The sequence below is a fragment of the Bos indicus genome, chromosome 24, assembly GCF_029378745.1.
Source record: "Bos indicus isolate NIAB-ARS_2022 breed Sahiwal x Tharparkar chromosome 24, NIAB-ARS_B.indTharparkar_mat_pri_1.0, whole genome shotgun sequence".
In the NCBI taxonomy this organism is placed as follows: domain Eukaryota; kingdom Metazoa; phylum Chordata; class Mammalia; order Artiodactyla; family Bovidae; genus Bos; species Bos indicus.
In genome coordinates, this window is record NC_091783.1 from 26,135,895 (window position 1) to 26,207,983 (window position 72,089).

Genomic DNA, 72,089 nt, shown 5'->3' on the forward strand with positions numbered 1-72,089 from the left:
AAATTATACTTAAGCAACGTTAAAAAATGAATTGTTACAAAGAGACAGTATTTGGATGTATCTGCCTAAGCTAACCTATGTATCTGGGTGTGTGTTAGTCGCTTGGTCATACCTGACTCTTTGCGACCCCATGAACTGCAGCCCTCCAGGCTCCTCTGTCCATGGGATTCTCCAGGCAAGAATACTGGAGTGGGCTGCCATGCCCTTATCCAGGGGATCTTCCTGACCCAGGGATCAAACTCAGGTCTGCTGCACTGCGGGCAGATTCTTTACTATCTGAGCCACCAGGGAAGCCCCTAAACAGGGGACATTGTGGCTGCATAGGCTGGAAAATGAACCCGGATCTCCTGTGTGACAGGTGAGAATTCTACCACTGAACAACCTATATCTGCCTAATTCAAGAATATATAAGATGACCTGATAAAGCAGGCGTGTGGATTGTGTTTTAAAATACATCTTTGAGTGGCTCTTCAGAATGTATAAGACTAATGCACATACCTTCATGGGGTGGATATTAACCAACTATTTAATTGTATGCTAGATTAGTCTTTAAACCAAGAATTATGGAAACCTGGGGGCAGGAGGAGAAGGGGATGACAGAGGATGAGATGGCTGGATGGCATCACCGACTCAATGGACATGAGTTTGAGTGAACTCCGAGAGTTGGTGATGGACAGGGAGGCCTGGCGTGCTGCGATTCATGGGGTCGCAAAGAGTCGGACACGACTGAGTGACTTAACTGAACTGAACTGATGCTTGAGTAAATAAGCATTCAAAGCATTCTCTTGTAACGTTTTTATATCCAACTGAGCTTTCATCCTTCTTCATTTGCATAAATTTTTGTCCAGAGGTTTGAAATGTGACAATTGTACCTACCATAGAAAAATTTTCTTTTATAGCTACGTCAGAACAGTATTAAATTACTTTTTACTCTTTGAGATATATCCTCTCTCAATGGTGCCAGTGAGCTTGGGGCTTTTGGAATGCACAGCATTTTCCCCTTTGTTTTTTTGAATATCAAAGGTACAGACGGTGCTGCTGCTTGAGATTATTTCTAAGAGAAAGGGTGGTGAGAGATGATTCTCTCCAATCCAGCTTCCCAGAGACCTTTTCATTGGCTATAATTACACTATGACCTTGTTTTTATTTTTGTACGAAGGATTTGACTTAGCTTGGAATAAAGAAGGACAATGAGAATTTGCACTGTATCAGTGAGTGGGGTTATTCCTCGGCTAACTGTGGCATTATTTCCATCCCTAGAAACATAGCACCAACAGGTCTGGTTTGTGTCTTGTGGAAATGTAATGTGCAATATTGCTTGAATTTGAATTGTAAAAACACAGAAGAAAAGAGTCTCAAATAAATGGAATTCCAGGCTTAAAAAATATATGACTGACACCTTCTTTCTGTGTGCCACCAGTTTATCATGGCCCATATACTAATTCTTTTTTGGTGTCCGCATCAAAAGGAGAATATGAGAGGATGGTAGAGAGTTATGGGAGCTTCACTGCTTCAGTACCGTGCTCTGGACCAAGAGGCAGGAATAAACGTGGGAGATCTTGGATTGTAGTGGGAGTCACTACAGAACAGTAGCGAATGGGAGAAGCCAGCAGGGATTTATGGTTCTGAATGTTGGGTCAGTCTGAGTCTAAGAAGGAACTAAAGCATCAGGGAGAAGTCAGTGGCTATCATGATGGTTCTATTTCTATAACAACTTCCAAGCAGGCTCTGAGGTAAGGTCTAATGGTGTATTATACTAAGATCATCATACGAAAACTGACCATTGTTTAGCCAGTTAAAGGAATTTATTTTGTTTTATTTTAGTTAATTGAATCATAATAATTTAATTTGCCTAAGCAAAGTAATGAAACAAGTTTAGATCCCTATGAGTTGTTGTTTTTCACAAGGAGAAAATTATACTTTTCCCTTGGAGAAAGGTATGGAGATATTTTACAAGGATTTCCTTCTTTTGTTTATACCACTGTTGATTGATTCCTTCTGAAATACAGAATTTCTATCTGAATTGCTATTCACAGGGTGAATTTCAAAGAAAAGAAACAATAAGCAATAGAAATAAGGACTGCATTGTGGCTCAGACAGTAACCAATCTGCCTGCAATGCAGGAGACATGGGTGCAATCCCTGGGTTGGGAAGATCCCTGGAGAAGAGAAAGCTACACGCTCCAGTGCTTTTCCTGGGAAACCCCATGGACAGAGGATCTGGTGGGCTACAGTCCATGGGATTGCAAAGAGCTGGACGACTGAGTGACTAACACTTTCAAGCCACTTTTCAGTTATGGTAGATCCGTGAAGGCAAAATAGAAAAGAGTTGATGGCTGAATGTTACCTTTCTTTTTAAATGAGAGGTTTATTGAGGTATAATTCACATACTGAAAAATTTAGTCATTTAATGTGTATAAGTGAATACATTTTTTGGTATATTTACCAATGTGTGCAACTTTGACCATAGTCAGTTTTTTTTTTAATGTAAATTTACTTTTAATTGGAGGTTAATTTCTTAAAATATTGTGTTGGTTTCTGCCATATATCAACATGAATCAGCCTTTCTATGTTGTAGAGTTAACCAAACTATTAAGTTTACCACCTAACTCTGTAAATGGAAATTTTCAAGTTAAGCGTGCCCTATTATTTATGTTTGAAATCAAACCAGTAGTATTTCATTTCCTCACATGAAAGTGTACATTGAATTTCAGGGGTGCTTTTGATATTTAATTACTGTTCTTGTGCTTCTATAATATTGTCTCTTCCTGCTTCCAAAGTCATAGTATATTTTCAATCCAAACGTCATACCCTCCTAACACATAGAGAGCACTTTAATATGATTTTTAAAAAGAATGCTACAGAGGACAGCTAATTCAGTACATTCCAGTACAAATTCTTTTTGGGGAAAAAAAGACATCTCTACTGGCAAAGATACTATGAAAATGATGTTAGGGCAAAGTTTTACATAAAATTATAGTTTAGGATTACTGGTGGATATGATTTAAGTGTCTAAGTGCAGCTTAATTTTTTGAAAACCGGTTTTAAAGGAAAGGAAAATTTAAAAGTATTTATGGTCCCAAACTATGTCAAATGCTGGAGGCAAGTAGGTTCTAGAGTTGACTTAATTAAGCAAAAGGGTTTTCATTAGCATGGGCCTGGGGGGATGGGCAAAAGGTAAACAAAGCTGTTTTGGTTTTGACCTAGAGCAGTTACTATGAGTACATGTCTGTTCAGTTAGAGATAATGGCATTGAAGACAAACAACCTGTCTCCTCATTAAAACCAGTTTATGTATGACAACCAGGGTGCTGCAAACCAGGTTATTTAGTGGGTGTTTGGAATCACAGAGTTAAACATCAGTTTCCTAAAGAGTTACGTTAGTACCATAAGGATGATGTTAGTTTACACCCTAAAATCATACTTACCCACAGACAGAAGTGCCTTGTTGGTTCTCTGTGACTTCATGTCCTTGGTGTGGGATGTATTCCAAACAAGGGCAGAAAGAATAGCGTGGCTTCTAGCTCTGTGTTAATTATTACTTACGTGCTTATTGCATGGGCTTCCCAGGTGGCGCTGGTGGTAAAGAACCCACCTGCCAATGCAGGAGACGTATACTTACTGCCTGCTTCTCCCCACAGATGTCTTTGTCGTTCACCCCTGACTCCTGGTCATTAGAGCAGTGGCAGCTGTTCCACCATGTGGTCGTTACTTATATGTCACTCTGGCTACTTCGATGGCACTGGCAGTGCCCCTCTTTGGCAAAGTTGTAATGTGTATGTAGTTTACCTCTGATGCTTAGTTAAGCACCAAGCAGACTCTGAATGCGATCTGGGCTCAGGTTGTTTTGGAAGAAATCCAGATACAGGAAAGTCAAAAGCTAGGCAGTGCTTTTATAAATATATTTCCTGGACTACTTGCACCAAAATCGTTTGGTCTAGCACAAAACAAATTCAGGTTTCTGGACCCCATATATACTGAATCAGAATCTCTGGAGGTGGAACCTAGAATCATTTATTCTTAACAAACTTTCTAGGTAATTCTGGAGTTGCAGGCTGAAATTTAAGTCACTGAACCAGGGTAATTAACCAGGACCTATGGATAACCCAAAATGGCAGCAGAAAAACATGGACATTTTTCTAATATGGTAAGATGAGCACCTCTTCATGGGAGGGAAGTGCTATTGGCTTTTAGTGTTTCTTTTTCTGTGAAAAGTTTGCTTCCTTTTTCCTATTGTGTCACTGAGGTCTTAATTATGGATTTATAAACACTCCTCACATGTAAGGGAAATTAACCTCTTATATGTTGCAATTATTTTCAGCTTTTTTTTTTTCTCTTTTGAGTTTCTCTTGGGTATGTTTTAATTTTGAAATTGAAAATGATTATATTTTTACACTGAATAGGCAGTTATAAAGAATCCTGATATCTCTTAGTTCCCTATTGCTGCTGTAAGAACTTTTCTCATGAAGTTTAGCTGGATAAGTCTCTGGGTTACTTTGAATGTGCTATAGTGTTCTCTTGCTGCCTTCCTCATTTCTATGGAGTCAGAAAGTAACGATGACATCTTTAAGGAGTCTGCCTTTCAGCTTTGACTCACCTACTGACCAGTGATATGGAATGGGTTTCCTGTAAAAATGTTCTCTGATGATTCTTCAGCCTGCCTACATCACTAAGTCTTGAAAGGCTGTGTCATTTATTTTTAGAGAAATCTTCACAAGAGATCTAGAGGAATATCTACTGCCTCAAAACTAGAACTTGCTAGTTTTGGTGCACGTTTCATGTACTTAGTGGACGTTGCATGTGTGTATGTAGGCTTTTGAAGGTAGATTGTTATTTTCAACTATTACTTTATTTCATAGAGTTGAGTAGCATAAAAATATCTCGACTCAACTATCATTAATTGGAAATCTTCATGATCTTCACTTTTATCACATTTGTTAGTTTTTACTGCATAGAAGTTAAAACATACTTTTATTTATTTCACGTACTTTAATTATAACATCTTATTTGTCATGCTCATAGAATTACCTATTTACAGTTAAGGTCAATGAACTATGCCAGTGTGGCATATTGAAATGGGTAAAAATTTACATATGGTTCAAATTCCAGAAATTTTATAAACTGGGTTTGTTTCCATGAGTGAGTTAATTTATCTCTGTGAATAGCAGATTTCTTACCTATTTCTTTCCCTTGTAGATTTTAGGACATTAAATTAGATATATTTTTATAGAAAAACTGGCAGTCAGTGCATTCTCTTTGAGTGGTATTCTTTCTTTCATAATTTATAGAGTGTATATATCTTTAATAGATTTGACATTTATTAACACTTTTGGCATTAGGTGTAGATATACACTGTTTTTAATATAAACTAGTATTCAGTTTTTACTGTTACATATTAAATATGATTTTCTTATTGTTTGCTACTCTAGATTATAACACATTAATTTCTAACGATTTTGTATGTGTTTAAAATTTTGTTCTATATAATTAGTTTTTAATATGTCTTAAAAATATGGCTTATTATTCTTACTTTGCGAATAATAATGTTTTAGACGGAGAGCTTTTAGGTTGTTAATAATGAGCATTGCAAAGAGAAGTCCAGCCAGATAGTTACCCAAATAGGACCTATAAATTACCTAACTTGGCCTGAGTTCTCTATTGCAGTTTACATCTGTGTTTTCTAGGGTCACATTTATTTCTGTCTTTATATTGAAAACAGATCAGTTTTCCTGGTGATAGATGTTCAATAATCATGTTTATGGAAGACAATCTATAAAGTAGAATACTAACTTATGAGTTTGTAGTGGGGGTATTTTTGCCTTGGTAGGAAAACTGTAAAGTTAATATTCTCTATCCAGGTGCCCTCAACTTGTCCTAGCATTTAAGGTACCAACTACAAAATTGTTTATTGATCACTAATAGAGAGCAAAGATGGATAGATATTTTGACATGCTCTTCACCTAAGCAGCAGGGGTATCTGGTAAAATATTCTTCCCATGTGAAAGAAATACCTTTATTTTTTGTCCCAGAGAACAGCATATGAAAAGGTATGAACGTCTACCTATATTTGATTTCACCTGTCAGATGATCATTGATATGATTTGTTAATCTCATAGTATTCTCAGAGCACTTCTCTATTACTATCATGATCTTTGTCATATGAAGAAAGCAACATTCTCATTGCAGTTTTTTGGACTCATTTTTCAGATATTTGAAAAATAGTTATATTTGGAAATAAACTATTTTTCTTTCATTAACCACTTAATTTTAACCACCTGCTAGTAAGGTCTAAATTTTTATATATCTAGTCTTTCCCCAAACGTATTTAAGACATTTTAAGGAAGGGTACATTTTACAGTCTAACAAATTGAATTATATTGTTCCTTACGAGACATCATCATGCCAAAGAATAATTTCAAAAGAGAATTTCTGTTGAGAACAGTGGAATTTGATATGCTCTGTAATGTAATCTAGGGGCTCAGTTCTCATACAGACTGCCAAGGCGAGAATGGATTTTAGAAAAACTGAAGTGTGAATGAATTGCATTTATTCGTGTATCCAGAAAATAATTATTGAGTTTCTGCTTGTCACTATGCTGACCTCTCTGCATCACACATTAATTCAAGGCTTATTATTTAATTGCTTCCATATTCAAATAATGACGATAGAAATTTCAATGTATGTTTTTCAATAAGCTAAGTGCAAGAATATATCTTCAAAACAGAGTAAATGGTCATGTTGTCATTAGAAATAAGTTGTTAGAGTGTTGGGACTACATACACAGAAAATGATGAATTTAAATGACTCATAGCCCTTGTTTTTGGCAGTGAGTAGACATCAAAACCGATTATCTATCAAGGTCACTCCTAAATGGGTAACAGTAAAGCTAAGTCATGTATTATAAGAGAATGATTATATGTCTATACACTTTACAGGGACAAGCATCTAATTAATATACACGATATAATATCATAAAGGTACAAGTTAATGACAAGGGGGACCTGAAGACTTTCCTATTTTACTCCATTGGATTTTATGATCCACTCTGTTGCTATATTAACTCATGATCATTCTTATTTACAGTGGAATGTTCAAGAAGGCCTGTCAAATCAGAAAATTCTGAGGTTTTGTGTCACATATTTGATCAGAGAGTGCTCTATAGAGGGTACCAGTGTTTGTGACAGATCCTTTCAGTACCCTCTGCATATATTGCCCTCATTCCCAGGATAGTTTATCTTTATGGTGCACGTACCACGCCAGCTCCCAGAGTTTTCCCCAGGAGGGATTTTCCCTCCCAGAAGTGCTGGGCTTCAGTTGTCCATGATGATCCCTGGCTTTTATTGCCTGTTTTCCCTCCCCTCTTTCATCTCACCATTTACTACCTGTGGTTCCTTCCTCTCCATCCTTTCCCTCCACATTACCCTCACATCCTATCTTAGGGTCTACTTCTGGGTGAAACCAATTGAAAATGTGATTAAAATAAACAAGAAGCCTGGGGGAGTCATTTATCAAGCAGAAAACAGGCATACATTTGGAAAGAGATATCTATTAATTTGAATGCAGCAAAGTATTTTCCTTTGAAAAATGTGACCAATTACATTCTGGGTCCAACTGGATAGAAACTTCTATTTATTTATATATTTATGGCTTCGTTGCTACGGGCTTTCTCTAGTTTGGGCTTTCTTTAGTTGCAGTGCTCGGCTTCTCATGGCAGTGGCTTCTCTTGCTGTGGAGTGTGGGCTCCAGGTGCATGGGCTTTAGTAGTTGTGGCTCTCTGGCTTAGTTGCACCATGGCATGTGGGATCTTCTTGGACCAGGGATTGAACCCATGTCCCCTGCATTAGTAGGCAGATTCTTAACCACTGGGCCACAGGAAAGTCCCAGATAAGAACTTTGATAAAAATTATAGCCTGAGATTTTGAGCAGTTGCAGGAAAGCTCTAGAGGCCGGGGATTTCGTCCCTAGGCTTTACATAAGGATGGCTAGGACACAGGCACAGAGCAGACCGGAATATCCCAAGTCTGGCATAATTGAGCTTTGTTTGTAAAACTAGAAAAAGTAAGCCTCCCAGAGTCAGCTGGAGTTTGAATTATTTGAGCTCAGTCACCAAGTCCATGCTGAGAAACTGGCATCTGTTCGAAATTTTTGGCCAATATTCTCCATTTATATTTATTATGCTTGAGTTCTTTCAAGATACTTTATAGTGGGATTTTAATTTATTGCTCAGTGCCCCTTTTCCAGTTTCTTTTTGCATGTTGCTGTTAAACTGTTTAGGGCTTTTGGTTTATTTTTGTCACTTGTTTTGCTACCAAATTGTATGGTCAAACCAGGTAATAGGACTCCATGGGGTCACAAAGAGTGGGCAAAACTGAAGCAACTTAGCACACGTGTGCGCACGGAAGAGGTAGCAACAGGTGATCTTTTGAAAATACAAGCCTGATCAGAGTATTCCTCTGTCCAGGCTTTCCAGTGGCTCTCCATGTCACTGAGTAAGTGAGAATTCTTACAATGACCTGAGAGGTCAAACTCCATCCCACCCCTGGTACCTCTCAGACTTCATTTCTCATTTCCTTCTTTCACTCCACATGTAGGTCTCTTCTTTCTTGAATCCCCCAAGCCACATGCCTACCTCAGAATGCTTGCAATTTTGTTGTCCCCTCGGCCTGAAATGCCCTGTGCCTAGATAGACAAGGAGGGAAGTGAAGCTGACAGATGCTGAGAAAGTGGTGGGAGTCCAAAGAGTAATGAAGTAGAGGAAGTGCAACAATTGGAATTTGTCAGCAAGTGAGCTGGAAGGATAAGGAGAAATTGAGAGACGCATTTGAGGTCCTGCCATGCTGGGTTATGATGAGGAAGCAAGTGGTTGAGGAAACTGGGGGAATGGAGGTGTAGGAGCTGAGAATGTGGGGTACCGAGTGCCTCATCCATGGAGTTGGAGAAGCCACAGAAGACAGTGGGCCAGAGTACAAGAGTCTGTAGTAAAAGTGGGAATGTTATAAAGAGGTTGGTAAAATAGCACAAGAAGAAGAGAGGGAGGGGGAGATAAGCAGATCCCATATGTCTGAAAAGGGGAATATGATAATGATGAAGATGATAATGTTCTGAAAGTGGCATTGGAGAGCAAAAAGATGATGATATGATAATAAAGGCATGATTTTAAAGGTAAATAAGAAAATCCACTTAAAAGATATAAAATGCTGGTGTAACAAAAAAAATCAGAGTATGAAAGAGAAAAAGGTGAAAACATAAAGATGCTAAAAGTATCAAATAAAAGCTTAAAATGCATTATTGATCATTGACTTATTTACATGAGGCTGCTTAAGGCTGTGTTCTGACATAACTGAGTAGCATTCTAGAGAGAGGGTTCCTCAGTAAACATGAGATGAAATGAATTAGGAAATCAAAAATAAAAAATTTTAACAGTGTGAAAATAAAATGATTTCTTCCCTTATATGGACTGAAAATTATAACTAGATTTGATAACTCCTAATTATTCTTTATATGTTGAAACCCATCCCCACCTTGCAATTCAGAAAAGATAATGAAGGCATATGAATCATTTTATTGCTGTAAACATAACTCTTTAGAAATTACAAACCAACTTAAAACAGCCAACAGATGACCATGCAAGGAATTAGGACCCAAATAATCCCAAAACATTTATACTGAAAATGGAAGAAAAGCACCTTGTTGTAAACATCACCCAAGATGAATATTAGAGTTTAAAACTAGTTGTAAAATAGCAAAAGAAAAATAAGTTAGACTACGTACAGTTTGATGATAAAGTGTTTAGTAATTCAAATATAACAAAATGGAGGAATGTAGACAACTAAACAATAGCTTATTCATTGTTTTAAAATTATTTGATGGAGAGTAGATTGATCCACTTATGCTTTCATCCTAACAGGATTTGAATAACTTAGAACTGGAAGACAGATTCTCTTTCATGGACCCGTGTATTCTAATACAATGTGAAGTAAGTCTTACAAACACCAGGAGTCCCTCAAAAGTTAGAATTGATTAAATAGGCATGAGGAAATGTGGCAATACCTTCAGAAGTTTGTTCTGGGTTTCATATGTTTTTCTGAAAAAGTGAGGGCCGTTTTAGCCAAGATTACGACACCTTTAAACTCCTGCTAAAGTCAAAGGCTGTCATATATGTTATACTCTGACTAACATTCAAATATTGGTATAAACTTAGAAATGAATTGTGTATGTAGTAACTGGAAACATACAGAGTGAATATGTAATTTTTGAAGCTATATAATTAAAATTGTGTCAGAATAGTACATTGAATAAAGATTATGAGGCTAAAAACTTTATACAAAAATGTAGAGCAGATGTGCAGATGAAGGCCTATAAATGACCCCAAATAGATACTTTTTCTATAAATTTTTCAGTGCAAGTATCATTATATCAGGCAAGCTAATACTACCTAGCAGATATATTTGAAATTCAGTGTCAAAATTAGCTCAAAATGGTATTTTGATTGATATTAAATAATAAAGTATTTGTAGTACACTAATTTTTGTCCCTGAGGACTACATCTTTGGAGAGTAGGATGTTTTGTAAATATTAAACACTTTATTTTCAAACTATATATACATAACATATAAATAACTCTTTCTTCCTTCTCTTTTGTTAGGAGCAAGCTGATCTGAGACTCAGCTTGCAATATGGATTTGAAATATAACTATTCATTTATAAAGATATTTTCATATCTTTACATCTATGGAATGATATAAGGTATATGGATTAGAGTAAAGCATTTAAAGAGAAGGATTAAATTCTTCCTAAAGACTGATCATTTAAAAAAAATTACATGACTTTAAATGACTTAGAATGGTTGCTGTCTTAAAAAGATAATTTTAAAATTTAGGGATAAAGAATTAGAACATCAATGTGTAATCCTGAAAAAAAATTTTTATTTTGAAATTATCTTCCTAGGAAGATTGATGACTAATACTGCCATTTTTCTCTTGTATCTCCCATGATTTTATGTAACTAATGGATCTTAATAACAATAGTTATTAAAGATAGTCACTCTGGCATTTGTTAGACTATCTAAAAAATGCCTCTGGAAGATATCAGAAGTCTTAAGAAAATACTTCTGTATGATATGTCATATCAAAGTGACAAATACTAGCAATTAATTAATAATTATTTTTATTTCTTCAAACTCCTGGATATAGACATACTCAAGTATGCTTTATTTCTGGAAAGATTACCCATTATTAATGGAACCTCTAAATGAGAGAAATAAAAGAAAGACTCTCTGTGAATGATTTTATTTACATCTCTGCATTTTGGCATGCTGCTGCGGCTGCTGCTGGTGCTAAGTCGCTTCAGTCGTGTCCGACTCTGTGTGACCCCATAGACGGAAGCCCACTAGGCTTCCCTGTCCCTGGGATTCTCCAGGCAAGAACACTGGAGTGGGTTGCCATTTCCTTCTCCAATGCATGGAAGTGAAAAGTGAAAGTGAAGTCACTCAGTCGTGTCCGACTCTTAGCGACCCCATGGACTGCAGCCTAAGACTATCAAAATTTTACATAGTCTACAGAGTCAATATAAGATGTATATTGTAGATTTGAAAATATTGATATCATTTGCTGTAACATAGAGCAAAATAGCTCTGGGTAAAATAATTCACTCACAATCCCCCTTTGACAAGTGTTGAAAGTCCAATAACTATTCTTTGATCTTATGACACTCTAGAAAATTGAGTAATTGGGGCAGGCTAATCCTTAAAAGATTTTTGTCATATCTAGTTTCACATTAGTGAGCACATATTAACATTGAATTTAGAAAAAAGAAAAAAATGCCTCTACCATACAATAGTAAATTTACCTCTAAGAATGCTTTGATTCTATTCAGAGATTTTTTTAACCAGGTAACACTATATAGCAAATTCACAGAAATGACTTACCATAAATAGCACATTACTAAAATTTTGAAGTTATAAAAATATAATATATAATTTGGAAACTATAAATTGGAGCATAGATAATCCAAGAGCTTATGACAAATCAGGAATGGAAAATTTAGGCTAGCGAGAAAATTCAGTTTGAGGGTGGAATAGAATAAGAAAATGGTTTGTCTAGTACAACTTCACTCATGTTAACACAATATCATCAACTCTGTTAAAAGTTCCTAGTTGACCTCTTCAAAATAGCAGCAGAGGGTTGTTTTAAAAAGTACGAAACTCAGTTAAAAACAACAGTATGGTATTAATTTACTGAAACATTCTAGCTCCCCCCATTAAACATTTTACATTTTCTAAAAACAATTTTTTTAGATCCCTTTCAAATAATCTCCCCAAAGCATAACTATACTGCAGGCTTTTTCTCACAGCTCATCCCAAATCCTTTTTTTTAACTTAGAAAATGTGTAATAAAGAGCTGCAAATATAAAGGAATAACACTAAAAACACAATCTGAAAATGCAATGCGGTTCCCATCTGCTTCTTTGGAAGATAATTTACCACTAGTGATGACAACCGTGTCAGGTGTTACTTGCTTCAGTCAGAGAAGTACACCTGGTAGGTTCTCCTTTATTAGGTCAGAGCCACAGTGGTAAAGGGAGAAACAAGTGTGATACCCTGCAACCTCACCAGTATACAATATTCATCACTATTGCATCTACCACTAAACACAAACTAGAATCAGAGAAGTCCTTGACTCCATAGGAACTGTAGCTGAAGCTCCAGCGCAGGATCGAGGCTCACACAGCGCCAGCTCACCCCTAGTAGGTCTCACTCTGTTGCCACTCTCTTAGGGAATTTCCCTCCCAGGAAACATTTCCTAATTTGAGGTTTGTTTCATCTAGCGCCGTTTTTAAGGTGGGAGTGGTTGGTCGCTTGTGGACTTGGATGTGTAGCCAGGTTTTTACTCTTTAATGGTTAAAGTGAAAGTGTTAGTAGCTCAGTTGTGTCAGACTCTTTGCGACCCCATGGGCTATAGCTCACCAGTCTCCTCTGTCCATGGGATTTTTCCAGGCAAGAATACTGGAGTGGGTTGCCATTCCCTTCTCTGGGGATCTTCCTGACCCAGGATCGAACCTGGGCCTCCTGCATTGTAAGCAGATGCTTCACCCACTGAGCTATGAGGGAAGCCCTCTTTAATGGTTAACCCTGGTCTAAATATGTGGTTGAGTTTTTATTTATATCATCTGTGACACTGACCAGACCAGGCATTTGGGGGCACATTTCAAATTCTTCCCACATACTTGAGTGTATATTGCATGTTTAGTTTTTTAAAAATATTGCCTGAGCTATATGAAATTTCAAAACCAAGCAAGAAGAATGATGACCATTGTCATCTTAAGATCAGTGTTTTGTTCCACGTGCTGGAGAAACACTAGAGGCCACACAAAAGCACAGAAGACCCTACAGGCACAAAGAAGCCCCTGTCTCCAGTTTTAGTTCATGGTCATGATTGCCTTAGTATTAATATACAAAAAAAAGTTATAAAGGCTCAGGAGAGCTCTTGCCCAACGGCACTGTTTCCATCGATTTTTCTCACTGTGGTGTCTCACTTTGTGCCACAATTTTCTTAGCACGTGGCTGTGCATCCTAAATCACATTGTTAGTTTTGTGGTGATGGGAATTAAACCTAAATCACAATGACGGTGAAAAAAGCATGCTGGGGTCCCTGGCTACTTGGTATATTGAACTGTACTGTACTTTGTGATTCGACTCCGGGTTGTGGTAGGGGAGGCGGAACCGAGGGTGTTGCTAAAGTGATGCTCAGCGGAACCCCTCAAGTGGCCGATGGTGGCTGCGCCCCCTAGGCTGCTACTCAGGCCCCCGCCACCTCCTAGGCTGCCCAGCCCGATGCCACCACCACTTCCTCCACCTGCACTGCCCAGCAGGCTGCTGCTGCCCGTGATGCCGGAGCCGGAAACTACCCTCTCCGTCACAATCACGTTGTGGGTGTTTGATAACTCAGGGTGCATGCTCAGATTGCCCACTATGCCGGAAGTTGGCTGGATCACTCTTTCCGTCACTACTACATTGGAAGACTGCCTAGGATCAGGGATGGTCAGAGTGGTGGGCAGACTTGAACTTGGTGCTATTACCCTTTCTGTCACTATCACGTTTGACCCGTCTCTCAAGTCAGGCATCTCTAGCATCCCCTGCAAGTCGGCACCGGAGATTGGACCGACTACCCGCTCTGTCACCACCACGTTTGATGCGTGTCGGTTATCGTGAATGTGGACAGAGGGCTTCAGAGTGCCCGAGGAGGTGTAAGACTCGGTCACGGTGACATTACCATAGCCCAGAGGATCAGGAATCGGCGTAGGGTGCTGTACCCCAGGTCCCGAGGGGTAGGTGTTCTCAGAGATGACGGTGGTGGTGCCGAAACGTGGGGAGATGGGTGGGTGTCCACCACCAGTGGGCTCTGTTCCCTGCGGAGGGCAGACCGGCTCAGTGCTCTCAGGTGGCCAAGAGGGATCAGAGTCTGGAAATGGTTCAACGTCTTTTCCCAGGCTGATGTCTGCCAACTTCTTAAACTTCGGCCCCAGTGTATCCAAGAAGGTGTCATCCAAGTCTTCTCCAATGAAGCTACAACAGCCCACAGAGCCCGCAGGGGAGCCTGCACCCTCAATATCGTAGATGAGCAGACAGTCATTGGATGGGCGTCCTTCGTCTTCATCCGCATAAGCATATGCTTTCTGAATTTGTAGGCGAAAGAGAAAATGGAATGATGAATACATTTTTTAACAGTAATAGAGGTCTTTATCATTATTTCTTCTTCCAGGGCTTTACCAGAAAACTACACATAAAGCAAAATTCTAACGTCTTCCAGACACTCTTGTTGTTTAGTTGCTGAGTCGTTTCTGACTCTTTGCAACCCCATGGACTGTAGCCCACCAGGTTCCTCTCTCCATGGGATTTTCCAGGCAAGGATACTGGAGTGGGCTGCCATTTCCTTCTCCACAGACTCTTTAGAAGTTATTATGTAATTACTTGAAAGAGTTTGGTTAGAAATTAACTGTAATTTTGATAATATATTTTGATATTTATTTAGATGGACTTTTTCATGTTGGTGCACTTTGGACACAAAATCATGAAAAGAATCACATAAATTGTTTTGCAACCAAGTTAGAAGGACATACTTACAAACACAGAACCTAAAGTATGCCAGAATTGTGTGTTTTTTTGATTTGTTTAAAAGACACAGTTTATAGTTGATTTGGGTTCATTCGGGATTGTACTTGTCTTCCTTCAGATGAAGTGAATATGGTGATTTATTTCAATGTGGTTTTTAAAGCAAGATAAGAGGAGAATTTGACACTGGGTCTATGCTACTTTGAGGTTCAAAATTGAAGGTGACCAAAGACAATTCTTAAAAATGAAACCTCTGTCAAGTCAAAGTGAAAGCCCACAGATGTGTGTGCTTTTATCTCATCTCTCTTGTCTGCAATATTGGATTGCAAACTTTCAGGTTAATCAGAAACACCTAGCAAACCAACTCATTGTGCCATGTCAATTCAAAATTGTGCTTTGAGTCCTTACTGTTTGCCAGACACTCAATTAGGAAGTTGGCAATAAAGTAATGAGCAAAACCAGGTAAAGTCCCTTTCTCATAGGGCTTACATTTCAGTAGGATGAACCAGAAAATAACACATAAAAGTATCTGTCAGAAGGTGCAGAGTAAAGGAATAGAGAGAGATAGGGTTTCTCTTTCAGACAGAGTGTCAGGGAAAGCATCTCATAAAGTGATGTTTGTTCAGAAACTGGAGTAAAGTCACTGGGAGAGTAAAGCAGAGAGAGAGGGTTCTGGACAGAAGGAGCTACAAGTGCAAAAGTTTTGAGGCAGAAATTGTACTTTTCATGAAAATAATATTCATGTGTAGGGACATGGATAAGAAGTCTGCCTATGGATTTCAGCAACAGTCCTCTTATTATTTGCTACTATTTGAAAGAGTTTACTGGTATTTCAGTTCAAAATATCAGCCACTGGGTTTGATCCCTGGGTCGGGAAGATTCCCTGGAGAAGGAGCCTGGCAGACTACAACCCATGGGGTCGCATAGAGTCAGACACGACTGAGTGACTTTTTCACTGTTTTTCTGATTAGGAGAGTTAATGAAGGTGTTTTAGGGCAGGATGTATAAGGACATAAATGTATGAGAGACAATCTCAGAGGTAAGAAATTTTTGAAGGTTTAAGTGTCCTATGAAGTATAACTAAGGGAAATTCTGTCTCTACCTGGAGATAGCAAAATTAATTCTTTCTGGTTCTTAGAATGTCCTAGAAGTGTACTATGGCTCTTGGGCCTACGCTTTCTTAAAAAATATTTTATTGGAGTATTGTTGCTTTACAGTGCTTTGTTAGTTTCAGCTGTATAGCAAAGGGAATCAGTTATATGTGTTTATATATATATATATATATATATCCCCTTTTTAAAATTTCCTTTACTCTTTCCTTTACTCCTTTATTCTGTGCTTGAAACTGAGCCAGGTACCAGCAACATAATGTAGAGCATGTATGGACATGGGCATGTGACTAACAGATTCTAGCAATGGAATGTTACATAAAACGTACAAAGTGCTACAGAAATACACATACAGAAACATCAATCCTATTTTGGATGAGAGGATAAACAGTTAACAATTTCAGAAAGGTGGAAATGTTTAAAGTGGATTGAAAGATGAGTGGGGGTTGGTAAGAGAGATGATCAGACAGAAGCATTCCAGGACGAGCACAGCATGAAAAAAGACATGAAGGGGAGTGGATCAGTGTGAATAAGGCAGAGGTGCTTGGCAAGTGGGGTTGTTGGTAAGGAGTAACTGGGGGTGTGAGGAAAGAGGTCAGTTGGTTAATGGCTATGTGAAGGAATTTTGGATTTTATTCCACAAACAAAACAGAGCTGGGAGCCACTGGCTGTTTGAAAGCAGGGGAGAAAAGTGCTCCCTGGTGGCTCAGAGGTTAAAGCGTCTGCCTGGAATGTGGGAAGCCGGGGTTTGATCCCTGGGTTGGGAAGATCCCCTGGAGAAGGAAATGGCAACCCACTCCAGTATTCTTGCCTGGAGAATCCCATGGAGAGAGGAGCCTGGTAGGCTACAGTCCATGGGGTCGCAAAGAGTCGGACATGGCTGAGCGACTTCACTTTCACCTTCACTTTCAAAGTGCTCAAGTCAGAGTTTTAGAAATGTTATTCAATTGGAATATAGATTGCCAGCATCTGTATCTAAAGACCAGAGGCTGGAAACCTTGTTAGGAGGTGCCCACCATAACCTTGTTGAAAACAGTGTGGGTCTAGGGTAGAGATGGGGCTTCCTTGATGGCTCAGCGATGGAGCATCCACCTGCAATGCAGGAGACACAGGAGATGGGTTGGAAATCCCTGTAGGAGGAAATAGCAACCCACTCCAGTATTCTTGCCTGAAAAATCCCTTGGACAGAGGAACCTGGTGGGTTATAGTCCAAAGGGTCGTAGAGTTGGGCATGACTGAGTTGCTGAGCGTGGGGTAAAGATATGGGTGCAGGATGGAGAGAAGGCATGGGGACAGAGAGCTTACCTGGCAGAAGTAACTTTCCATGAAGTTCATATTCAGCCCGCCTTCTCTACATTCCCTCATAGAATTTCTTCTTAGTGTTCCAGGATATTCTTGACATATCTCAGGTCCTCCTGACATTTTAACTCCATCTGTTAGTTCAAATCCTGTCGTTCTTTCTCCTCCTCCCAGATCTTGCATTTCTCTGGCACCATACTCATTTGTGTAAACTCCTAAAAGTGTTAATCAAATTAAATTTTACTTTCCAGTAAACTATATTTTAAATCCAGTAAACTATATTTTCTCTAGCGTATTGTAAACTAAAAATTAACAACTTACTCTAATGTATAATTTCTTCATTCAGGTATGCAGTGGTGAGCGAGCAAAGAAATAAAATGAAGGTAACACATAAAGAACGGAGATTATAAATATATTGAGTTCAAAATAATATTATTAACCAATTTGTTAATTCACTAATTATTTGTTGTCTGTTATGTGTGTTAGTTAGTCAGTCATGTCTGACTCTTTGCGACCCCATGAACTGTAGCCCACCAGTCTCCTCTGTCCATGGAATTCTCCAGGCAAGACTACTGGAGTGGGTAAGCTATACCTTCTCCAGTGGATTTTCCCAACTTAGGGAACGAACCTGGGTTTCCTGCACTGCAGGCGGAATTTTTTACTGTCTGAGCTACCAGGGAAGCCCATCATTTGTTGAGAAGTTACTATATGTTGTGCTGGGATAAGGGGGCTCCCTAGAGGTTACAAAACCCTATCTATACCTTAGAGAGTTTGATTTCAAATTGGAGGAAAATACCCAAATTCTAAAAGTTAAAGAAAAAGTATGAGAATACTCGGTGTATATACATATTAGACTCTAGCACAGGCACTCCAAAGCTTTCAGAGAAGAAAACATGGCTATGGCGAGGGAACAGGTTTACATGGAGACTCTGGGATTTGCATTTGAATGTGAGGGGTGAGTAGAAGTCTGTTATAGTATTCCATATAGATGAGATAAAAGGGTGGCCAGACTATGCAAGTGCCATGGACAGAGAATGTTGACAATGGAACAGTCCTATGGCTTTCATATTTTAAAGCTCTTCAGTTTAGGTACAGCATTTCATACTTCTTATTCTGCTGCTGTTCACTGTGCTTTGTTCAAGGTTTGTAGACTTAATAAGGGAATACATGCATAAATAAATCCTTGTGGATTTGAAGATTTGTCAAGTCTTGAGAACTGATTGGGTGTCAATGAATAGGAAGCTATGAGAGTCAACAATGAATTTCTGCTTTTGAGGTGGAAGGTGTTGGTGTCATTAACAAAAATAGATGCCTCAGGGGGAGAAAGAAGTTTAGACTAGCATCTCCCGCCTTTTGAATGTGGTCCAGTTCTGTAAGTTATAAACATTCTATGTCTTTTCCATTTTGAAGAGTTCAAAGTGGAAAGGTCATGATCACAAGTTTGAAAAAGACTGAAAAAAATAGAATCGGTAATATTTATTTACCTTGAAAAGAAGCAAGATGGTACAATTATTTTCAAAATACGAGTTTTTAAAATTAATTGCTCTTTTCATTAGACTGATTTTGTGAATTGTAGAGGCAGAGGCTAGCCTCAATAAATGAGCATACATCTATTTAATAGGGTTATTTTTAAGTTCAAATGAGTAGTTTTTAATGAATAACAATTGCTCTATTAAACAAAAAAATCTCAACCGAAATTGACTTTTGTACTTCTCTATTTAACAGAAATCCCAATCATCACCTGTGTACTTTCTGATGATTATGGAAGATTTTAAAAAATACCAGCTTAAAGGAATAGTAATTACTGTAGGTTTTTCTTTATCATTTAATTTGCAAATTAGTCATCTAAAAAAGAATGATAGGAACAATTGTAAAGATAAGACGGTTGGGAAATAGTAAGGTATACAAAGACGGAGAACAGAGTTCCTTCTTAGTAATTGAATTGTTAAAACTTTAAAAAATTTTTTCTTACCTGAGTTGTCAACATACTCAATTACATTTGCATTAGTGACTGGTATGCATGGTACAGCACTATTGGCCAGAACCTAAAGGACAGGAAACATTTTCCCATTTGTAATGATTCTTTTCTTTCAGTGATTATACAGTGGGCTTGTTCTCAAATTATCTGAGACATTAAAAAAAAAACAAAACTAAAAGCAATGTGAACCTTATTGAGAAAGGCTTTCTTGTTACTGTCATCCAATTTTGATGCACCTTGGATTTCTCTTGGTTCTCCCTTTTGGCTCTCTCAGAACAAAGAATAGTCTAGACTGTGAGTGATTCCCTGTGTCTTGGTTCAAGAGTTTTGAAGCCTGTGAAGGGGCCACCTGTTATTGATGAGCACTTACCCCAGGATCGGCCTGTGCACCTTCCACTGCCCACGAGTGAATTGCTCCGTCGGAACATTCAGGAACAGGCTCAAAGGCAGCCCCGCCGCCAGGGGCGCCTCCACAGTCACAGCACATCAGCAAGAAGGGGACCACTGGTGGGGAAAAGACAGGAATATTGGAATTAACAGTGGGACCACACTAAAACAAAACGACCTACCCTTATGATTAAATTTGAATCCCTAATTTAACTCCACTTGATTCTAACATAATTATGAAAGTTTCAGAAAACAAGCTGAATATTGGTGAGATACCAAAATCAGTGTCAGCTTCAGACTGCAGTCAATTTTTACTTGTTACAGAATATTCTGATTACAGATGCTATTATACTATTAAAACAGATGAGTTTTTTTTCCCCCTGTCATTACTTAGGGAAGTATTAAAGGAGAAATATTTCTCAGAGGTTGTAACATTTGGCTCATCTCCACTCTGTGATCATCTAAAGCAATGTTAAAAGACCTCTTGGAGAATCCATTGAACATTATACCCTCATATCTAGATCCTTGACTAGGTCCTCTCTGCTGCTGCTGTTAAGTCACTTCAGTTGTGTCTGACTCTGTGCAACCCCATAGACAGAAGCCCACCAGGCCCCCCCGTCCCTGGGATTCTCCAGGCAAGAACACTGGAGTGGGTTGCCATTTCCTTCTCCAATGCGTGAAAGTGGAAAGTGAAAGGGAAGTTGCTCAGTCATGTCTGACTCTTAGCGACCCCATGGACTGCAGCCTACCAGGCTCCTCCGTCCATGGAATTTTCCAGGCAAGAGTACAGGAGTGGGGTGCCATTGCCTTCTCCAGGTCCTCTCTAGTGACCGCAGGATGTAGTCTGTTTCTCTCTTTAAAAATTTTTTTAAAATTTATTTGCTTAATTATTTTATTATTTTTGGCTGTGCTGGGTTTTTTGTTGCTGCACACGTGGGCTTTTCTCCGGTTGTGACAGTTGGGGGCTACTCTTTAGTTGTGGCATGTGGGCTTTTCACTGCTGTGGCTTCTCTTGTGGCTGAACACACGCCTAGGCCCACAGGCTGCAGTAGTTGTGGCTTGTGGACTCAGTAGCTGAAGCTCCTAGGCACTGGAGAACAGAATCAATAGCTGTGGTGCGTAGGCTTAGTGTCTCGGGAGCATGTGAGATCTTCCCGGATCAGGGCTTGAACCCATGTCTCCTGCATTGGCAGGCAGATTCTTTACCACTAAGCCACCAGAGAAGCCTGTGGTCTACTTCTAAAAGCTCCCATGTGTGATACTTCTTTTTCATTATCAAAGTGTGTTGTGAAGTAAGTCTTATGATTTCATAGAAGGCAAAAGCAAGGCCCAGGGAGTTTGATATTGAAACTCCAAATAAAAATCTTAACTTATCTACTTAAAAATATTGTAATATATAGTGGAACTATGTGTAACTCTGTTCTGTGTTTTCCAAGTCTCCTATAAATGTGTTATCATACCTTCATAATTTAAAAAATAAAAATTAAAAAATATATACTAAAAAAAAAAGCAAGGCTCAGAAAAGTTGGGTAACCTTGGAAAGACTCAGACAATTGAATTTAGAAGCTGGAGTTTACCCCTTCTTTTCTTTGGTTCTTCTTTTCTTAGACTGTGCAGCTTTAGCATAGCTTTTGAACTGTGGTGTTGGAGAAGACTCTTGAGAGTCCCGTGGACTGCAAGGAGATCCAACCAGTCAATCCTAAAGGAACTCAGTCCTAAATATTCATTTGAAGGACTGATGCTGAAGCTGAAGCTCCAATACTCTGGCCACCTGATGCGAAGAACTGACTCACTGGAAAAGACCCTGATGCTGGGAAGGATTGAAGGCAGGAGGAAATGGGGACAATAGAGGATGAGATGGCGGAATGGCATCACCAACTCGATGGACATGAGTTTAGAGCAAGCTGCGGGAGTTGGTGATGGACAGGGAAGCGTGGCATGCTGAACTTCATGGGGCTGCAAAGAGTCTGACACAACTGAGCAACTGAACTGAAGTGAGATAAAGTGCCCTCAAGGTCAACCCCTGCCTGTGTTTGTAGTCTCAACTCTCATCACACTGTCAGACACATCCTTTATTTCTTCTCTGATGGAGTCCTTTATTGCAGTTACTTGCACTCTCATTCTTTTGGGACTGTGCACATGGATTTTTTTTTCTTCTTCTTGTATTGTGTTCTCCTTTTCTTGTCCAGTAGGATAGTTCCTATTCATCTGTTAAAACCCAACTCAGAGTTTACTTGTTCTATGTAGCCTTTTCTGATTGTTTCAATCAATTGTTTCTTACTGTCTTCTTCACTCAAACAGCAATTTGAATCTGTCTGTTATGGTGGTGGTTGGTGGTGGTTTAGTTGCTGTGTTCAACTGTTGTAACCCCATAGACTATAGCCCACCATGCTCCTCTGTCCATGGAATTTCCCAGGCCAGAATACTGGAGTGGGTTGCCGTTTCCTTCCCCAGAGAATCTTCCCCCCACAGGGATCAAACTCAAGTCTCTTGCATTTCAGGCAGTCTCCTGCATTGCAGGTGAATTCTTAACCAACTGAGCCACCAGGGAAGCCTGTTACGGTACTTCCCTATTACATTGAGACTTGATGCAAAATAGTTTTTATCCTCACTGAACTCTAAGAAATCAAACTGATTTTTTTTTCATGTCATAAACCCAACACCAAACATAGAAATTTCTTGATAATTGCACAAAATAAGAATGTATAGAATATATTTCATCAAAGGGACAGAAAACTAATTTCCTCCCTAGTTTTTTTGGAGGGACACATAAAAACAGAACTGTTCAAATACTTACATCCTAGGACCAAGAATCCCATGATGAGTAGTCCAATGCCAGCAGGACCAAAATGTACATTATCTCCTATTGTCTGATAAGTATCAGGTTCACGTACATAAACACTTGTGCCAACAGCAAGAGTATTTGCACCACCACCAACACCAGTTATGTAGCCATTAGTGGTAACACCTCCGGAAGTAAGGCTATATGCAGAGGTAGTACTTCCATTTACATTTGGACGTTCGGTTTTCCAGCCACCATTTTCAAGGTTAATAACAATTGTACCAGTACAAGTTCTTTGAAGAGCATCTGTAACAAAGTTTAGAATGAAAGAAATATTTTATACATTTGGTTTAATAATTGTTGGACGATACGAACCTATTTTCTCTTTGCATAAATACTTATTTCAGTGCCTTAATTCCTACCAGTTCAATAACCCCCCATATTGTCTTTTGTCTGCGACTCAGTTTTTAAATCAAAGCATTACGAGTAAATATTAGTGCTTGAGAAAAAACATACACAATAAAGAAACATGTGTTAAGAAACATGTGTTGAGAAACATACACAGAACACGTCACGTTATGTGTTGGTCAGCAGTGTGTTATAAGCCAGTGTGGAGACATTTCTAGACTGCGTGTTGCACACTTCTCCATATTTTGTTTGCTGTTTTACTGTCTTTCATCTTCAGTTCTTGTTTTTTTTCCTTTTATAGGCTGACAAAACCAACAGACTTTGAGCAGGTTGGTCTGTCATTTGTATAGACATCACCTACTGATAAAACTTCATATCCTCAAACTCACAACTGTCAGTTCAAACAACTCATAGGAGGGAGAATTTGGCACCATTGGAGGTGGGGGGCGGATTTTCATTATTAAATAAGTGAAGAACTTTTGTTTCACTATCAGATATTCTAAATTTGCTTTCTTCTTGTCCTTTGAAGTTCCGGTAAATTATTGTCTTTGTTGGCTAAACATGAGAGGAGAGATATTTGTGATTTGTTTCAGCTTAATGGCGCCACACTTGCTGTTGGTTTCAGCAAGTTACTATTATTATTGTTCAGTTGCTAAGTTGTGTCAGACTCTTGCAACCCCATGAGCTGTATTATCTCTATTTTTTAGATGTAAGTTTTGTTGTCAGACTTTGTTCATCATTGTCATTCTAGAATCTGGCACAATGGCTAACGTTTGGTTAGAATTCAATACATAGTTTCTGAGTAAATGAATAAAGGTATTCCTGAAAGCCGGTACTAGAGATAGGCTTACACCCTAGTCTGTGTGTATGTGTGCATGTGTTATGCCTAGTTGTGTCTGATTCTTCGCAACCCCATGGACTGTAGCCCACCAGGCTCTGTCCATGGAATTTTCTAGGCAAGAATTCTGGAGCAGGTTGCCACTGTCTACTCCAGAGGGTCTTCGTGACCCAGCGATTGAACCCACATCTCTTGAGTCTCCTGCGTTGGCAAGCAGATTCTTGACCACTGCACCGCCTGAGAAGCCCGCATCCTAATCTATCTGAAGTCAAAGTCCATGTCATTTCAGTCAAGCTAAGCTGGTTCTATTATTATTGTGTCAGAGTACAACAATTCTATTGCTACTGTTTTTGTTATTTTTATTATTATCAGATCCAATGTTTATCCCAGAAAACTGTATTTTTTAATGACAAAGGTAATGTTCCCTACTTGCCATAAACCTACAGTTTTAGTAAGCTTAAGTTTCAATTTCTCCTTCATGTGTCCAGTTAAGCTTGATGTTGGGTGTAAGAAAAGGAGTAAACTAGCAATTGCTTAAGACAATTTCAGCGCTGAAATAAGCTTTATCTGTGGATGGAATAAACATTTCTATTTGTAATACACGTTATAAAACCTACATTTATTTTGACTGATTGTGGAAAAGACCAGCATAATTTGGTACAAATTCTGAATTAATGAATGCTTTTAAAGAAATGCTCCTTTATTTCTTTTTAATCTGTGAAGCAAGTGGAAATTGTCAATCCCATTTTAAGACAATTGAAAGAAAAAGAGAAGAAAGAGACAGAAGAAGAAAGAGAAGCTGAAGCAGCAAATATTGCTTAGAATTAGCTTTGAGGAACTTTCCTCCTAGTGATCTAACCTACTTTAAAGCTGTTGGTCTTGAAAAGTAATAAACTTGCTAATTCCAAATTGTTTACATGAAGTTGTACATTAACTAAGGATCATATAAAGTTAAGCTAGCTTAGCTTTGTGTCTATTTGAAAATAATTTTACAGTATCATTAAACATTTTCAATTACCAACATTAATAGGAACTAACATTTACTGAAAGTCAGCACTTGTCTAGTGCTTTACTATAATAACTCCTTGAAAGTGAAAGTGTTAGTTGCCCAGTCATGTCTGACTCTTTGCAACCCCATGGACTGTATAGCTCACTGGGCTCCTCTGTCCATGGAATTCTCCTGGCAAGAGTACTGGAGTGGGTTGCCATGCCCTTCTCCAGGGGATCTTCCCCACCCTGGGATTGAACCCAGGTCTCCCACATTGCAGGCAGATTCTTTACTGTCTGAGCCACCAGGGAAGCACTTAATAACTCCATAAGTACTTCTAAATCCATAATGTTACTGTCCCACTTTATGGAAGAAAAATCTGAGGGATAAATGGGTTAAATAACTTCTCTAAAATCTGTAGCTAGTAAGTGATAGTACAGTATACCAATCCAGTTTCATTCCAAAGCTCACGGTCCTAACCATAAATTATAATGTATCTTGTATCATTCAGGATTTGATTCTATAATGCCCAGTATGATAATTTTTGTTGGAAAAAGGGTACTTCAAAATACAATAATTAAAATTTTAGTTTCTGAATGTATATACAAATTCCATGTATATATGATATAACTGTATACATAAATTCCATGAGAAGGGAAAAAAAGAAGTTGATTTCTTACCATCTATAGATAGAATTGTTCCTTGGTATTTCCCCCCAAGTATTTTGTATTGTTCCATAGTAACTTTATTTCTCAAAGTAATTATGGCTGTTTTTGAGTCAATAGCGAGCAAGTCAGTTGGATTTCTTCCCATTACGTATCTGTTTTTGAAAGACAGTGGTACAAATTAATGTTAGTTATGTAGAGAGAGAGAGATTGATTTTGATTTTTTTTTAAGGATAATTGCTTTACAATGTTGTGTTGGTTTCTGCTGTCATCCAACGTGAATCAGCCCTAAGTATACATGTGTTCCTTCCCTCTTAGACTTCCCTTCCACCCCCCATCCCATCCCACCCCTCTAGGCTTTCCCAGAGCTCCCTGTGTTATACAGCAACCTCCCACTAGCTGTCTGTTTTACATATGGTAATGCATATGTTTCAATGCTTCTCTCTCAATTCGTCCCACCCTCTCCTTCCCCTGCTGTGACCGCAAGTCTGTTCTCTATGTCTGTATCTCTACTCCTGCCTGCAGATAGGCTCATCAGTACCATTTTTCTAGATTCCATAGATTTGCATTACTATACAATATTTGTTTTTCCCTTTCTGACTTCACTCTGTATAATAAGCTCTAGGTTCATCCACCTCACTAGAACTGACTCAGTCATTCCTTTTTATAGCTGAGTAATATTCCATTGTATATGTGTACCACATTTTATCCATTCGTCTGTCAGTGGACATCTTCTATGCCCTAGTTATTGTAAATGGTGCTGCAGTGAATGTTAGGGTACATGTGTCTTTTTGAATTATGGTTTTTTCAGGGTATGTGCCCAGTAGTGGGATTGCTGGGTCAAATGGTAGCTTTATTCCTAGATTTTTAAAAAAAGAAATCTCCATACTGTTCTCCATCATGGCTGTATCAGTTTACATTCCCACCAACAGGAGGGAATGTAGGAGGGTTCCCTTCTCTCTATACCCTCTCTAGCATTTATTGTTTGTAGATTTTTTGATGATGGCCATTCTAACTGGTGTGAGGTGATGGTTTTGATTTTAAAACATGTTTCCTGCCAGTAGATGTAACCCCTGGATATAATTTTCAATCATTAGAAACTTTGTCTGAGGACATTCAGAAATGGAGGGAGATTTAAATTTAAGAAAAAGAATTAAGCAACCACTTGTGATGGAATGTCTATTACACCCACTTGGATGTCTGAATAATCCCTTGATACTTGCAGCCTCATTTTCATTTGATTTTGGTAGCATCAGAACTGTCCTGGACAACCCAGATACTGGGACTTCCTGGACTGCTGCTAACTCTAAACTTTTCTCTTACCAAAGAAGTTATTTCTTCAGACCTTGGCTTTCATCCCTTTCCTATTTCCAACCCCTCCCCATATACACAGTGCATTTACAGGATTTCTTGTGGATTCCAAACTCCATCCTTGTCTTGCACCTCTATCCTATTCTCTATTCTCTTCCTCTCCTCATCCTTGACTTTGAAGTTTTCCTTCCATTTATATGTTTGTTAGACATACATTGGTCAGAGAACTCTCTGTGTCGGGCATTGTGCTAATCGTGGGGAATAGAACTTGGAAAGGAGTCAGAGGTAGGGGTGTGGTCTTCCCTCAGTGAACTCACATCTGTGGAGTACAAGAGAGCTTATTAGCAATGGTGGTGCAAAGACCGTAGATAGTAATGCCTGTATGTGGAATCTGAAGACAATTCGTGTAGATGATCTTATTTATAAAGCAGAAATAGAGACAGATATGGAGAACAGATGTATGGATACCAAGGTGGAAGGAGGGGTGTGATGAATTAGGAGATTGGAACTGGCATATATACTCTATTGATACCATGTATAAAATAGGTAACTAATGAGAAGCTACTGTATAGCTCAGGGAACTCTAGGCAGTAGTCTGTGGTGACCTGTGAGGAAACCAGAAATGAAGGGATATATGTATATGTTTAGCTGAATCACTTTGCTGTATAGTAGAAGCTAACACAACACTCGAAAGCAACATGCTCCAGCTCCTGCTCAATCGCTCAGTCGTGTCCAGCTCTTTATGACCCCATGGACTGAAGCCTACCAGGCTCCTCTGTCCATGGAATTCTCCACTGGGGCAAGAATATGGGTTGCCATGCCCTCTTCCAGGGGATCTTCCTGACCCAAGGATTGAACCCACATCTCTTGCTTCTCCTGCATTGGCAACTGGATTCTTTACCACTGAGCCACCTGGGAAGCCTTAAGCAACTATATTCCGATAACATTAAAAAAAAAAAAAAAAGGAATGGCACAGTGTGGTAAGAGCTATAATACTCGTATGGAGTGAGTTGACTACAGAGCAAAAACTTTTAAAACTCATTTGTGAGGTCTTTCCACCCCACCATTGTTCTTGACTACAGGCACTTTTCAAAATACATGTGCACATATAATACAGTGATTTTTCATGATCAAGTAGAAACATTTGGATATGTAGAGTTTAAAAAAAACTACAAAGCATGACCTTTTCCTTAATGTAACCAACTTTTTCATATCAAGGTTATTGTTGACCAATATTAAGTGCTAATTAAAGTAGGAAAGTAACTGATATGAGTTAGCTAAATCTAATTGATTTCAATGGGTGGATTTGCAATGGGAAAATCAATCCATCAAATCTTCCAAGGGGAATACCATGATATGTGGAAATCAGCTAACTGATCAATAAAATATATAAACACAGGAGTGTCAAACTTTCAAGATACAATAATTTTCACATTTTAAACCTTCACACTTTCCATCTTACATTTTTCACAGATTTTTATACTTTCTTAAACACTCTAAATTAAGTAACAGTTCACCAGTTTGTATGTTATATGATTGAATTTCAGAAATAGTGAAAACTATTTTAATTCAGATACAGTTCAATATGTGGTGAAAATTAGTTGGAAAAAATCAATCTTACCTAACAGTTGTTGAAGGCCGATTTGTGTCGAGATCCCAAGCTACATACTCTCCTATTTTATAGTTTTGTCCCATATTACTATTTACTACAAATGTCTTTGAACCTGGACGGAACACTGAGCCTTCAACTACGTTTAACACAGTCACAGAGATTGCAGTTGCTGTGAGTTTATATTGAGACATAATTGATTGATGAAATTCAGCTTTATTTCTAACACCGAGACTAAGTTGCAGATTATTCATAGCTTCAAAATCTAGGGGCTAGAAAATACAGAGTGAAATGGTTTTACTAGAAGCAGAAAAAGCATTCTAGAGGAAAGAGAAATTCTTTGATTAGAGGCAAAAGAACTTCTTATATCTTTTTCTTTAATAAAATATAAATACATATAAATACACAATCTATTCTTACTTTATGTTCAATTCAATACAAACACATGAAAATACAGTAAGAAAAAGAATCCAGTAGTCTTAGATCCTTTGTTGAAAAAGTTAAAAATGTGTGAGTTCTAACTGTCCACCAAATTAAAAAATTTAAAATAATACAGATGGTCAAATCCATTGATTTTGTAGTGCAAAGACAGCTTATGTTAGTTGCTATCATTTCACATTTCTCAGAAAATAGCCCTATTTATTACAAAGAATGGGCCAAATATATCTAGTCTCAATCATTTGACTGATTTTATCCATAAAAAACTATTTACAATCACATATTTTGTATATGTGATTTCTTTCAATAAATCAAATAATAGAATATAATATGTAAATAATGAAATCCATAGTTTATTCAATATATCCAGGAAAAAATTCATTTTACATTATAAAATTATAGTCATTTTCATTATGAAAGATGATGTCAAAATCCACTACTCATATAATCCACAACTATGCAGTATGCATGTAAATACCAACTACATTTTTCTAAATTTTCACAAGAGTAGATTAGATGACCATCAATTCACACATTGAGCGCTCCAGTTAGCTAAAATTTTCAGTCTTTGCTCTAATATTATCTCTACTTGCAACTCCAAGAATGGTTATAAAATTATGTGTATATACACATCATATGAACTTATTGTGGCGGACGGGGGAGCTTGGTAGGCTGCCGTCTATGGGGTCGCACAGAGTTGGACACAACTGAAGCGACTTAGCAGTAGCAGCAGCAGCAGCAGTCACTAAGTCATGTTCAACTCTTGTGACCCCATGGAAGGTAGCCCACCAGGCTCCTCTCTCCATAGGATTTTCCAGGCAAAAACACTGGAGTAGATTGCCATTTCCTTCTCCAGGGGGATCTGCCTGACCTAGGGATCGAACGTGAGTCTCCTGCACTGCAGACAAATTCTTTACTGACTGAGCTACCAGGGAAGCGCTATGCACTTATTACATGCATATAATCCTAACAAAAAATTGATACATGATGTCACACACATCTGGGAGAAAAATCAACATTAATCCCATTTTACAGATAGAGATCTTGAGGCCAGATAGATAAATCAATTTTCTAAAGTAACATCATAGTTTGGGGTGTAATAGATTAGGACTCATTTTCCCAGTGTGGAATTCTAGATAGGATAGTGGAAAAAAGAATGTAAACTTAATAGCTAGAGAAGCCGAGGTTTGAATGTCAGTTGTCCCGCTTACTAGAGATGAGAACTGAGCAGGTTACAAACTCTCTCTGAACCTCAGTATATTTATTTGTAATGTGGGCTTCCCTTGTAGCTCAGCTGGTAAAGAATCTGCCTGCAATGCAGGAGACCCTGGTTTGATTCCTGGGTTGGAAAGATCTGTTAGAGAAGGGATAGGCTACCCACTCCAGTAATCTTGGGCTTTGCTGGTGGCTAGGCTGGTAAAGAATCCACCCACAATGTGGGAGATATGGGTTCCATCCATGGGTTGGGAAGATCCCCTGAAGGAAGGAGGGCATGGCTACCCACTCCAGTATTCTGGCCCGGAGAATTCCATGGACTGTAGTCTAATTTTAATTTTGTAAAAAAACTCTGATAAACTAACAACTTTTAATTCATATGATGAATATTGTTAGTGAATAATAATTGATGTATAGTATTGACAGGGATACCTTTTTTTAGGCCATGTTGAATCTGCTTAAAAATAAAATTCTTTAAACTGAAAGGATTAATCAATTATTGTTGCAAGCATAAAACAAGATTCATGTTTAAAAATGCTTTCCCTTTATATGATCCATGAGGGAATACTGTATTGATAGGAAAGAGTTCCAAGTAAAAACTTCAGTGCCTATTTTTATGAAATGATATAAGCAGAAAAACTCTCTATAAAAGGCTCTATATCATATATAACCCTAAAACACAGTAATTTTTATTTTACCCATTCAAGTTTGTGAAGTGTCAACATCATTTTAAGATTACCACTTTGAAAAAAAGCTAAGAAAACAAACTATTAGATAAGATATAATATAATAGGGTACCATACCTTAACAACCTTTAAAGTTCCCACATTTGTTCTTTCATTCATTTCTATTTCAAACCAATTCCCCTCATTTCCGGAGATGAAGAAAATGACTGCCATCCAGTTAGCTGAGAACTCCTCATCCAAATCTATTACTCTAATCTGGAGCAAATTTGAATTCAGAGAATTTTCTTCAATGGTTATGGATTGCTGAAACAAGAAGTAAAAATATTTTAGCACAAACTATGTGAGAAAGAGAATTATACTAGTTTTATATAGAATGTTTATAGTTATTCATGATACAGAAAAGGGATCCATGTTTGTGGTCTGACTTTTCATTGTTCAAATAAGGGTTTTTTTCATATGTATTATATAAACAAACACGAGATGAAATATGTGTGTACCTTTGTCTTATGACTTAAAAATAACTACATCTGTAAAGAGAATTGTTAGAGCAAATTTTAGAAGGTAAGGAAACTGAAGTTATTAAATTCAAGGACTGGACTTTGCTGGTGGTCCAGTGGCTGAGACTCCGTCTTCCAGGGCAGAGGGTAGGGGTTTGATCCCTGGCTGGGAAGCTAAGATCCCACATGCTGTATGGTGCCACACACACACACACACACACACACACACACCCCAAACTCTGGGACTTCCCTGTTGGTCCAGTAGCTAAGACTGAAAGCTTCTAATGCAGGCGGCCCAGGTTCAATCCATGGTCAGGGAATTAGATCCCACATGCTGCAACTAAGACCAGGTGCAGCCAAATAAATAAATACTTTAAAAAAATTCAAGGACTATTACTTACTGTTGGCAGTTCCATGTATGGAATGTTATCATTGACATCGAGGATTTTAATGTTGCATTCACACTCTGCTGACATACCATCTGCCCCACCATCTCGGTCTGAGCCTCTTACAGCTAGAGAGTACTGGCCATATTGCTAAAAAGACACAACAAACAATATCACAGTTGATGTAGACAGTTCTTATTTTGTCCTGTACAAAGATCTTTTAAAATGTTGGCTCAACATTTGCATAAATCTATGATGAAGATAGAGGTAACACAGAATGTTGAAAATTCACAAATCTCACATCAATTTATATGAAGTTGCCACTTCTATTCCCAACAATGTCTATACAGCATTATTTAAAAGAAGATAAAATATTTAAAAGCCCTCATTCCTTATTATATGCTGAAAAATAATATAAAGGACGAAGCAGACCAAAATTGTCAGGAGGGGAGAGATTGTTTACCAGGAATTTATAGAATGAAAATTCTGTACCTAAGTTATTAGCCCCTGAATGTGCAAGTAGAATAAAGAGATAGCAAATGTTTGCATTTCTGGGGAGTGCCAGGATGTGGCAGTACAGTTAGTGATGATCTGTTTTCTTGATTCTATTCGATGGTGCTTAAATTTTTAGAAGCTGGTAAAAGCCATGAAGCCTTTTCTAGATATATATATGTGTGCATCCTCACTCAAAGTTCATATACTTTTAGAGGATTCATAGTTAGAGATGTCTTGAGGGCTCTCCACAAATCCCAGGTTAAGAATATCTGCTCTGAAAAAAAGGGAGAGGCCTCAAATTAATAAGATTAGATATGAAAAAAAGTGAAGTAACAATGGATACCACAGAAATCATGAGAAAGTACTACAAGCAACTGTACACCAAAAAATGGACAACCTGGAATAAATGGACAAGTTCTTAGAAAGGTACAATCTCCCAAGACTGAACCAGAAAGGAACAGAAAATATAAACAGACTAGTCACAAGTACTAAAATTGAAACTGTGATTTTAAAACTCCCAACAAATAAAAGTCTAGGATCAGATGGCTTTGCCAGTGAATTCTATCAAACATTTAGAGAAGAGTTAACACCTATTCTTTTGAAACTATTCCAAAAAATTGCAGGGGAAGGAATATTCCCAAACTTATTCTATGAGGCCACCATCACCCTCTTACAAAAACCAGACAAATATACCACAAAAAAGAAAATTATAGGCCCATATCACTGATGAAAATGGACATGAAAATCCTCAACAAAATACTAGCAATCCAAATCCAACAATACATTAAGAGGATTATACCCCATGATCAAGAGGGATTTATCCCAGGGATGCAAAGATTTTTCAGTACCTGCAAATCAATTAGTGTGATACTTCACATCAACAAATTGAAGAATAAAAACATATGATCATCTTCATTGTCATCATCATCAAAAGAAAAGCTTTTGACAAAATTCAACACCCATTTATGATAAAACTCTTCATAAAGTGAGCATAGAAGGAACATACCTCAACATAATAAAGGCCAAATATGATAAAACTACAACTAAAATCCTACTCAGTGGTGAAAAGCTAGAAAATATTTCCTCTAAGATCAGGAACAAAGGAACAAGACAAGGATATCTACTCTTGCCACCTTTACTCAGCATAGTTTTGGAAGTCCTAGCCACAACAATCAGAGAAAATGAAATAAACTGAATCCAAATTGGGGAAGAAAAAGTAAAACTGTCACTATTTGCAGATGACATGATACTATATATAGAAAATCCCAAAGATGCCACCAGAAAGCTAGAGCTCATCAATGTATTTGGTAAAGTTGCAGCATACAAAATTAATACACAGAAATCTGTTGCTCTCACAATGAAATCTATGCTCTCACAATGAAGGCTCAGAGAGAGAAATTAAATAATTTTATTTCTCATCACATCAAAAAGAATAAAATACCTGGGGATAAACCTACCTAAGGAGACAAAAGACCTGTACTCTGAAAACTATAAGGTGCTGATGAAAGAAATCAAAGATGACACAAACAGATGGAAGAATATACCATGTTCCTGAATTGGAAGAATCAGTATTGTCAAAATGACTGCACTACCCAAGGGAATCTACAAATTCAATGCAATTCCTACGAAATCACCAATGGTGTTTTTCACAAAACAAGAACAAAAAATCTTAAAAGTTGTATGGAGACACAAAAGATCCTGAAAAGCCAATGCTCTCTTGACAAAATTGGGGCTAGGAAAATTAGACTCCCTGACTTCAGACCATACTACAAAGGTACAGTCATCAAAACAGTATGTAACTGATACAAAAATAGAAACATAGATCAATGGAACCAGATAGAAACCCAGAAGTAAATCCATGTGCCTATGATCAGTTAATCTACAACAAAAGAAGCAAGACTTTACAATGGAGGAAAGACAGTCTCTTCAATATTAAGAGGTGTTCAGTGCTGAGAAAACTGAACAGCTACATGTAAAAAATGAAACTAGAACATTCTTTAACATCATACACAAAAATAACATCATACACAAAATAGATTATTTAAATGTAAGACTGGATATTATAAAACTTTTAGAAGAAAACATAGGCAGAACAGTCTTTCATATAAATTTCAGCAATATTTTTTTCTGAGCCATCTCATATAGTAATGGAAATAAAAACAAAAATAACAGGACAGCAATGGAGAAACAGACATAGAGAACAGACTTATGGATGCGGGGAGAGGGGAGGAGAAGGTGAGATGTATGGAAAGAGTAATGTGGAAACTTACATTACCATATGTAAAACAGATAGCCAACAGGAATTTACTGTATGGCTCAGGAAACTCAAACAGGGGCTCTGTCATCAACCTAGAGGGGTGGGATGGGGAGGGAGATGGGAGGGAGGTTCAAAAGGGAGGGGATATATGTATACCTATGGCTGATTCATATTGAAGTTTGACAGAAAACAACAGAATTCTGTAAAGCAATTATCCTTCCATAAAAAAAAATAAAAAAATACACAAGTGAAACCTAAATAAATTCAAAAGCTTTTGCACAGCTAAGGAAACCATAAACAAAATGAAAAGACAACCCAGAGACTGGGAGAAAATGATTTGATCGACAAGGGATTAGTTTCCAAAATTTACAAACAGCCCATGTAGCTCTATATATGAAAAAACAAACAACCCAATCAAAAAATGGGCAGAAGATCTAAGTAGACATATATTCAAGGAAGACATCAGATGGCCAAAAGTACATGAAAAGATGCTTAGCATCACTAAAAATTAGAAAGATGCAAATCAAAATTACATTGAGATATTACCTCACACCAGCCAGAATGGCTATCATCAAAAAATCTACACACAGTAAATGCTGGAGAGGGTATAGAGAAAAGGGAACCCTCCTGCATTGTTGCTGGGAATGTAAATTGCTGCAGTCACTATGAAAAAAATATGGAAGTTCCTTAAGAAACTAAAAATAGAGCTGCTGTATAATCAGCATTCCCACTCCTGGGCATGTATCTGGAGAAAAACATGGTTTGAAAGGATGCATGCACCCCAGTGTTCATTGCAGTGCTGTTTACAATGACCAAGACATGGAAGCAACCTAAATGTCCATTGACAAATGAATGGGTAAAAAAGATGTGGTACATACGTACAATGGAATATTACTCAGCCATTAAAAAGAAAGAAATAATGCCTTTTCAGCAACATGGATGAAATTGGAGATGATCATACTAAGTGAAGTAAGTCAGACAGAGAAAGACAAATATATGATATTGCTTATATGTGGAATCTAAAAAAAAAAAAATGATGCAAATGAACATATTTACAAAGGCGAAACAGGCTCACAGACTTAGAGAACAAACTTGTGGTTACCAGGAAGGAAGGGTAGGTTGGGGAAGGATAGATTGTGAGTCTTGGATTGACTTGTACAAACTCCTATATTTAAAATAGATAACCAACAAGGACCCATTTTGTAGCACAGGGAACTCTGCTCAATATCATGTAGCAATTTAAATGGGAAAGAATTTGAAAAAGAATAGATACATGTATGTGTATAGCTGAATCACTTTGCTGTACAAATGTTGCTAAAACAAATGCAACATTGTTAATTAACTATACTCCAATGTAGACTAAAATTATAGTAAAATAATTTATTATATGTGCTCTAGTGGCTTGCCAGTGACTGCACAGTTCCTTTATTGTTTAGAGTTCTTCACCATTACAACTCTTTTCATGTTAAAGGTATCCCACTGGGCTCCTTAAGAAAGTTTGAGAGGGAAAAAACAGCTAAATAGTCAATTTCTTCTGATGGTAATTTTCAAACAAGTAATAAAGGACACAGTGATAACCTGGAAACTGATGGCATTTGGGTTATTATAGAGCACTAAAATAATCTGATTTATCCTAAATCCTGAATTATTAGCAGGGAGATGGTCATTTTAAAATAGCTATAGTACTTAATATTTAATTAAATATCAAGTACAAAATAAAATTTCCTTATTTATAACCCTGAAATTATGCACATCAGTTATATTCTATCAATATTAAAAAAATAATGAAAAGTTGCTATTTTAAAATTAAATCAAGGGACCACATGGTATTATAGAAACCATGTGATGCTGATTCTAATTTGGTAACAATCAGTAATTATTTTTTAATTTGTAAGTGAATAGACTGGTCTGGATGTTACTAAATTCCTCTCCATTATTCTGATTCTATGAGTCATTTCCCAAAGTAATCAGTGGGCTGTCAGTATGTGAGATATAGGAAGAGAAAAGGGAAAAAAGAGTTCTCTTGTCAAATGAGCCTATGATAGGCTGGATTAAAGAAAGATAAGCAAACAAAACAAAAAAGAAAGATAAGCAAGTTTCTTAATCTGTAAAAATTCTTGGGGCTTCTATTGTGTTCACCTGCATTGTGACTCACCAAGATGGGGGACATTACAGCAATTGTTTCTTAAATTTATTTCACTGTAGAACATACTTAGAAAAAATAGAGCTTTTACATCTGCCTTGTGTAGGTGTACTTTTAGAATGTAGTTTTCAAGTTGAGACGAATTCAGTAAATTAAATGAGAAATAAGTATAAAATCTATTTGAGGAATTATTTTCTTCATCTCACAGATATTTCTTATGTTGTTCCCATTATGTGAAAAGGTTATATAATCAAAATTTTAAACTATTGTTTTCTTTTTCATTTCTTTTTCTTAGAACTCTTGCTTTTAGAATCAGTTCCATTGAGACTACAACCCACTGAAAAGAAAAAAAAAATACCTCTCTGTCTAGAAAATTATTCATTGTTCGAATTTCTCCAGTGTATCTGTTGATAATAAACATCGGTGAATCTGAAGGTTCTTGTCTTATGATCTTGAAGGCTATTTTTGAGTTCAAATTATTTGGTTCATCTGCATCAGTAGCATTGAGTACCATCACCAGTGTATCTAGAAATCAAGAAAAATTGATTGCAAATGGACAATTTGCATTTTTGTTGTAATATAGTATACTGCTTTCCCGAAAAAGTGTTATGGTTAGTTAGTCCATGTAATGGGAACTCCACCATTTCCCCTTTCTATTTTTTCAACAAATCAATATCTTAGCTCCTTTTCTATACCTTTGTCTTGATGAAAAGATCACATTTTGCCAGGAACTTTAGACATTACTGGTATTTAAAAAACAAGGAAATATTTTCTTCTGCTTTTACATTTCTTATTCTAGTATAATTATTTTTTAAAGGCTTGTATGGTGAAACAATGTGATATAAGGACAGACCAACTCTCCCAACTACAGCACTTTCTAGCTATGTGATCTTGGCCTCAGTTTCCACATCTATAAATGGGGATGCAATTGGATTGTCCTCACTGAGTTCATGAAAGAAATAGTTATATGAAATAAAATTATGTGAAGTTCCTACTGAATAATACACATTCAATAAATATATTTTATTATTCTATTTTGCGTGGTCTCTAGGAAAGTGCAAGGTATCTAGCAGGTTTAAAGAGATGCATATGTAATTACATTCTGCACCTGTTCTTCACCTTGTCCAGTAATCTTATTGGTAGTTTTGATGAAGGATGCTGGAGAATGTGAAAAGCTGCAAGCGTTCATAAACTAGACTTTTCTATACTCAACTCTGTTTCAAGCACAATTGGCCTTGTCTTTAGACATAAACTATCAGCTCCTGCCTGTCTCTCTCTCTTTCTCAATCTCTGTGTGTATTTATTTCAGCATTTTGAAGTGTTTTCAGAGGCAATTATTTCATTAATTATGGTGCATTCATACAATAAAATCTCATGAAACTCTTAAATGATGAAACTTGTATTTCCTAATATGAAAATGTGTTCAAAATATATTTAAAAATTCACACTGTAGATTAGTATGTAAAATATGGTCACATTTGTTTCTTCTTTGGAAATATGTTTATATATATTTACATGATTATAGAAAGTATGTACCTAAGTAACTAGTGATTCTATTTGCCTCTGAAGAATAGTACAAAGGAGAGCAAAGAATGCATTTTATTTCATTTTTACTCACATTTCGTGAAATTTTTATAGCAAACCTTCTTATAGTAGTATTTTTAAAAGTTTAAAATATAGGTATAATATTTTAACAAATAAAAATTAAAATGTAAGAATTATTTGAGTTTACAAGAAATTATACTGCTTAAAGGAGAAGGCAGTGGCACCCCTCTCCAGTACTCCTGCCTGGAAAATCCTATGGACAGAGGAGCCTGGTGGGCTGCAGTCCATGGGGTCGCTGAGGGTCGGACTCGAATGAATGACTTCACTTTCGCTTTTTGCTTTCATGCATTGGAGAAGGAAATGGCAACCCACTCCAGTGTTCTTGCCTGGAGAATCCCAGGGACGGGGGAGCCTGGTGGGCTGCCGTGTCTGGGGTCGCACAGTGTTGGACACAACTAAAGCGACTTAGCAGCAGCAGCAGCATACTGCTTAAAAATTAAAAGTACTATGGTAAGTTTAAGTTTTGAATTTAAATGAGACAGTATCTCTGCTGTTTTTAGATATATTTAGGAAATCTTCAGTGGTAAGCTAAGCAGTTAATACACTATCTGCACAAGTGATTGAATATTTGGCAGTTAAAATATTGCTTTAACAGTAATCCACAAGGAAGTAATTCCACGTTTAGATTGTGAAAGCTCTTGAGAGTAAATACTGGATCTAGTTTCTAGATTTTCTGGTGCCCTTCCACTGGCATCCCTTGAGATGGTCACCTTTAAATCCACATGGAGGACCAAACAGGATTAGATTTAAAATACATTTCAAATACATAAAACCAGTGATTTGAATAAAAAGCAAATGAAACGTATATTTATTAAATCATATATATGAAGGGGGAAATGCTTGTTTTGTATTTAGTGAAAGTTAGTCATGTCTGACTCTTTGCGACCCCATGGACTATAGGCTCCTCTGTCCATGAAATTCTCCAGGCAAGAATACTGGAGTGGGGAGCCCTTCCCTTCCCCAGGGGATCTTCCCAACCCAGGGATCAAACCCCGGTCTCCCGCATTGTAGGCGTTTTGTATTTCTTTGCTGTCAAAAAAAGCTCTTGAAGATTATGAACACCAAATAGATTGTCTAGAGGTGATTTCTGTGAGTTAAAGTAGTTAAAATTTTTTTAAAAACCAACATGAATAGAAGTGGATGAGATTCCCCTTTAAGTAGTCAGTGTGTGTGTGTGTGTTAGTCACTCAGTCATATCTGACTCTTTGCAACCCCATGAACTGTAGCCTGCTAGGCTCCTCTGTCTATGGAATTTTCCAGCCAAGAATACTGGAATGGGTAGCCATTCCCTTCTCCAGGGGATCTTCCCTACCCTGGGGTTGAACCCAGGTCTCCTGCATTGCAGGCAGATTCTTTTCCGTTTGAGCCACCACAGAAGCCCTCAAGGTAGTCAGGCTGGGAGGCTAAATTCTCTTCCCAGTGCCTCTGTCATCACTGTGCAAAATACTTTTGGGATTTTTCCTTAGGAATCTACTACAGAGGTGGTGTGTGAGCAAGTTCCTCCCATTTCTTTAGCGTTGCTTCTTGTGTATGACAGTTGGAGCTGCTTCCATGGTTGAAGGGAAAGCCATTATGGAACCTTCCTCATGCCTTCCTGTTCTACATGCTTCTCCAAACTTATCTTTCACATTTGTGATGTAGTATCTTGACAGAGTTTAACCTCTAGATGCCTGACTGTTAAGAATGATCTGGAAACCCAATAGTCTTGTTTACTTAATAAAGTAGACTACTTACTTGCGTTAGAATTTTCTTCTATTTCTCCTACAAAAGTAGACATAGAAAATACTGGAGGGTTGTCATTTATATCCAAAACCCTGACTCTAAGCTCAAGAGGTTTCTCTAAATCTTGGCCCAGTGAATTCAGAGCCCGGCAATAGATCTAGGAGAGAAAAGAGGAATAATTACATGATGCAACCCATAATTATTGAGTTCTCGCTTTCTCTGAGCATTATGCTTAGGTATTGTGGGAAACTAAAAGAACAGTGAGACATATGATTTCCAACTCAAAGGTAGGCATAAGCAGTACTTACAAGGGGAGGCAAACACAAAGTCAAAATCCCATTCGAGAAAAGGTCACATGATAAGTTATATAAAGGAAGAACAAAATAGCTATGACTTCATGGGAGGATGTAATGATTGAGAGATCTTCAAAGAAAATTTCAACAGGTGAAGCAGACAATTGACAGGGTGTTCCAAGAAAAAGGATTCATGTGAGGAAGGAAGTGAAGTGGCAAAAACTCATTGCTTGGAATTAGGAATAGGGGTTATGGGGTTTGAGAATATGACAAAGGAGAGTCACACAGGGGCTTCAAAGAAATATAGCATTCATGGGCTAAGTGGTAGCTATGTGGGTGTTTATATTATTATTTGTTTTTGTTGTTCATTCGTTCAGTCATGTCCGACTCTTTGCGACCCCATGGACTGCAGCACACCAGCTTCACTTATTGGGTGTTACATGAGTGTTATGTGTACTATTTTGCCTATGTGATATACAGTAAGTCCCCTACATATGAACCTTCAAGTTGCAAACTTTCAAAGATGCAAATGTATTATAAATCTATTCCAGTACAGTACTGTATAGCCAATTGTATTAGTTGGGTACCTAGGCTAACTTTGCAGGACTTAATGCACTCCCAGAACGAAACTCGTTGGTATGTAGGGAACTTACTGTGCATGTGTGCATGCTCAGTCACTTCAGTTGTGTCCAACTCTTTGTGACCCTATGGACTATAGCCCACTGGGCTCCTCTGTCCATGGGATTATCCAGGCAAGAATACTGAAGTTGGGTTGCCATGCCCTCCTCCAGGGGATCTTCCTGACCCAGGGATCGAATCTGCCTCTCTCACATCTCCTGCAGTGGCAGGTGGTTCTTTACCACTAGCGCTATGTGGGAAACCCAGGGAACTTACTGTATTTCATATAAAAATGCATGTGTTTCAAGAGAAGCTAATAGGCTGGCATGTTGATTTAGAATTTTCAGGGAAACATTGTGGGAACAAGGCAGGAATACCGATATGGAATAGAAAACTAAGGAATTAAAGTAGTTTGAGGCATACAGACAAGCAGTACGAGTGAAAACCTGCAAGCATAGATTACTATTTGAAGACATTTTGGGAAATTATAGGGTTTGAATTGGAGAAGTTACAAGATCAAAGAAAGATATTAAAATTTCGCTATTTTTGTTTTTCAAATATTAACAAGTGTTGACTCTAGTGATAGATGGAAATTGATTAGCAGCCAATGGAGCAGTCAGAAGAGTGATGAAAAAACAAAGTAGATTGATTAAGGTTCTTGGACAGGTAATTATGGGAAAATAGCTAGCTCTTGTGATAAGTCATTGGGAAAAAGCAGAAAATCGATCCTTTTTTTGGATTTAATTCAGAACATTTCTGAACTGGAGGAGAGAGAATTAATTATGGGACTTTTTAATGAAGCGGGTCATCAGGTCAGCTGCATAAAGTGGAAATGAGGTTGAGAGTTTGAAGTTTTGTCACAGCGACTGTAAAGAATAGAGTGAAATTCATTAAAAGTGAGTTAAAGTTTCTCCAAGGCACATTCTGAGCTCAGGGGAGTCGAGCAATATGAATTTATCATCAAGTACGTTCACTCAGGAAAGGCTCCATCTGGAGTTCCAGAAATCATCATTTGGCATTGGAGTTAAGAGGAACTGATATTCTCAACTGAATTAAAGATAAAGAAGTAAGTTAGGCACTTGCCCTTCTTGACAAACATCTAGCTTGACACGGGAGCTGACGAGAGGTTAGCGCTTTTGCTAAGGCTGTTAAGCAAACACTCCTCTGTCTCTCAATCTTCTGTTTCTGTCAGGGCATTGGATGCTCATGAAATAAGAGACAACCAAAAATGCCCAATATTGAGACTCTTGAAATCAAATAAATATGATCTGAACTTAAGATATTTCAAAAGTAATATAGGCCTGAACATACATATTCATGCACTTACAATGAAAAAAGGGGTGACCTCTCGATCAACTATGGATGTTATATTAATTTCACCAGTTTTTTGATTAATAACAAAGATTCCATAAGGTGGCTGATCGATTCCTACTCCAGAGATGCGGTATGTAACTTGCTGGTTTGCAGCGCAATCTGAGTGAATCTGCAAAGAGAGCGCAGGTGAAAATATTACAGAGAGGAAATCAAAAGTACAATTTAATAACTGTCTTTCTTGAAAATTGTTGAATGTGAGTTATCCTGTTATCTTTTGAGAAATGTTGGAAATAGGAATTATTTTCCTAGATAAGTGGAATAATTACAGCTCTAGTATTTTCAGCAGTAAATGACAATGTAATAGAAGAAATTCAGTTTTAGTTTCTACCAAATAAGAAAAAAGTAAACTATCACTCTCATAAATCTAAATCTGTGTAGTTATCATTCATGCATTCACTCATTCAACAGTTAAAATGGATCATATTATTTTTAATGTCTGTGCTAATATTGAAGCCAGTAGGGAACTCCTTACCCTCTTAAGGAGTTTCTCAATGTTATTACATAACTTTGATCTTTTGATTAAATGTTTTTTTAAATGTAAAGTTTTTGAAGAAAGTTTTAAGAGGATTTTTGTAGGTGACAAGAGAGAGTTATCCAACTCTATTGTAGAAGTTTTTAATTCTGAAAATAGGAAGTTGTATTAGCATAAAAATCAAAGAGACCACCCCAAGTAACTCTTATGGAAACCAGGGGTCTCTCTGAAATTAAAAATTATATGATTGTAAGCAATCTCATGGGGGAATGTCTGTGTAAATCTGTGTATATGTATGTATATATGTTTGTATGTGTGAATCTGTGTGTGGAGATGTTTCCGTGTGTGTGTGTATGTGCACATGTGCATGTGACTGGGTGTTTACTAAAGGAAAATAAGGGAAAATGAAGGGAAAAGAGAATGTGAAAGAGGGTACATTGTGAATGTTCATAGAAAGCTAAAAGTAGAAAGTCAATTCTAAGATTATGAGACAGAAAGAGCACACACTTAAATGGTTCCTGTGAATGTGCTGAGCATTAAATTCATTGTTTAAATCACTATATTTTTTCATCTAGAGTTTAGGGTGACACATGATTGTGTATATTAATTTCACTAATGTTATGAGTCAGTGTTCAACTGTCTACCCAAGTGGATAAATTTCTTAATTTACACTTTTGATGGCTTCAATTTTTCTAATCTGAACAGCTATATTCTGTTCTGTATCATAACTTCTCAGTGAGATATGCTCATAAAATGTTTATTTCAAAGGTAGGTTCTTTTGAAAATTTAACTCTGTCCGTTCTGATTTTTGGTTTTTTGCTTTGGGTTTGATACTTACTTTGGCGATCGGGTTCCTCTTTGAGTTGTCCTCCCCTTCCCGGCAGGCTGCAGCAAACTTGATCCACTCACGCTTTTGCCTCCTGAGGGAGTGCCACTTGATGGTGCCATTTTTAGTGTTATAATCCCTGACCTGGGGTGGGCAGGACAAAGTAATAGTATCTATTAACTTTTATTCATAATTCACGTTCCACTGGAGATTTTAGAGGTCAGGGCAGTGTCAGAAAGAGAGGATGTTTAGTTGGAGTAATTGGTAATTTTGATAATCCATTAATTTTAGCATAACATTAACTTTACTTATACATTATAAATTTTCATTGGAAAATATATTACTTTTCCCAAACTATTTTTTTACTTTTAATTTGAAAAAAATTAATTTGCTATATATTACCTGGATTCTAAAGTCACTGTTAACTTCCAGCACCACCTATAAAAAATAAGATAAACATAATAGTTAATTTTTAATTGAATGCTCTACAATGCATGTTATCCTACTGCTTAAAAAAAAAAAAAATTAAACAGTCTTGTGGGTCATTAGCAGGTGGATTTGGTTTCTTTCTCAAGATCTGAGGACAATACTAAGGATTCTTTTGTGTTTGGTTTTTACCTTTCAGTTTTGCTCTTATTTTCATTACTTTTTATTGTTAACTTCTTTTTCATCCTTAGCCTGTACAGATACTTGTAATCATATGAGCTAGGATATTTGAAACTAGAACCCAGGGAGAATGAGGGCTGGGAACTCAAGATCTCTTAGTAAACCTTATGCCTGAAGAGTTGAAAGCACTTGGATGGTATTTAGTGATTTCAATAGTATGTAATGATACTAAAATATTTGACTATAGTTTTGGGGTCTGACTAGCCACAGATGGGAATAGAAAAGAAAATCTGAAGTAAAGAAAGTATATAGCGCAGAAAATATCTGGAAAACTTTGGAATGTTTGCTTTTTCTCAGTCCAGTTCTAGATGGAAGATTTTCGAGTATTCTTAAAAATCTTAAGATGATAAATCTTTAATTTGCTTTGAAATATGAGAATAAAAGTGCTGAAATCAAAACAATTTTCTTTATGTAAAAATGAGTTCATATTTGATGTTTTATTACTGGCACTAAACAAAACAGATGATATAAATGCATCCTTCCACAGCAATGAAGATAAATTACAAGACTGTAGGGACAAATGCTGTGTAAGCAACTTTCATTAATCTTTTCTCCTGCATTAAACAATTTCCCTGTCAAGCAAATGAACTAGTCAAACAGAACTCTCCCTAGTTTTAGCTCTGGCCTTGATCTTTATATATGATTTATAGTGTAAAATTATACATATAATTTAAATTATTTTTTTCTAAAGACAAAGGCACTTCTAAAAACATACATTTATATATTAAGTCTACTATATCAATATACTAAGACATTGTAAAATATCTAAAAATTAGGTGTGGATTTGAAGGATTTGTTTACATTTATTACATTTAACTTAGAATTAGTTAAAGATGGTATAAATTCTTAGTTTTTATTCACCCCTAAATAAGAAAATGGCACCCCACTCTAGTACTCTTGCCAGGAAAATCCCATGGTTGGAGAAGCCTGGTAGGCTGCAGTCCATGGGGTCGCTAAGAGTCAGACATGACTGAGCGACTTCACTTTCACTTTTCACTTTCATGCATTGGAGAAGGAAATGGCAACCCACTCCAGTGTTCTTGCCTGGAGAATCCCAGGGACGGGGGAGCCTGGTGGGCTGCCGTCTATGGGGTCGCACAGAGTCGGACATGACTGAAGTGACTTAGCAGCAGCAGTAGCAAATAAGAAAATTTTAACTTCTGTTTTTTTTTCAGAGTTGCTAATTATGAAAGCTTTTATCATAATTAGACTTTATCTGGACCACTGATAAAAGAAAATTATAGTTTGTATTTTAAAAAATACTAATAATAGTAATTTCAAAATATAATAATTACTTTTTATAGTCACTTTCAATTTTACCCTTAAAATTTTAGTCTCCAATGCATATTTTTAAAAAATTTCCATAATTCATAATGGTTAATATCAGTAGTATAAAGAGATTATGTTTTTATTATAGAAATTATATACTCATGGGATCAAATGTTATTCATTATCATTAATCACCATTACAATTTACTGGATGATAACTAAGTATTGGAAAATGTGTTTAGAGGAATCCATGCACTCAATCTTCAGTAGTATATGTGGTCAATACTATAATTCTTTCCATTTTACAGATGAAGAAATTGAGGTTTGGATATTAATTTAGGGCTAAATATAAAAGCATCTGCCTGCCAATGCAGGAGAGTCAGGAGACAGGGGTTTGATCCCTGGGTTGGGAAAATCCCCTGGAGGAGGAAATGGCAACCCAATCCAATATTCTTGCCTGGAAGATCCCATGGAGAGAGGAGCCTGGCTGGGTCACAAAGAGTTGGGTATGACTGAGTGATCGAGCACACACTCACAATCCAAAACAATTCAGCCTAAATTTGTGTTTGTGGTATGTGTAATATAAGATGGCTTATTCCAAGTAAATTTCCAAGTAAAATATACTATGAAGAATTGACATTATTACAACTTTGAGAATTCAAAATAATTCTGATTTTAATCTAATCTCATAATATCCTTGTGAATTATTAATAGGAGTACTTATATACAATAATAACAGCAATAACAGTAATGCTATGCGTGGGGTGGGAAGAGAAAGAAAAATAAATGACCCAAATGGTCCAAGTTACTTTGGACAAGTAACTGAATTGTTATTGTAGAGTCCCTCTTGGGCACCAGATTGAAATAATGTTAATGCAGGTATGTATTTCTTGCTACCTGTGAACGCATGAACACTTTTTCCTCTAATTTGTAGGTGTGGAACTGGGGTGTGGGGGTATCTTATTTGTCTGGGAGCCATTTCTTCGTAGTTACAGAATTGTGTATGCATCTGTTATTTGTCTTGCGCTTCCCTTACCACACCGAAGTGTCAGTGCTTGCTGTTTGCTTTGGAGAACTATGCCAGATGACTAAGAAACCTTCCAACTTTATGAAGCTGGGTCATTCTTTTTCCCATGAATAGCAACTCAGGCAGAAGACCAAGCAAGTTTCACCACAGAGTCAGGCTCTCAACTGGATTAGTAATTAAAAAACTGCCAAGTCTGCTTAAAATTATGTTTTGTTAACATAATCTTACTGTGATTTGCTCAGAGTCCAGAAAAAAACCCAAAAAACTCTGAAATAGCCATTCTTGGACTTTCAAAGGCAAAATAATGAAATCAAGTACTTCATAGGGTCAGAGAGCTTTCAGTGTACTTGCTGAATTCTCTTAGTTTTCTCATTTGTGAAATGACAGGGGTAGACTAAGTTATATACAGTTACCTTTTCAATTCTAGCAATAAATCTCTGCGTGCAGTAGGAAAATATTGAAATTTTTTGATCATGGGAAAGGCATGATAAAATTGTGGGTTTAAAAGATTACTCCAACCGCAGGGAAGAGGCAGTGATTACAGGCCACCAGCAGCGAATGTTTTACATCAAATTAGGCTGGAGATGCAGAGTTGAAGGGCAGCAGTGGGAACAGACCAGAAAAGATTAAAGGAGAGATACTGCATGGGTGGAACTGACAGGGCTTGAGAACCAATGGGACGTGGGAGTCAAGAGAGGGAAGAATTTCAAGCGATGGCAGTTTTAAACAGGCAGATCAGGAGCAAGGGCATAGCAGAATTTAGCAGGTTAGAACACGGCAAGTTTAAGATGCCAGAAAAGGGCCTGGGTGAAGAGGCTTAGCTATTTGAAAAACACATCAGCGCCATGAACATTGGTGCTTCAGGCCTGATATGTGGAGGAATAACTGCTCAGTTTGCTTAGTTGAAATCATGGGAGAATTTGAAATCCCTCAGGAATACAGCCAAGAAACAGCCTGGGGATAAGAATGAAACATGGGAATTCCTACATTTATGTAACTGGGAACAATGACAAAAAATAAATGAAAAGGAGAAAAAGAAGTGGCTGAAAAAACAGGAAGAAAATGTCATGCAAAATCAAGGATGTCAAAGGAAGGGAAAACTGAAAGATGGGGTGTGAACCATATCAGATGATATGAAATAGCTGAGCAGAGTGATTCCTGAAGAAATCTGAGGTTTTCTAGGACTTTGAATAGGATGCTTTCAGTTGTACGGAACAGGTTCTTTTTGACTGAAAGAAATTGGGGAATAAGATAGAGGGGAAAAGGACATTAAAATAGTCACTTTCCCAAGGGATTTGGTGATAAAAAAAAAAATCAGAAAGATGTGATAGTAGAATTAGATTACTAATAGTGTGCAAGGAAATATTTTTGGAGAGGGAGACATGTGTTGGAGATGAAAGTCACTTGGTTGGAGAGGGAAGTTGAAGGGCACTATCCTGAATAATTTAGACTTTGTCTCTAGAACAAGGATAAGGTTATTTGGGGGAAATCAGGGGACTAGTTTGGATTATGAGATGTGTTGGGGATGTGTTCTGTGGAGACCATGATGGAGATGCACTTAGGTATGAAGACTGGTCAGGCTGAGTACATCTCAGCTCTTTTGTCCACTGGATATGGGTGTTGGAGTGAGTCACTTAGCCATTCAGCGCCTCAGTTTCCTCCTCTGTATATGAGACTAAAGCCCTTTCCAATTAAAATATTCTAAGAAAGCAGTGAATAATTCACTTAAAGCACATCCTCAGTGAACCCTCCCTGCATCTCTATTTTAGGAACCAATCCATATATATATTTTTTTTAAAGCCACAAGACACAAAATTTCATGCTAGTATCAATGATTCTAATTAAGCTCATTTTTTTCTTTTGATATTGAAGTTTACATTTCTTTACATATAATAAAAATGGTCTTGAAAGTAATAAGTAGTAAGGACAACTTCTTGTATTTAATAATTGTGTTAATCTTCAACAGTCACATGACAGTTTTTAAAGCATTACATTTTGTGTCTAACTGTTATGTATATCATAAGAATGAACCTGAGATAAAGCCAAAATATGATAGATTGATTCTTTTAAAAAAAAAAACCTTCTGTTTTGTCTTTCCTTTGTATTACTTGGACCATAGCTGGAGTTGACAGCATGTTGGTAGGTCATTCTTCTTATTTGTTCGATTGGCTTATTTATTTCTTTGACAAATACATATCAGATATGTGAAACCAAGGCTTTATTATTAAGTCTTTTGAAGGATTTAAGCCCTAAAAATATTATGACAAGCCTTAGATAAAATGTACATGTATACTGCATCATGAAAGTAACAGGAAAATTCATCGTGGCTGTTTTCATGTGTAATACCCTCATGATTATTTGGAGTGTGTGTGCGGGTGGGGGGAGGAGAAAATAGAAACCACCCCCAAACTCCCTATTTACCTCTTGTATTCCCTATTTACCGCTTCTTTGTGAATTAGATGTCTACTGAGCAATCTCACACCGGTGCAAGGCACTATGAAGGATACAGAAGTGACTTTGACACAGAACCTGCCCTCCAATAACTTACAGCCAGGTAGTTTCATGAGCAGCAGGCCCTTGATTTGTGAAGCTGTGCTTGTTTATTAGCCAAGGCTGTGCTCTGTGCTTGTAGACCAACTGAGATCAGCAACCAGTGGCATTTAAACCACTTTGACTTGCCTAAGTCCATTAGAGGACATTGCATGCCAGGCAGAGCCAGCAAGAGTGACATGACCCAGTGCTCTGGAAGGGTGCTCCCTCACTGTGGGGAGCACAGTAAGTCTACCGAGTGTGCTTCCTGCTTCAAGTGTCAGGCCAGCGCCTGTTAGGACATGGAGGTAGCCAACAACAATGTTCTTGAAGAATGTGTAGCTGAAAAGTTATCAGAAATAAAGTGCTCTGGGAATATAGACAGTGTTATTTTTCTAGATTCATAAGCCTTGTTAAGTAGGTGAATTTTGTCCTTTAGCAGCCAAGTCATCAGATTTATCCAGTTAGCATTTCCTAGTTCTTTAAGTTTTTCTATCGCCTTAATCAGACACAGTAAATGATTTTATTCTGTAGCAACTCAAACCAATTAAATGATGACACATTTGTACTCTTTATTTTCATAAGAGTGAAAGAACAGGCCGATCTTAAACCTGCTGTGAAATTCCAAAGCTTTTAAGAGCATTATGATTTTGCTTAAATACAATTTATACATTTGAATTAACAGGTGAACAGAAATGCCGCTTCCATCTTCTAGAAAATATTTTACTGAAATTCTGATATCTGTAATATGTATCACTGTAATATGAGCACAAGAAAGCATAGAACCCTCCCTTTGCTTCTCTTCTGTGGTGTCTGTACTAGTTCGTTAGTTTTTCTCTTGCTTTAGGCATCAATAAACACAATTATGGAAATTTAAGATTCTGGTTCCCATAAGTTGATGAACTATGTAATAAAGTATATACTATAGTCCGTATATTTTAGCCCTGGGCTTGAGAAATACTCCAGATAAAACCTGCTTATATACTTAATAATTTCAGCTAAGTTCAAACTGTGGAATTAGTTTATCTGGTGGTCAGAAGCAGTTTTTTTTTTTTGAGGGAAGTATTAACCATGGAAAGAGGAGAAGCGAGGCTGGTATGATCAACTGAAGAAATCAATCATTCTTGGTAGTAAAGATGAGTTTATTTGTTCTTTGAGTGTATGCTGCAGAAGTTGACTTTTAAAGAAAAAGATGCCTTGATATCTGTATTGATTTGAGTTGATTGATTGGACCTGGTGAAGTTGCAAAGTTAGTTTTAGAAACCAATTGAACTATAAAATTCTACTGGTTCTACTTTGCTTTTTCACAGTCACCATGCCATCCCTTATACCACAGTTACAGCCACTCACAAAGATTTCTTATATTTGATACAAAGTTAACTTTGTTTTCTGGTGTAGAACTCATTCTAACCACCCCAAGGCCCCTGCTAACCACCCATATACACACCAATCTCATGGAAACAAAAAGAAAGAAAGAAAGAAAAATAAATGTAGCATTAATAACATTTCTTTGGCCTGCAATGTTATAACAGCTGTAAGCTAGTGTCTGTTCAGGCATCTTGCCTAAATAATGGAATAGTCCTGTGGCAAGCTTGGCCTCCATAAGAAGTTTCTTCCGCTTTATTCTCCCTGATCTAACCCTCTAATTTGAACAAAGTCTTGAAACTTAAAGGAACATTGAGCAGATTACACAGCATACTTGTAATACATGGTTGCCCAGCTCTCAGTGGCTTTGCATTAAAGATAGTTATCAGTTTAAATGTCTTAAAAGTTTTCAAAATTGCCCAAATATGCTCCTTAATGTAGATTTTCACTTACCAATTTTGAGCAGAGAATATAAAGACTTTATATAGATTTTTTCTTTTTTTTTAATTGGCAAAATCAAACATTCAGAATAAGTGTAGCAGAAAAGTTTGCTATAGTGATGGTTCACATTCAGAAACAGTATTTTAAAGCAAAAATAGATTGGATAACTCCAAAGGATATTTATCCAGATCATCTGGTAAAATCAGTAGTAGAAATAACGTGATTTTTCTAAACCTTAGAAAGTGAAATTTTTTTAAAAAGTTATGATATTTTAAATGAAAGATTTCAATTCTTTATAAAATAAGTTCTTTAAGAAATAATTTCCTAATGTGTATGAGAAACTTATGATTGATTCCAAAGTAAAATATGGCAAAAAAACAAACAAATGATTCACATGCAAACAGGCAAAAACAATCCAGACTCAGAAAATAAAGGACAAAGGCCCAGAAATCTCTCTACAAAGAGAGAAAGTTACATGAAAATATATGGTTTTGATAAAATGATATGCTGTACTGAAGAATGACGAGATACAAATGGCTACTTAAAGGAACTTTATAGGATGTAATTAATTAGAAATAATCATTAAAATTTAAAAAGGCATCTTATAGATTCAATGAAAATACATAAGCATCTGAATAAACTTTAATCAGCTGACACGATAATGGACCTGAATTAGATCAAATTTATATGAAATTAAAAACAAAAGTATTTTCTTATTTCATAATTAACAAACACTCCTATGTTCAAATGACATACTGTGTGGTACTCATTAATCCCTGCCATGTCGCAAATTATGAAATTCTCAGTATCAAGTCCCTGGAATAAGGCTAATGTTTGAAGGGCAGTTTGGAACTATATAGCGACCACTTACTGATGCTCATTTATTAATAAATCCACTGGTTATGGCCTCTCAATTAATAAAGTGAATTCAAGTTAACCAGCATATGTTGAATCAAAGATCTCACTTGTTACTATAGACACCCAAAAATGCAGTTCAAAAATGAAGCAAGTAGAGACACATATTCACCACAGCACTACATCCTGCCAAACTGGAAGACACGATTTACCTGGCATTTGCCTCTTTGTATTAGATTAACATTATTGTGAGAGAGACTACAATTTTCAATTTTCAACACAAGAGAAGTTGATACAACTCACTAGTGCTGCACTTAGAAGTCGTCTCTAAAGAGAGAAGACTAAAAAAGTGTAGGGTTGCAATAATAAAGTATTTTGTTATAGTTTCTCTGATCATCAAACATACAACTTTTGTCTCATGGTCATTACTGACTTTCCAGTAGTAAGAACCATTATCATAATAATTATACTTATTCCTTAATTATAGCCATTCCTTCACCTACTATGTCATTTATAAATCTCCCATACTGGCATTCTTTTTGAAATTAAATAAATGTTTTAAATAAAATTACAGTTTAGAAGTGTGGGACGTCTGATATTAGTGATATGAACCCCCAACCACATACAGAACTGATGAGACTGGGTGGTGAAGCCAGTTACAAACAGCTATGATTTTAATTTATATGGATCCTATTTTTACATTTTAAAAACTATAGTGAATCTACCAGCAAAGATACCAAAAGTATGGGGAAATGTCTAGATTAAAAACCAAGATACACCTGTGAGATTAGTTTTCAAAGCCCACCTGCAAAAGAGAATTTGAACAACAGAAGGCTATTAAGTAGTGATCTGACTTTCCCAAGTTCAGTATTTCCCCGGCATGACTTGGCAATGACTTCGATGTCAGAGATGTGATATGGTGAGCTGACACTGATGCACTAATATGATCTTGCAGTCTTCAATTAAGGAGAGAAACACTATTTAAAAATCTAGTCCATAAAAATCACCTTATCATTAGCATAAACTTTTAATGGGTTTAGGTTAGAAATAACACAAAATAACATTTTCCTAAAAGTTCTCCCTTGTTTACCATGAGAACGATGATGGAAACTTTTTAACAGGATTCACTTACCAGGAAAATGAACAGCACCACAGCTGCTCTGAAGAAGGGCCAGTTCATCGCTGCTGGGTTCTCTTACATCCAAGATCGAGGGAGTTTTGTTTTTTCTTCTCTGTTCTTTCTCTTCCCCCCACTCAGCTGATGTCTGCTTAAAAATAATTTCTCAGTAGATGTTCTTACATGCAGGCTTTGAGGTGTTTCTGCCTTCTCTGGGAGCAGGACTGAAGGTACGTATAACCTGTCTAGATCCCCACCCTAAAAACTTGGGCTGGTCTCCCTGAAATGCTTAACAGGATCATCATTGCTCGCAGGTAAAAACTTAGGGACACACCCTCTTCCAGCTGAAAGGCAGCTCTCTGTGGGGCATGGAAGATTCACCCCTTTATTGAAGGTTTCCAGTGGCAGGCATTTAGAATGATCAGAAGTGTGAAGAGCTGTACAACGGATAGGGGTTTTTCACCCTAGGCTCTATTTACAGGTTGTTCAGCTTCTTCCCATATTGAAAAGGGAAGTGGAGTCTGAATGTTTATACTATTCAAAGAGGATTCTGTGACCCACGTTCATTGCCAGACCTTCAGGTCACAGTAGAACATTATAAACTTTCCATTTCAGTGGATGTTAGGAAACAGTCATTTTCTGAACTGTTTTTAAGAGACAGAAACTCTGCTAATGTTAGGAGTGAGGACTTTTTTATTTAAGCATTCGTTCAAACAAACAAAACGTACATACTTACGATTTTACTTACAATTTTAAGGTCCCTTGCGTAAATCACAGTTCCCTTTAAGTGACCAGCCAAAGTCCAGGGACGTCTCTATTGTCTCTCTAAATGAATATCTTCTTTCCCCAATTATTTCTCTCTTTTTAAGGTTCTGTCCTTTTCAAATGGAGTAAAATAAAATGTAAAATATCACTAGGGCAGATTAAACGTAAACCATCAAAACCACCAATTAAAATCTCAGTGATAATTTAAAAAGTGAAGATCAGAGCCTGAAATACTAATAGAAACACAGAAAGCTGTTCTTCAGGTGAGGTGGGTTAAAAGTCAGTGACGATTCCCAAGCACAGAGCCAAGAATCTGTATAGTGAGCCAATTAGAGCACAGGGAATACACTGGAGAAAAAGCTGCCCACACATGCAAATAGAAGACTGAATGTAGCCCTGAAGTCTGTGAAAATAGTGACTGTTGCAGGAAAGCCTTTGGAAGTGTTCTAAGGGTAATCTCCTCTTCACCTGGCAATGTCTAGTATAAATATTGTGAGTGGCAGGAAGTCTATGGAGCTAGAAATAGCAGTCTGGAACAAGAGATCTATCTGGTAAGATGTTGATTATGGTCAAAAGGATGTTAAAAATTGTCCCAGAAAGGAAAGGTATCTCTAAGGGTCAGAGGTTCTCCAGAATGCTGTCATTTCACTATAGGTGTGTGGCTAAAAATGTTACTCCCTCAATGGTTTGGAAATGTCATGCTCTTCCTCATGGAGCTTAGAAGGAGGAGATGGGCTGCCTATATTTACTTGCATAAATGGTTTAAAAAAAGTGAATAAGAATACTTATGATAGAAATTGGTTGATGTGAATAATTGGATCAACTTTCTCATTAGTCAAGTAGGATAGAATGTAAGTATCGACCCATGACTTAGTCTGAGCAATGTATTAGTAGTAGGAAAGTCTGACCACAAATGGCTGAAGACTCACTGGGCATGGGAGATGGAAGGATCTACATTTACAAGCCTCCCATTGGCAAGCGAATATTCTTTCCACCTTGAATTCTGGGCATGGTGCTAAGATATACACTGGTCCTCTTCATCCATGGAATGACTCTTCCCCACACCCAACCCTGGCTCCACCCCTAACTCAATGACTTGCTCCACAATCCGAACCAAGTGGAGCATCTGTAAGGCAGCAGTGTCTCCAGGAGCCTTCTGGAGAGGAGGTGTGGGAGAACCTGGATATTGCAGAGCAATGGCTGTCTTAATTGTCACATGAGAACGAGTGACATTAGGTAACAAATGGAGAAGGGAGGTTATGAATCACCATTCCTCCTCCTTCATCTCCTTCTCTACCTTTTTTTCTCTACTCATCTTAATGTCCTTAAAGCAGTGTTGTTCAGTAGACAAGTTCCTGAAATATGGAAATGTTCTCTATCTGGGAGAACACTTGAATCGATTGTGGATCTGTGGATCCATTATGCTAGCCACTAACCATATGTGGCTATTGAGGAATTGAAACAGAACTCAGAAACTAAAACTTTTACTTTAAATTTAAATAACTGCACGAGGCCATTTTTCTTGTTTAGTCGCTATGTTATGTCTGACTCTTTTACGACCCCATGGCCTGTAGCCTGCCAGGCTTCTCTGTCCATGGGATTTCCCAGGCAAGAATACTGGATTGGGTTGCCATTTCCTTCTCTAAGGGATCTTCCCAACCCAAGGGTCGAACCCACGTCTCCTATACTGGAAGGTGAATTTTTTACAACTGAGCCATCAGAGAAGCCCAACCACATACGGCCAGTGGTTACCATACTGCCCCAGTGCAAAGAGGTTAGAGCATCATTGTTTTTATTATCTTCTATCTTATCCTAAGCCTAATTCCTGTTCTTTATCAATTCAGCTCTTTCTAATGAAATCTACCCTATTCTTTTTCTCAGTTGAGGGAACTCTAGCTCTCTGCTTTTCCATTCAGCACATTTGATTCTTTTCCTATTGTCTCAGTTGCCAAGTCCCTTATATTTGACTCCTTGCTGATCATATTTCCTAATGCCAACGAGCTGAGAAACTAAAACAGAGGCAACAGCACACAGCTCTCATTTCTGTGGTCATGTTTCCTTAAACATTTCTTCCAGTCCCCTTACCTGTAACTCTCACCCCACTAAAACATAACTGTGCTGTACAAGGTTGCTTAATCTTCCTGTCTCATTACATCCTGATTCTACTGTGAACAATGTTCAGGATGTGCGCTTCTACTTACACCCCAACAGTTCTTCCTTCATGGGAATTTGATGAAATCTGGGGTGATTTTTCTGTTTTGTTCTTTTCCTGGTGTTTTCTGGGTAAAATGGACAGATTTTCTCACAAGGACCAAAATTCTTGGGGGAAGGGATTTTGCTCTTTTCTAAGGCATTGCACACCCTAGAATGTCATGTCTACATTTTTATATTTTTTTTTACAGCTTGGGATATCGTAGTACCCTCTTGAAAGACAAAGCAATCAGCATCTTTCACGGAAGCTTATGGATTCTACTGATCTAGAATTTCTTAAGCCTTGTTTAAGCAACTGTTCTATCCCCGTTCGTTTACATGGCACCCACTGGGTGGACACATACATTCCAGAAAAACTCTTTGGAATATGTTTTTATGTTATATGTGAGCCTCTGATGTCATATATATATACCTGCTGCTGCTGCTGCTAAGTCGCGTCAGTCATGTCCAACTCTGTGCGACCCCATAGACGGCAGCCCAACAGGCTCCTCTGTCCCTGGGATTCTCCAGGCAAGAATACTGGAGTGGGTTGCCATTTCCTTCTCCAATATATATATATATATATATCTAAATTATATTAATAAGCTCTAGAAATTGTTTTAAAAAATAGATGAAAGATATTTTTAAAAATCTTAAAAATGGAGAAGAAATTGAGAGAAATGTTAAGGATAATAGAACCAAAACCTTTTGTATTTGCCTCTATGTTATATGGATGGAGGAGCCTGGTAGGCTGCAGTCCACAGGGTCGAGAAGAGTCGGACACGACTGAGCGACTTCACTTTTCACTTTTCACTTTCATGCATTGGAGAAGGAAATGGCAACCCACTCCAGTGTTCTTGCCTGGAGAATCCCAGGGACGGGGGAGCCTGGTGGGCTGCCATCTATGGGGTCACACAGAGTCGGACACGACTGAAGTGACTTAGCAGTAGCAGTAGCGTTCCTATGAGAGGTATTGAGCCTAGATCTTGCTCAAGTTGTTTAAAATCAGACTATTCTTCAATGAGTCAAATAAAAAGTCTGGGGGATGGAGGCAGCATTTGATTAAATGAGACTTTTCTTTTTGTGTATAACAGTCAAATGCTATGCCTGATCCTTAATTGGATTCCTGATATGAACAAAACAACTCTAGAAATAACTTTGGGGATACTTGGAAAAATTTTTAAATAGGCTGTTAAGGAATTATAAATTTTATTGGTAATGTATATATGAATAATTTGTTATATTGATTAATTTATATTTAGGATTATATTTTATAATTATATAAAATTATACAATTGATTATATAACTGATACCAATTAGCTAAGTATAATTTTATTTCTATGTATGAATATATTTATTGATGTATCTTTATTTTTTATTAAATTTATTTAGTTTTAATTGGAGGATAATTGCTTTACAATATTGTGCTGGTTTCTGCCATATGTCAACATGAATCAGTCATGGAAGCAGCCTAGATGCCCATCGACAGATGAATGGGTAAAGAAGTTGTGGTACCTATATACAGTGGAGTATTACTCGGTCATAAAAAGAACATATCAGATTCAGTTATAATGAAGTGGATGAACCTAGAACCTATTATACACAGTGAAGTAAGTCAGAAAGAGGAAAACAAATATCATATATTAATGCATATGTATGGAATTTAGAAAGATGGACTGATGAACCTATTTGCAGGGCAGCAGTGGAAACGGAGACATTGTGGCCACAGCTGGAGAAGGAGAGGATGGGATGAGTTGGGAGAGTAGCACTGAAAAGTATGTCTGTCTTTTTAAAGATGCATGCTGAATTATGTAGGAACAAAATCTCCTGATGACAGAAGTCCTCTTCATGGTAATTCAGCAATAAAATGGATGAAGTGAATATGGCAAAATGTGAACTGTTAAATCTAAGTGATGGCTTATGGTTTTCTATTTGTTTTCTGTATAGTTGAGAATTTTTGTAATAAAATTAAACATAATGATAGCTAGGTGTTGGCAAATTATAGCCATGGGCCAAATCTGGCTCACTGCCTTGTTATTTTATTGGGACACAACCATTTTCTTTGGCTTATGTATTGTCTGGCTATGTTCCCTCTAGAACAGCAGCAGAGCTGAGTAGTTATGACAGAGACCATGTAGCCTGCAAAGCCTAAAATAATTACTTTTCTGGCTCTTTACAGAAAAAGTTTGCTGACTCCTGCACCAGATGGATAGATTTTTTTGTAATACAAAATATGATTCATTAATACATTAGTTGATTTTAGGAGAATTCAGAAGATTGGAGATTACGAAAAAAAATCAGGAAGACTGAAAATAACCACCAAAATTAAAGCAATTAATCATTGAGGAAAAGATACATCTTTATAATCAAATTGTATTTTTAGCTTTTTATTTTCAGAAAGACTTTTTAAATTCACTAAAATAGTCTTCAGTCTAACTCTTCTTCCTTTCCTTTAAGTCAGATATAAGGAGACTTTTCATTTTTCTCTAGTCAGTTCTAGAATGAGAGTCCAACATCATCACATCTTTATGTGGTTTTCTCTAAATGGAAAGATTATTAATTGGCAGGGGAATCCTATGTGACTCTGAAAACACTGGATCCTACTGAAATATCTTACCATAAGAGTAGTGAAGAGATAGCTATTGTCAATTCTTTTTTTTTAATTAAAATAATAAAAAAATTTTTTTGGTTCTACTGGGTCTTTATTGCTGCTTTCTCTAGTTTCTTTTGTTGTGGAGCAAAGGCTCTAGGTGCGGACTTCAGCAGTTGCAGCACGTGGGCTTCCTGGCTCTAGAGTGTGCAGGCTTCGGTAATTGTGGCATATGGGTTCAGTCACTCTGCAACATGTGGAATCTTCCCAGACAAGGGATGGAACCCATGTCTCCTTCATTGGCAGGCAGATTCTTCATCCACAGCACCACCAGGGAAGTCCCAAAACTTAAAAAAAAAAAAAAAAAATTCTCATTGAGCATCCACCGCATGACTGCATATTCAGTATTGTGCTAGGTGGAACTTTGAAAATAAGTTTGAACTCTGTTTTTAAAGATGTCACCCATAGCTGGGACACAACCATGCTCATTGGCTTTTGTACTGTCTATGGCTATGTTCCCTGTAGAGCAGCAGAGCTGAGTAGTTATGTAGCCATCACTTAGATTTAACAGTTCACAGTTTGCCATATTTACTTCCTCCATTTTACTGCTAAATTACCATGAAGAAAGTTTCTGTCATCATGAGATTTTGTTCCGACATAATTCAGCATGCATCTTTAAAAATAAAGACAAACCTTTCAACGCTACTCTCCCCGTTCATCCCATTCTCTCCATCCCCCACTGTGTCTCCAGTGTCTACTTTTCCACCTGCTGCCCTGCACATAGGTTCATCACTACTATCTCTCTAGATTTCATATTACTGAAACAGAAGTATTACTACTCCCTTCTGGATGACTGTCCAACTCACACATGTGTGTATTAGGTACCACTGCAGGGTACTCTTTGAACTTCATATACAAGTTCAGTCCTCCCTTTTACCTGTAATAAATTGTCATCAGTTTAGTTCTATGAATTTTTTTTCTTTGGCTTCTCTCAGGGAGTCATCTCAGGGAGTCGTACATGGCTAAAGCAACTTGGCACACATGCATACACACACGCATGTCCCTAGGGATTAGGGACTGGAGTTACAAAGATGGGTGCAACATGGTTCCTGCCCTTAAGTGGCTCCAAATGAGCTGGGATGAGAAAGAAAACAGATTTTTTTTTTCTACCAACATGTTAAATAGAAATGCACACAAGGTGCTTTGGGAACCTACATGTTTATGATACAAAATTCTTGATTTCTTCTTTTTTCTGTAGCTTACCTAAATCAACTCTTGCTATATTAATACTTTAAATTTGTATCTGTGCCTCTCTGTCTTTATTATTGCTGTCATAACTCCCTTCCTGGCCCTCTTCACCTGGCATTGCCAGGCCATACCTCTAATTGCACTTCTGCTTTCTTCTCTTTAGTCAGTTTTGTATTCATTTTCCACAATATTCTTTCTGCAGCATTGCTTTCCTTATGCCATGTCTCTTCTCAGGAAACTGCAGTAACCATATTTCCTCCCAGGTCAAAAGGTCTTAATATTGCAACCTCTTGGAGACAAATTTGTGTCTCCAACTTACTATATCTGGTGCAAACAAAATGCAGTCAGCCTCAATGGTTTTAATATTTTCCAACATTGCCTTTCATTTTGGAAGACTCTGCTTTTGATCATGGTGATACTGATACGTTTCAGCAACATATGTTCATCGGTATCTATCTAGAATATTTTCCATTTAAGGGTAAGTGTATAGCCTATGAGATGGTGGAAAGTTTTATTCACCGTTTTCAGAAACAATTATTTGCCTGCAGTTTTAAAAAATCAATCCATCAACATTCTTGAGCCCTACTAGGGACTGTACTAGTTTTTAGGAGAGGTAAAAATGGATAATAGAAGTTTCTGTCTTTAAGAAGGCTAAAATCTTGACTGGCTCCCATGGGGGTGATGAGGCTTCTCTCTATTTCAAGACACTCTAAGGTATGTGTGGTAGGGAAAGTGTATAGTGAGTATTCTAAGTCCTGCAAAAGGGAAATAATTTCCACACTAAGGGAATTGGAGAATATTTCATGGAAGTGGTAGATTTTAGGATGACTACCTTCTCAACAAATGGAGATGTAGATGGCAAAGAAGGTAAAAAGGGATATGTATTTTTCAGGCCAAACAAGAGTCAGATTAGATCTAAGTATATTATTTAGGTTGTTCAAGGTAGCAGGGTTGATGAACTGGCGAAATATGGAGGACTTTGAATGCCCTGTTGAGGAATTTGCATGGTATTATACTGCAGACCAAGAACCAGTATTTACCTAGTCAAAGCTATGCTTAAGGAATTTGTCCTGGAAGCTTCATGGTAAATGATAGAGAAGAGATACTGGAGAGAGAAAGATAAATTTGGAGGCCATCATAGTGGTTTGGGTAATGAATCTGAAATAGTGTGGTTTCAGGGAAAGGAAAAAAGAAATGGGTATATGATGGAGTAAAATAGACAGTATTGAATGATAGATTTAATGAAGATGAAGGAATAGATGATGGGGACTAGAGAGCAATACCTCCCTCCTTTTGAAATTGGGTGCAATGGGAGAAAAAGGAATCTATCTGAGGTTTGGTGTAACAACTGATCAGTTTTTAATATTTTCTTTGTGTTTCTTTTCCCTCTTCTACTTAAAAAAATGCAAACCTTTATCCAGACTTAAAATCTATCCATATTTTGGCACATTAGCTCTCTCATTGTGAGCAAATATCTTCTTGGTATATTTTTTATAATTTGTGTATTTGTATATTTTGAATAATTTGAAAGTTGCATATATTATGACACTTCATTTCTAAATACTATCGTATATATCTCCTAATAGCAAACACTCTGCTATATAATCAGTTTCAGTGTCCTTGAACCAAAAAGCATCAAAAAAAATGTTGTTAATGAAAATGACACACTGAACAGAAAAGAATACACGAGTCCACAGTGTTGCTCAGAAGGGATAATGGTGCTAATGGTAAGATCTTTCAAGGAGACTGTCAGCTAAAATATAGGAAAAAAAGTAGAATTAGAAAATTGTAATGTTGCACTTAGTGAGATACTAAGTGATCAGGTAAAGATCATCAGTGAATGTTACTATTACTGAATGAAGCTGTGTTGGGAAACCAGGTATTTACATGGTCTCAATATATCACATCATCTCACCAACCGATAAAACTAAGCATTGTTTACAGTGGCAGAAGCTGAAAATAGGCAGCTCCTTGCATGATGCAGTCAAAACTCTATAATGTCACCCATGTAATATTCCTGTCCAAAATGCTTAACCTGAATCTCCAAACGAGAAAACAATCAGGAAAGTCTCAGTTTTGGAATATTCTATAGTAAAAAAAACCCTGAATTTTAAAAAAATGTCATCTTTGAAGACAAACAGATGAAAAGATGCTCAACATCACTCATTATCAGAGAAATGCAAATCAAAACCACAATGAGGTACCATTTCACACCAGTCAGAATGGCTGCGATCCAAAAGTCCACAAGCAATAAATGCTGGAGAGGGTGTGGAGAAAAGGGAACCCTCTTACACTGTTGGTGGGAATGCAAACTAGTACAGCCACTATGGAGAACAGCATGGAGATTCCTTAAAAAACTGGAAATAGAACTGCCTTATGACCCAGCAATCCCACTGCTGGGCATACACACCGAGGAAACCAGAATTGAAAGAGACATGGGTACCCCAATGTTCATTGCAGCACTGTTTATAATAGCCAGGACATGGAAGCAACCTAGATGTCCATCAGCAGATGAATGGATAAGAAAGCTGTGGTACATATACATAATGGAGTATTATTCAGCCATTAAAAAGAATACATTTGAATCAGTTCTAATGAGGTGGATGAAACTGGAGCCTATTATACAGAGTGAAGTAAGCCAGAAAGAAAAACACCAATACAGTATACTAACACATATATATGGAATTTAGAAAGATGGTAATGACAACCCTGTATGCGAGACAGCAAAAGAGACACAGATGTATAGAACAGTCTTTTGGACTCTGTGGGAGAGGGTGAGGGTGGGATAATTTGGGAGAATGGCATTGAAACATGTATAACATCATATGTGAAATGAATCGCCAGTCCAGGTTCAATGCATGATACTGGATGCTTGGGGCTAGTGCACTGAGACGACCCAGAGGGATGATACAGGGAGGGAAGAGGGAGGGGGGTTCAGGATGGGGAACATGTGTACACCCGTGGCGGATTCATGTTGATGTATGGCAGAACCAATACAATATTGTAAAGTAATTAACCTCCAATTAAAATAAATAAATTTATATTAAAAAATAAAATAAAAATCACCTTTGCTATTAAAAAAATAAATAAAAAATGTCAATGTTATAATACATAAAATATAGTGGGGGCTTATGCTAGATTTGTTGTTCAGTCACTCAGTCGTGTCTGACTCTTTTGACCCCGTGAATTGCAGCATGCTAGGCTTCCCTGTCCTTCACCATCTCCTGGAGTTTGCTCAAACTCATGTCCATTGAGTCAGTGATGCCATCCAACCATCTCATCCTCTATCATCCCCTTCTTTTCCTGCCTTCAGTCTTTCCCAGCACGAGGGTCTTTTCCATTATAGGAAAATGTGAAGTAGGCTCTTCACATCAGGTGACCAAAGTATTGGAGTTTCAGCTTCAGCATCAATCAGTCCTTCCAATGAATATTCGGGACTAATTGCCTTTAGGATTGACTAGTTTGATCTCCTTGCTGTCCCAAGGTCTCTAGAGAGTCTTCTCCAGCACCACAGTTCAAAAGCATCAATTCTTTGGTGCTTAGCCTTTTTTATTGTCTAACTCTCACATCTGTACATGACTACTGGAAAAACCATAGCTTTGTCAATATGGATCTTTGAAGATAAAATAATATCTCTGCTTTTTAATATGCTGTCAAGATTTGTCATTGCTTTTCTTCCAAGGATCAAGCGTTTATTAATTTCATGGCTGCAGTCACCATCCACAGTGATTTTGGAGCCCAAGAAAACAAAGTTTGTCATTGTTTCCATTGTTTCCCCATCTATTTGCCATGAAGTGATGACACTACATGCTGTGATCTTAGTTTTCTGATTGTTGAGTTTTAAGCCAATTTTTTCACTCTCCTCTTTCACTTTCATTAAGAGGCTTTTTATTTCCTCTTCACTTTCTGCCATAAGGGTGGTGTCATCTGCATATCTGAGGTTATTGATATTTCTCCTGGCAATCTTGATTCCAGGTTGTGTTTCATCCAGAACAGCATTTCTCATGATGTACTCTGCATAGAAGTTAAATAAGCAGGGTGACAATATACAGCCTTGACCTTTTAAAACGGACCTTTTTCAGTCCTGTGGCCACTGCTAAGTTTTCCAGATTTGCTGGCATATTGAAGGACATCAAAACTCCACACAATATTTGATTCTTAATTGGATTCAATGCCATCAAGTAAAATAGCATGCTCAAAGGAAAAAATGCATAGGAAAGCAATAAAACTAAGAGATTTTAATTTATATCTTTAGTCATTGACAGATTATAAATATATGATTCTGAAAATAAGTTAGACAAAGACAACAAAAACAAAAAGTAACACAGCAACAAAACCAATGGAAAAATATTATTCACTGCTAAAATTGCTGAAGTTTGAAATAATATATTAACATTCAAATTTGAGGAGCACATTAAAAGAGTGTCATAACCAGTTGAAAATATCTTTAGGAATGTAAGATGGTACAAAGTTAGAAAAATGTATTGCAATATTTAACTATTGTAACAACTCAAAAAAATAACTTCCACAAGTGCTTTAAAAAGCTTGATGTAATTTATCACCTGTTCTAAAGTCAAAGAATGAAAAATAAAGAAATGGGATGATCATTAACTTTATAAAAATGGTGTATCATACAAAAGTCTGCCATTTGTGCTTGATGTCAAATGCTAAACACATTTTAAAAAATATATTTTTATTTATTGTGAGTGCACAGAATCTTAGTTGCAGGATTTCCAATCTTTGTTGGGGTGTGTGGGATCTTTAGCTGCAGCATGTGGGATCTAATTCCCTGACCAGGTCTGAACCCAGGTCCTCTGTATTGGAAGCATGGAATCCCAGCCACTGGAACACCAGGGAAGTCCCAAAATACATTTTTTTAATCATGAAAATGATCCCACTATTATATAATATTTTCTGGAAGTAATAGCCAAATATAAGTATTAGAAGGGAGTTAAAATTATGACTATTCATAAAGCATACATTTTTCTACATGGGAATTCCAAGAGAATCAATTTAAAAATTAATGCAAACAGCAAGAGAATTTATTAAGGTGGCTGAGTACCTAGTTAATAACAAATTCAATAATCTAAACAATTATCAGTTAGGAATATAATATACTAGTTTATAGTAACAACTATAAATGTAAACTACCTCATAATGAAGCAGAGAATGAATGTGTAAAATCTACATGATGAAAACTTTAATGCTTTCCTGAGGGACATAAAGACAACATGAAGTGACTGAAAGATACACCTTGGTTTTGTGCAGAAAATCAATGTGATAAAAAGACTCTGAAAATTCTTTTTTTGTGGAATTTGACAAATTCTAGTATATGTAAAGTATAGTAATGAATGAAGTCAAACCTTGAAAGTGAAGTGAAGGTGAAAGTTGCTCAGTTGTGTCTGACTCTTTGTGACCCCGTGGACTATACAGTCCATGGAATTCTTCAGGCCAGAATACTGGAGTGGGTATAGCATTTCCCTTCTCCAGGGGATCTTCCCAACCCCAGGGATCCAACCTAAGTCTCCTGCATTGCAGGCGGATTCTTTACCAACTGAGCTATCAGGGAAGCCCTACAAGGTATTAAATATAACACTACAGTAGTTAACACTTTTGGGGATTGAATATGAATAAAAAGATCAATGAAATAGATTAAGAATTTCAAAATAGACTTAACATATACTTAAAGATCTCTGGTGCACAATACAAATGGCTTCTCAGATCATTAAGAAATATGTGCATAATTCAAAAGATGGTGTCGAGGCAAGTGGCCAGCCACTTAGAACAGAATTAACCTGTCACTTATACCAGAAAAAATTCCAGATGGAGAAAGCGTTTAAATGTAAAAGAAGCCAGACATAGAAGAAAAGAACTGAGTAAAAATTAATACCTTAAATTGGGGGATGTTGATCTAAACTTCAAGAGTAAAGGATTAATGAATTTTAGCAATATAAAAATTAAAACATGAACATAGCAAATAAGCATCTGCAAAGAAAAAATGAGAGATAAGCTAGAAAAAAATATGTTGTATGTGTAACAAAGTTCAGTTCCCATAGTATGCAAAACTCTTGCAAATCTGTAAGAAAAAGTTGACAACCCCTCCTAAAACAGGCAAACTACATAAATAGATCTTTCACTTAAAAAGGACATAAAATGATTCATAGGTAAAAGTTATTCAATCTTAGTCAGAATTAGATATATAAATAATAATGTCAACAAAAACAAGTAAAAATACGTCACCAGTCAGATTAGCATTTGGTAACAAAATCATTAGATAACACCCATTGTTGGAGAGGAAGTAGAAAAATGGGAAATCAACTCCTTGAGTGAAAGTGGAAGCTCCAGTTGGTACAATGTTTTGGGAAGGTGATTTGACAAGGTAACAAAAGCATTCAGTATACTTGCACTTTGATGCAACAATTTCTATTCTCTGAATTCAACCCACTCATTGCAGTATTTCATTAAGCTTGGTCCTATGTCTATTTTCCATATTGATAATCTCTAGAGTGATTTCAGGCAATAAAAATCTCCAGCCCTGTTTTACTCTGGACTCCAGACCTATGTAACCAAATACATCTCCTCTTGGAAGTTACAAATATAGCTCAATTTCAGTATGTTGAAAATTCACGCTCTTTTTCTCACTTTGACCAGCATCCATTTCCCAAGCTTAATAAGACCACCATCTATTTCTATTCAGTTATTCAAGACTGAAGCCCAAGAGATGTTACTGACACCTTTTTCTTCTGTAACCTTCCACTTCTGATCTGTCACCAAATTCTTCTGATTTCATGACCAAAATATCTTTCAAGTTCATTCCCTTCTCTCCATCTTGACCATCACTATCTTAGGTATGTGATAATGTTCCCTCACCTGGATTATTATCATTGTGTCTTCCTAATAGATCTGCATCCATTCTGATCAGCTTCCAATCTGTTTACTATGTGAGTGCAAGGAAAAGTATTTTCAAGAGCAAAACCCAAGCCTACAAATATGTTCAATGGCTTTTAGCATAAAAGGGAACAGAAGTTCTTAGTTTAGGCTAAGAGGTCCTGAATTGTCTGGCACTTGGTCACTCTTGAGTCTCACCTTGTACCACCTGCTATTTGTAAGGAGTCTGAAGGGCCCTCATACACCTCCTCCCCTACAGGTCTCACAATTGCAAGTTTACATGTATTTGTCTGATTTTACTCTCAGTCCTCACCCCTAGATTGTTCTATCCATGAGAATAGGGACCATTCTGATTAATTTTGGAGAAATGCAGGGTATAAGGATCTGGAGGTCTCAATGAGATCAAAGACATGTCTATTAGGAGCAAAGGAATGAGATTTATGGAAGAATAGAAGGTTGTGGTCCTAAAACTTTCCCATTAGAATTTAAATGTTAGAAGTGGAACAATTTTGCAAGTCTTAGAGGTGGTCACAGGAACTGGTGTTTATAATGGTATGAATTGTACTCAAGATATTATGTACATGCTTCCTGAGAAATTAAAATCTCCTTAAAGTTGGGGAACAAAATAGTGGAGGTGATAGAATTCCAGTCGAGCAATTTCAAATCCTAAAAGATGATGCTGTGAAAGTGCTGCACTCAATATGTCAGCAAATTTTAAAAACTCAGCAGTGGCCACAAGACTGGAAAAGGTAAATTTTCATTTCAATCCCAAAGAAAGGCAATGCCAAAGAATGCTCAAACTACTGCACAATTGCACTCATCTCACACACTAGCAAAGTAATGCGCAAAATTCTCCAAGCCAGGCTTCAACAGTATGTGAATCGTGAACTTCCAGATGTTCAAGCTGGATTTAGAAAAGGCAGAGGAACCAGAGATCAAATTGCCAACATCCATTAGATCATCAAAAAAAGCAAGAGAGTTCCAGAAAAACATCTGCTTGCTTTATTGACTATGCCAAAGGCTTTGACTGTGTGGACTGCAACAAAGTGTGGGAAATTCTGAAAGAGAAGGGAATACCAGATCACCTGACCTGCCTCCTGAGAAATCTGTATGCAGGTCAGGAAGCAACAGTTAGAACTGGACATGGAATAACAGACTGGTTCCAAATAGGAAAAGGAGTACATCAAGGCTGTGTATTGTCACCCTGCTTATTTAACTTATATGCAGAGTACATCATGCAAAATGCTGGACTGGATGAAGCACAAGCTGGAGTCAAGTTTGCTGGAAGAAATATCAATAACCTTGGATATGCAGATGACACCACCCTTATGGCAGAAAGTGAAGAAGAACTAAAGAGCCTATTGATGAAAGTGAAAGAGGAGAGTGAAAGTTGGCTTAAAACTCAATATTCAGAAAACTAAGATCATGGCATTTGGTCCCATCACTTCATGGGAAATAGATGGGGAAACAGTGTCAGACTTTATTTTTTGGGGCTCCAAAATCACTGCAGATGGTGACTGAAGCCATGAAATTAAAAGACACTTGCTCCTTGGAAGAAGACTTATGACCAACCTAGACAGCATATTAAAAAGCTGAGACATTACTTTGTCAACAAAGGTCCATCTAGTCAAAGCTATGGTTTTTCCTGTGGTAATGTATGGATGTGAGAGTTGGACTGTGAAGAAAGCTGAGCACCGAAGAATTGATGCTTTTGAACTTTGGTGTTGGAGAAGACTCTTGAGAGTCCCTTTGACTGCAAGGAGATCCAGCCAGTCCATCCTAAAGGAAATCAGTCCTGAATATTCATTGGAAGAACTGATGCTGAAGCTAAAACTCCAATACTTTGGCCATCTGATGCAAAGAACTGACTCAATGGAAGAGACCCTGATGCTGGGAAAGATTAAAGGTGGGAGAAGAGGATGACGCAGCATGAGGTGATTGGATGGCATCACCAACTCAGTGGACATGAGTTTGAGTAAAGTCCGGGTGTTGGTGAAGGACAGGGAGGCCTGGCATGCTGCAGTCCATGGGATCAGAAGGAGTCGGACACAACCAAGCAACTGAACTGAACTGAAATTTGGGGAGTTTATCTTTTTACTTCTGCTTCCCTAGTGTTTCCTGGGGCCCCCTAAATACCCAATAAACAGTTTAAGTTAAGTTGAATTCAAAGGCCCTATTTTAAAGAAATTCTGGGGACTTCCCTGGTGGTCCAGCGGCTAAGACTTTGCTCCCAATAATGATGGCCTGGGTTCAATCCCTGGTCAGGGAAGTAGATCCCACATGCTGCAACTAAGAGTCTGCGTGTGCATGCTGAAACCGAGACTTGGCACAGCCAAATAAATTAATTAATTAAAAAAAAAAAGAAATGCTGCCACTCTTGTTATAGCATTTTTCTAGACTCATCCCACAATTACTTCCATCACATCTTGAAAAGAAATTGGTATCTTCTGTATTCATTTTTTCATCACTTGATCTCAAGCAGTGATTTCTTTTTTAAAATTTTTATACCACGGGAGATTTCCAAAGTGAATTGCTGTTGCAGTCAGTGAGCAGTGCATATTTTTTGGCAATTATGACAAACATAACAAGAAACTTGGGAACAGGTTTTTAAAACATGCTTCTGGTTCATGGGAGGATTTTTCAACTCAAGCAGCTGCAGACCTCATCAAAATTTCATGATATAATTAACTAGTTAATATGAAATGCTGATGACTAACCCCTGGAACTGCACATCCAAGCAGTCAAACTAGTATATTATGAGTCACAGAACTGTGAACTTAAGAGTCAGTGAGAACACCCAAGAAAATCTGCATCCATTCAGAGCTATTGATTGTGAAGTGAGAATAAGAGAAATGCCCAGTCCTATCAGAAATTGTGTCAATGTCACATCATCAACTCTTTATCTTGGACTAATCATATCAGGGAATAGCTACAAGATATTATGAAAGTTTTTACCATTAAACATATTTACTTCCATTCAGAGATGTTAAGTTTGATTCTCTGCAAATTAATTGAAGAGTGTATAGAAAACTTGTCTCAAAATGTCCTTAAAATGTTGATTCTCAGGTCTTTGTATTTACTAAATTTGTATTTCTAGAGAGGGGGACCCAGATAATGATATTTTTGATTTGTGTTCAAAGTGGCTTGTATGTGCTTTAAAATTTGAGAGCCTATGATATAGAAGCTTACTTAATAAGGATTTTATTCCTAGATTCGGAGAAGGCAATGGCAACCCACTCCATACTCTTGCCTGGCAAATCCCACGGACGGAGGAGCCTGGTAAGCTGCAGTCCATGGGGTCGCTAGGAGTCGGACACGACTGAGCGACTTCACTTTTCACTTTCATGCATTGGAGAAGGCAGTGGCAACCCACTCCAGTGTTCTTGCCTGGAGAATCCCAGGGATGGGGGGAGCCTGGTGGGCTGCCGTCTCTGGGGTCACACAGAGTCAGACACAACTGAAGCGACTTAGCAGCAGCAGCATTCCTAGATTGTCTTGGTGTAGACATCACAGCTGTTACACAAATGAATAGAGACTCAATGATCCCAGGAGTATTCCCTAATTTAAGTTGTTATTGCCAGTATCTGACATTTTCAGCAGTGGAGAAGGTTCTGGTGTTTCTGTTCAGTTCAGTTCAGTTCAGTCGCTCAGTCGTGTCCGACTCTTTGTGACCCCATGAGCCGCAGCACGCCAGGCCTCCCTGTCTGTCACCAACTCCCAAACTCATGTCCATTGAGTCGGTGATGCCATCCAAACATCTCATCCTCTGTCGTCCCCTTCTCCTCCTGCCCTCAGTCTCTCCCAGCATCAGGGTCTTTTAAAATGACTCAGCTCTTCGCATCAGGTGGCCAAAATATTGGAGTTTCAGTTTCAGCATCAGTCCTTCCAATGAACACCCAGGACTGATCTCCTTTAGGATGGACTGGCTGGATCTCCTTGCAGTCCAAGGGACTCTCAAAAGTCTTCTCCAACACCACAGTTCAAAAGCATCAATTCTTCAGCACTCAGCTTTCTTCATAGTCCAACTCTCACATCTATACATGACTACTGGAAAAACCATAACCTTGACTAGACAGACCTTTGTTGACAAAGTAATGTCTCTGCTTTTGAATATGCTGTCTAGGTTGGTCATAGCTTTTCTTCCAAGGAGCAAGTGTCTTTTAATTTCATGGCTGCAATCACCATCTGCAGTGATTTTGGAGCCCCCCAAAATAAAGTCAGCCACTGTTTCCACTGTTTCCCCATCTATTTGCCATGAAGTGTTGGGACTGGGTGCCAACCAGTGTTTCTGTTAATAGGGAGAATTTGCCTGAAATTGCCAAGAAGACAAACTTTGGAGTCAATTCCCTGGTGGCTACATGGTAAAGAACAATGCAGGAGACACAGATTTGATACCTGGCTTGGGAAGATATCTGGGATGAGGGCTTGCAACCCACTCCAATGTTCTTGCCTGGAATATGTACAGGGAAGCCTGTATAGGCCACGGTCCATAGGGTCACAAAGAGTTGAACATAACTGAAGTGACTTAGCATGCACTCATGCACTCATGGGTTATTAAGTAACACAGTCTTGGGTGAATATATAGAGGTAAAAAGGAATTAACATGTTGCGTGAAAACTTCTGCAATAGAAGTTTGTACAAAATTCTCTAGGAGAAGAGTAAAATGCAAACACTCATCTGCTTTAAAGAATAAGAGGGATCTTCACAGAGGAGTTAGCATTTGAGATGAATACTGATGGGATGTGAAGGATGTCTGTAAGATGAAGAGGGAATGTAGGGGTAGGAGAGATGCATCGTCTTAGAGGGAACTGATTATGCCAAAGTCACAATGAGCCAAAGCCTAGACAGTTTAAAGAGACAGGATTTGGCAAGTGATTGTTCTTTGGGTTAGCTCTGCTGTAACTGGCTATGTTTTGTTTATTCCAGGAGGGCACATGGTGAACTTTCTTTTTCTCCTGCAGCTGTTGTTGTTTAGCTGCTATCATGCCCAACTCTTTTGTGACCCCAGACTCCTCTTTCCATGAAATTTCCCAGGCAAGAATACTGGAGTGGGATGCCATTTCCTTCTCCAGGGGATCTTCCTGACCCAGGGATTGAACCCAAGTGTCCCTCATTGGCAGGCAGATTCTTTAACACTGAGCCACCAAGGAAGCTCTTTCTGCCATAGAGTGGGTTGCAAAAGGCCCCACAGGGATAGCATGCCACGTAGGTTATCATTCTCCCCTTCCTCCATCATGGCCTCATTGGGACACACCCTAGCAGGTGTCTATGCAATCATCACCCACTTGCTCACATCAGCCCACATCAGAATTATTTTTCCGAAGGCCAAGCAATACTCTCTGGTGTTTGTTCAACAGTTGGTTTATATTACTCATCTGTGAAGCATCTTAAGATGCCCCATGATAAGTTGCTTCTCCTCCATGCAAGCTGGGGATGAGACTCTGGCTGGGAAAGTTTCATGCCCATTTTATTTATACAATCAGGATCTAAAACAACTCTCTTAAATGCTGGGTCTTCCTCTACAAACATTTGTTTAACCATTAATACTGTTGCTTATCTGTTTTGTATCTTCTTTCTGGAGGGTGGATGACCTCAGCCTGTGTGTATGTTGGTATGGATGTCTTTGCTAT

The 72,089-nt window shown here is 37.5% G+C and overlaps 1 protein-coding gene across 1 annotated transcript; it reads right to left on the minus strand.

The window, feature by feature from the left end:
• Nucleotides 1-9,540: 9,540 nt before the first annotated feature.
• Nucleotides 9,541-53,002, minus strand: DSG1 (desmoglein 1). Its single transcript, XM_019986916.2, has 15 exons — nucleotides 52,793-53,002; nucleotides 43,911-43,946; nucleotides 43,521-43,652; nucleotides 42,164-42,319; nucleotides 39,938-40,082; nucleotides 36,957-37,123; nucleotides 31,719-31,853; nucleotides 30,938-31,123; nucleotides 28,494-28,753; nucleotides 25,577-25,716; nucleotides 22,678-22,968; nucleotides 19,864-19,997; nucleotides 19,488-19,560; nucleotides 17,522-17,730; nucleotides 9,541-14,671 (listed from the first exon to the last, which is right to left on the minus strand). Exons 1-15 carry the CDS (start codon nucleotides 52,838-52,840, stop codon nucleotides 13,652-13,654), a joined length of 3,132 nt encoding a protein of 1,043 aa, XP_019842475.2. The 5' UTR covers nucleotides 52,841-53,002; the 3' UTR covers nucleotides 9,541-13,651.
• Nucleotides 53,003-72,089: the final 19,087 nt, after the last annotated feature.

Excerpts from the sequence above, each read along its gene's own strand:
- DSG1 (XM_019986916.2), bottom strand. The coding sequence starts at position 52,840 with ATGAACTGGCCCTTCTTCAGAGCAGCTGTGGTGCTGTTCATTTTCCTG. Across the intron at positions 31,854-36,956 it reads ATAATTTTCTAGACAGAGAG|CAATATGGCCAGTACTCTCT; the intron begins GTATTTTTTTTT and ends GTGTCTTTTTAG. Across the intron at positions 22,969-25,576 it reads AACAATTCTATCTATAGATG|ATGCTCTTCAAAGAACTTGT; the intron begins GTAAGAAATCAA and ends ACTTTGTTACAG.